The following is a 72,089-nucleotide window of genomic DNA, read 5'->3' as shown; positions in this document are numbered from 1 at the left end:
ACCTCCCCAGCCACCCAAATGACTATAAAGATTTATTCTTTATGTCAAATGGGTTCAAGAACTGTGACTATTGATACTTCAACCATCCTCGTAAGTATTCTATCTTTGTGAATTCAGCACGTGGATTTTTGATCACTTGTGCACTATATATATTTTTTTGTTCAAATATTCTGACTGAGTTCGCCTCTTTGTGCGGCTATATTCATGAGGATAGGGCGGTTTGTGACCCTTGGGGGTCAGTACGAGACCCTGTCTAGTCTTCCTCCTAGGGAGAAAGATTATCATCAGATTGTGAACGACACCACCATGGTGGCTTGCAATCTGATCAGCAAGGGCCAGAATGTTAGCTCTGATGACCCGAGCTCCTCTTCACGTCATCTCTGAGCTCCCCCTTCTCAAGAGACCTTGCCAGCCAATAAGGACGCCAAGGAGGAAGAAAATGTGGCACCGCTGGTGCGAAAAAGGCAAGCTCCTGAAGATAATCAGGGCCCCGATCCGGAGTGAGCCGCTTCTGGGGAAACAACTGGCCCCTCCGGCCAAGGTAACCCATAACCTTAAAGAGAGTTAGATCAGGTTGCTGCCAGTTATAGGCTAATTTGACTCAACCCTAACCAGCTCGTTAGTCATCACCCTATTGACTCGAACCTAAACACAACCCTCCTCTAGCGCGTGGAACATTTGGTGGTACGCTATGATCATAGCTAGCCCAAAGGTACCATCATAGTTGACAACACTCTTCATTTTAGATCCACCATTTTTTAGGAGTATGGACAAACCGTAGGTCCTGGCCTTCCCTGCTTCAGGGCGCCTATGCCCCTGGTTTTAGGCAGTACATAGATGAGTTCAGCCCCGAGGAAGGACCTGAACCCTCTAGGATCCAGGAGGTCATAGCTTTAGATTCTCCCCTACCTCTGTTAATCCCAGAGTTAGAGGTTGTGCCTAGCCCGGTCAATACTCCCGAGCTAATCGTAATAGATTCCTCCCCTAGCCCAGAGGGTAGGGTTCTTTCTCTTCATTTTGTGTTTACAATACTTTGAATAATTATTTTTGTAAACTGAATCCTTTGCTCTCTCTTTTTTCAGGTGAAGAGATGGAACTGCCCGAAGCTCCGGATTTGAGGGGTGCTTTCAAGGCCAGTGGGACCGGAGCTGGTCCCATGGTGAAGAGGCCTAGGGTGACTAAGAAAACAACCCTGAAGATGGGAGGTACCACCAAATCTCTGTCCAAGGACAAGGATGCTAGAACCACCCGGGAGCAGCCACAAAGAGAACTTCCCCTTGCTCCGGCAACAACAGTTACTGTCCAATAAGCTCCTCCTCCTCTTCCTCGACACATACCTCCCTCAAATCCTCAAGTAATTCAAGGTGAAGCCACACGACCTAGACAAGATCCCCAAGGAATTTTGGGGTATTGTGTACGAGATGGCAAGCCACATGGTCGGCCGTGATTATAGAGCCAATGATAAAGACTTAAGGGCTATTGAGGAGCGCAGCCCTGAGATGTCCTCGAATCTGCCATGGGGATGAACCTTACTGTGAGTCCCTTTCACTCTCCTATACTTTTCTTTTTCTTTAGGTTTTTTTAAAAAAAATACTATTCTTGAATTGTTTCATTCTTCTACAGTCTGTCCTAGCCCAATATTGAGGCATAGCTCGTATTAAAGCCAGGGAGGAAGAACTCTGAGCTGCCCTGAGCGCCGCTCAAGAGAGCGAATAAGCCGCCAAAGTTGCCCTGATTTCTTCTCAGAAGGGTGAGCGGTCTGCAAAGGCCTCCCTGTCTGCCTCCCAGGCTCAGGTCGTGGAGGCGAGCCATCGCGTGGATCAACTTCAGGTCAAAACTGAGGAACTCAAGAAGAAGCTGATCGAGGCCAAGGCTAAGGAAAAGGGGGAAGCTGCAGTGTCCTCATCTCAAATGGAGGAGATGCTTTACCATTGTTGGGCCTTTAACCAGTATGATAACTTCTCTTTCATGCAGTCTGAGCTGTGGGATCCATATCTTGCTCGGCTCAAGATTCGGTTCTCACAAGAACCCTCAGAAACTGGTGAAGCTTCTGGAGCTGTAAAGGGGGATGGCGAGGAGGTGACTTCGGTGGAGCGAGCTGACGGAGCTCAGTGATCACCCTTTATTATTATTATTATTATTATTATTATTAAACTTTTGTAATAGTCCCTTGGGACCAAAATAATTGCCTTCGGGCATAGGTCGAGGTTTTTTTTTCTCCTCGACATGACAATATATTTTTAATATACACCTAACTTGTGATCTATTTGTGTTTCCCTTTATTATTTTCTCATGTTTATGAATTCTTAGACTCTTGTACATTCGAAATCTTAGGGATTGACTTTTAGATCGAGATAAATTTTATCAATATCTTAGTTGTATCCAAGATTTTTCTTGCTTATTTGTGTCATACATGTCAAGAATCATGCCTCGGGCCTGGTTATGTCCATGGTTTAATAACATTATACCTATTAGAAATCAGGCCTCGGACCTGGTTATATCCAGGGTTTTTAATAAACTTAATAGCATTATACCTGTTAGAAATTAGGACTTAGACCTAGTTATATCCAGGGTTTTGAGTGATTTCTCAAACTTAGTTCACATTAGGTTTATTGAAAACTAGAGCTTTAAAAAGCTGTTGAATGATCAATTTCTCCAAACACCAAACTTAGTTCGCATTAGGTTTATTGAAAACTCGAGCATTAATAAGTTGTTGAATAATCAATTTCTCCAAACTCCTAAGTTTTTAATCCTTACCCGAGTAAGCTGAACTTTCTCAAAAACTCTCCTCGGTTATGTGCCTCCCCAAGGAACCAGAACGTATAAATGTTCTTGGTTGCTTTTACAATGTGAGCTTGTAATAATAAAACAAAGAAGTAATTATTTAATAATCCAACTGTTATTGAATTGAAATTGCTTTTATAAATAAGCCTTACATAAACGGTAATACTATTGATAATACTTTTTTAAAAGGAGGGCATTCCAGGTTCGTGGGACTATTTCCCCATTTAGCCAGGCTAGCTTGAAAGTTCCTTCACGCAGGACCTCTACGATCTGATATGGTCCTTCCTAGTTCGGGCCTAACACACCATCCTTGAGATCTTTATTTGCCGAAAAGACCCTTCGGAGAACCAGATAGCCTAATTTGAGTCTGTGTCCCTTGACCTTTGAATTGAAATAACAAATGATCTTTTGTTTATAATGGGCGAGCTGTAACTGCGATGCCTCTCATTTTTCTTCGATCAGATCGAGGGATGCCCTAAGCAGCTCACTGTTATGATCTTGATCAAATGTCCTTTGTCTGTGAGTAGTCACCATTGCCTCAATTGGAAGCATAGCCTCGCTTCCAAAGGTTAGGGAAAAGGGGGTATGTTCCGTGGAGGTTCTATGTGAGGTCCGGTAGGCCCAGAGTACTTGTGGGAGCTGCTCAGGCCATAATCCCTTGCTTCATCTAATCTTTTTTTCAAGCTTTCCTTCAGGTTCTTATTTACAGCCTCGACCTGCCCATTGGCTTGTGGGTATGCTACCAACGAGAAGCTCTTGGTTATGCCATATTTTTCACAAAAGTCTGTGATGAGATCACTATCGAACTGCATTCCGTTGTCTGACACAATATTTTTAGGGAGTCCAAATCGACATATGATATTCTTCACAACGAAATCAAGGACTCTCTTCATGGTGATGGTTTCCAAAGGTTCAACCTCTACCCACTTCGTGAAATAATCGATCGCCACTACTGCATACCGAACCTCTCATTTTCCCATCGGCAGGGAACCTATCAAGTCAATTTCCCATGCTGCAAATGGCCAAGGGGATGAAATCATGGTTAGCTTGACTAGAGCAGCTCGGGAAACTATGGCGAAATGCTGGCATTTATCACACTTTTGCACATACGAGATCGAGTCCTTTGTTAATGTGGGCCAAAAATAGCCCTGCCTCAGTACCTTCAGAGCTAGGTTTTTCCCTCCAGCATGATCTCAACAGAAGCCTTCATGTATTTCTTGTAAAATAGTTTTTGCTTCCTCGGATAGAACACATCGCAGGAGAGGCAACGAATGACCTCGTCGATATAGGATTCCTTCTATAATTACATACTGTGGAGCTTAATAAAACAATTTTCTCGCGTCTTTCCTGTCATCAGGTAGCTTTTCGGTCATGAGGTACTCCATTATAGGAGTAATCAAGGCCGGTCTTACGTCAATCATTCTGACCTCCATCGTTTCTCTCGTTACACTCGGGCATTCCAAGAACTCCATCGGAACTTCATTCAATGTTTCGGTCTCTTTGTTGGTAGCGAGTCGAGGCAGAGCATCAACATTGGAATTCTACTTGCAAGGTATTTGCTCAACGGAGCTAAACTCGAACTCAGACCACTCGCCCTTTACCTTAGCCAGGTAGGCCGCCATCTTGATGCCTCGAGCTTGGTACTCCCCCAATATCTGATTTACCACGAGCTAGGAATCAATATAGCATTGAATGGCTTTCGCCTTCAGCTCTTTCATCACCCTTAGCCCTTCCAATAAGGCCTCATACTCTGCTTCGTTGTTGGATGCTTCAAACTTGAACTTGAGGGCTGTATGGAACCAATGTCCTTCAGGTGAGATTAAGATTATCCCAGCTTTCGTTTCGTTCTCATTTGACGATCCATCAACGAAGATTTACCATAATTCCTACACTGACTCCCTTATCAGCTCGTCTTGAAAACCAATGCACTCAGCCACAAAGTCAACAAGGGATTGACTCTTGATTGCTGTTCGTGGCATGTATAATATCTCGAACTGGCTAAGTTTGATGGCCCATTTTAATAGACGTCCCGATGTTTTAGGCTTTTGCAACACCTGCCTTAAAGGTTGGTCAGTTAAGATGTTAATAGAATGGGACTAGAAATACGTCCTGAGCTTTCTTGAAGCCAAAATGAGACAAAATGCTAGCTTCTCTATCAGTGGGTACCATGATTCAGCTTCGAGAAGCCTCTTGCTTACTTAATATACGGGTTTCTGCGCTCGGTTTTCTTCTCGAACTAACATGACACTAACTGCATTCTTTTTCACGGCTAGGTAAAGAAACAGACACTCTCCACACGTCGACTTTGATAGTATAGGGGGTTCAACTAGATGCGTTTTCAGATCGTGAAGTGTCTGTTCGCATTTGTGAATATGGGAAAATTGTTAAAGAAGCAAGGCACCCGAGAAGAGGGCCTCGCGTAGTGCCTCACAATGTCCAAGGGCCTCGATGAGAGGCCCAACATTCTACATGCCAACCATGTGTCTCACGTAGCGCCTCATGAAGTCCAAGCGCCTCGCGCAACTACGCCACCCATGCACGAAGCTGTGTGCCGAGGATGGTAAGCCTATGCAGAAGGCCGTGTGAGGGCCCGGGTTCCTTGGTGTCGCAACATGGGGAGGGCCTCTCATGGAAAGGGAGAGCCTTGCATAGCGAGGCCAGACACCACATTGAAGGCTCGCTTAGTGAACGCTTCTGGGAAGGCTCGCGCACCCTTGGACACCATGCAGAGTCCCAACACCTCGCCGTGTTGCTTCGAATGCAGCTACCTCACCTAAGCGCAAGACCATGCGAGGGCCTTGTGGCCCTGGTGTCGGGGCATTGAGGAAAGCCTCACTTAGTGAGGGCTTCATTGCCTCTCGCATACTATCCATGTCAGGCCTCCCAAGTATACAAGGAGAATTAGAAAGGATGTCCCACACTTAGCAAAATATTAGAAATCCATGAGCCAAGGTATACTTTAGAAATGTGAGAAGGACCATTAGGCACGTGCACAAGTGCGAGGTGTACGAGCCTGAGGGAGGTAGAGGCGTGATTTCGACATTAATATCCGACAAGTAGTTATGGTACGAATTTGTACGAGGAGTGTTAGCATGATCTGCCTATCTCTGTACATGTACCGACAACCAACACCATGACCCTCTTCTCCACTACATCAAGCACCACTACTCTGATAGGGTACCAACGTACGATCTTGTCCCTTGTGACCACCTTGTATTAGAGGCCATTAGAGCACATCTATATATAGGCTTCGACCCCTCAAACCAAAGGGTTGGAAAATTCTTTGTAGGCTCAGACCATTAAGGAATATACGATTTCTGCTCCATTGTAGTTCTGCATCTTTCACCTTTAAGTTATTTCTACCTTCCTTCTACACAGTTTTTGCAACACACTTTGAGTTTTTTATCATATATCGCTGACGAGTTCTCACTATCAATAGTTTGGCGTAGTCTGTGGGAAGAACAAGTATCAAGCCAATGTTCTTTCACCCCCCAGACAAAGTACCATGAAGGACCTAGGCCAGCGAAGTACCCCAGGAACAAAGGTGGAGGGACGACACTGGTCGTAAGAACAAAGCTGAAGTCACCTCTTAGGAGGTACCCCTGACCTAAGATAAAAGCTCAATGAAAGAAGGTCAGAAGTAAGGACGACACCTCCTATAGCCCCTCCGAAGGGTAGAGAGAAGAGAAAGGCCAACCCTACCTAGCTGAGGGACTCCTTGAATAGAAGGCGACAAGAGCTAGACACCGAGATGAGGAGCCTTCGGAGTAAAATCGTCACAACATCTAGGGGCACTTCGGACCCCAAGTACCATTTACACACCTTCAACAATTTAATGAAGCTGAGAGGGATCAATAGCAGAGCAAGGTGTCACTGTTTCACTGTCACACTGAAAGGGCCTGCAAATAAGTGGTTCAAGAGGCTGAGACCAAGGACCATTGGCAACAATTTTCTGATGAGTTTCTCTAGCAACACCATGCCGTACGCGATTACACCATGTCAGGCACTAGCCTCACTAACATAAAGCAAGGTGAAGGAGAAAGCCTGAAGAGTTATATCCATAGGTTCAACATGGAGGTGGCTAAAATGGGAAGTCTGACCAGGGGAGAACTCAAGATGGCAATCACGGCTGGAGTGCGCCTAGGCAGTAAGCTATGGGATAATATGCTCAAAAGGGAGGTCACCGACTTAGACGAATTCTACGAAAGAGCACAAAAGTACATTTGTGTCGAAGATGGCCATGAGAACCTAAAGGCAAGGAAAAGTTAATCCAATTTCAAGCCCTCAGCCCATGAAGGTTCAAATGGTGCAAAAAAGAAGAGGGTGTACGAGGGCCCAAGGGATGACAACCAGAGAAGGCCCAAACGCGGAGGTGACCCTAGGCAAACGTCTTACACCTTCTATACAAACCTGTAGACACCATAGAACATATCTACCTCATGAATGAAGGCCAAGTTCCCTTCAAGAGACCCCCGCCAATGAGAAAAGATTGATCCAAAAACGACCCTAGTAAATATTGTCAGTACCACAAGGATATTGGCCATACCACAGCAGAGTGTACCCATTTGGATGTAGAAATTGAGGAGCTCGTACGCAGGGGGCACCTAGGCAGATATGTTAGAAGGGAAAATAAAAAACCAGAGGACGGGCCAGCGTCACCTCGGGCCCGAGAAAGAGCCCCGGAAGTACGAGGAGAAGTGAGAACGATCTTTGGAGTCCCAATATTTAGAGGAGAGTCCAGAAAGGGGTAAGACAGGTATGCTAGAGAAGCTAGACGAAGTCCACCCCCGTGTATCATGAGCCTAGAGCAACGACCACCGAAGAGTTTTAAGGGAGAAAATGATTCAATCACTTTCACGGAGGAGGATGCACGAGGGGTGCACTTCCCCCATAATGATCCTTTGGTGCTGACTGTCCAACTGGCCAATATGAGGGTACATCAAGTACTCATAGACAATGGAAGTTTCGTGGACATCTTGTATCACCCCGCCTTGGAGAAGATGGGTTTGGGTGTCAGACACTTGAAACCCTGCCTTATACGGATTCACAGGGGACTCGATACAACCTCTAGGAGTGATCGAATTGGCCCTCACCATGGAAGAGCAACCCAGACAAACTACTATCATGGAAAACTTTGCCATGGTAGATTGTGCTTCAACTTTCAACGCGGTATTAGGAAGACCATCCCTAAGAGAATTGAAAGTGATAGCTTCAATATATCACTTAGCTGTCAAGTTCCTAACTCCTGGAGGAATAACGAGTATGAAAGGGGAATAAAAAGCGAGGGAGTGTTATAACACATCTCTCCGCACGTCTGTAAAGTCACGGGAACCTATGGTGATGGTAATACATTGAGGCACAAACCCGCAGGAACTAGACCCCCGAGTCACAGAGGAACTAGGGGTCGAACCTGTGGAGGAGTTAGAAGAAATTGTTGTAATGGAAGAGCCATTGTGAAAGTTGAAGGTGGGAAAAAACCTTCAAGACGACACAAAGGATAAATTGGTAAATTTTTTGAAGGATAACCTCAATGTATTCGCTTGGAGTCATGAAGACATGGTGGGGATAGATCCTTCAATAACGTGCCATCATTTAAATATCAACCCCGAGGCAAGGCCAGTTAGGCAAAAGAGATGAGTGCTTGACCAGTAAAGATATGCAGCCTTGAAGGAGGAGGTCGACAAATTGAAGGCAAATGGGTTCATCCACAAAGCTTCTACCCCGTATGGGTATCAAACCCCGTACTAGTCCCAAAATTGAATGGAAAATGGAGGACTTGTGTGGAATTCACTAACCGCAATAAGGCTTGTCCTAAGGATAGCTTTCTGCTAATAAATTAATTGGTGGACGCAACAAATGGACATGAGTTACTTAGCTTCTTGAATGCTTACTCTGGATACAACCAGATACCGATGAACCCAACTGATGAAGAGCATACTTCATTCATAACGGATAAAGGACTCTACTGCTACAAAGTGATGCCTTTTGGATTGAAGAATGCAGGTACCACCTACCGAAGATTGGTGAACAAGATGTTCGCTAACCAAATAGGAATGAACATGGAAGTATACATTGACGATATGTTGGGGAAGATAAAAAATGCCAAAGAACTCAACGGGGACCTAGGTGAAATGTTCAACACACTCTGAAAATACACGATGAAGCTGAATCCACTCAAGTGCACTTTCAAAGTCTCTTCGGGAAAGTTCTTGGGTTTCATGGTCAACTCCAAAGGCATTGAAGCTAACCCTAACAAAATAAAGGCCTTAGTAAAGATAAATCCACCCAAGAGTAGGAAAGAAGTGCAATGTCTAACGGGAAGGGTGGCAGCACTCAACAGATTCATTTCGAGGTCCACAGACAAGTGCCTCCCCTTCTTCAACATCCTAAAAGGGAGCAAAAAGTTCGCTTGGGATGGAGATTGCAAGGAAGCATTTACCAAGTTGAAGGAGCACCTAGGGAAGCCACCCTTGTTGGCTAAACCTGAAAAGGGCAAAAGGCTATACTTATACTTGGCAGTATCTGAGCATGCCATAAGCCTGCCCTGGTTAAAGGAGAGAAGAAAGACCAACAACCCATGTACTACGTCAGTAAATGGTTGGTAGACGTAGAAACCTGATACCCAGAAATAGAAAAGTTAGTGTATGCCTTAGTCGTGGCCTCAAGAAAGTTAAGGACTTACTTCCACGCCCATGCGATTGAGGTACTCACTAATAACCCCTTGAGGCAAGTCTTGCACAAACCTGAAACCTCAGGAAGATTGATGAAATGGTCGATTGAGTTAAGTCAATTCAACATCACATATACCCCAAAGACCTCCATCAACGGACATGTGCTCGCGGACTTCATAGTCGAGTTCACCTATTGGCCAAATGAAGAAGGAGATATAGAAGAGAGTGAATCGGTTGGTAAGGAAGAGGAAAGAAAGTTTTAGGAATTAAGCCTCAACGTGGATGGAGCATCCAACGAAGAGGGAGCTGGAGTAGATATCGTGATGACTGGACCTAGAGGGAACACAATGTATTGTGTGATAAGGTTTGGATTTGAAGCTTCGAACAACAAGGAGAAGTATGAAGCGCTTCTAGCCGGACTGCGGTTGGCAAGGGAGCTAAAGGTAACACATTTACACATTTTTAGCAACTCATAGTTGGTGGTATTCCAGGTGAAAGGCGAGTATCAGGCGAGGGGTCCTAAGATGGCCGCATACCTAACAAGGGTAAAAGGCTATTTGGGGCAATTGGAGGGGTATATCATAGAGAAAATCCCAAGAGAGAGGAATACCCATGTCAATGCCCTCGCAAAGCTAGCCACCACAAAGGATGGAGATACACTTAAGTCTGTACCTGTGGAGTACTTATCCAAGCCAAGTATCACTGATGTAGAGGTTCACATGATCAACACTCCCAAAGAATCATGGGTCGACCCAATTATGAAATACCTGAAGGATGGAACTCTACCAATAGACAAGAGAGAAGCACAGTGGCTGGCATATAAAGCTGCTCGGTACACCCTAGTAGACAGAGTCTTGTACAAGAGAGAATTTTCTATACCGCTCTTGCGGTGTGTTGATGAAGAGGAAGCAATGAAAGTTTTGTATGAAATACACGAGGGCGAATGCAGCAACCATACGAGTGGGACATCTACGTCCAAGAAAGCCATGAGACAAGGGTACTACTGGCCCTCTATGGAGAAGGATGCTAGCAACTTCGCAAGAAATTGTGACAAATGTTAGAGACATGCAAGCTACTCTCGAAAGCCCCCAAATGAGCTAACCAGCCTGACCAGCCCTTGGCCTTTTGCTATTTGGGGAATAGACCTGATCGACGCCTTTCCCGTAGGTAGAGGAGGAGCCAAGTACGTAGTTGTAGCGGTAGATTACTTCACCAAGTGGGTTGAAGTAAAACCTCTAGTAAAAATAATGGCCAAGCAGATCACCACCATTGTCAAAAAGTCCATTGTCTGCAGGTATGGAGTGCCTTACAAAATCATTTTTGACAACATTACCCAGTTTGAGGGGGAAACGTTCGAGGAGTACTATAAAGAGAAAAGAATAAGGAGAAGCTTCTCAACTGTTGTACATCCGCAGGCCAATGGGAAAGTGGAGGCCATTAACAAAGTCCTCAAGAAGAACATAAAAACAAAGCTAGAAAAATTGAAGGGAGCCTGGGTCGATGAGCTACCCAATGTACTTTAGGCCTATAGGACCACGCCATGCTCAACTACTAGGGAGATCCCTTTTGCCTTAGCATATGGATGCGAGGTTGTCCACCCGGTTGAGATGAATGTTAACTTTTTCAGGGTACAGGCATACGAGGACCAAGTCAACCATGCGGCAATGGATGAAAACTTAGATATGTTAGAAGAAAGAAGGGAAAGAGCATAACTAAGAGTGGCAGTCTACCAACAACAGGCAGCGAGGTACTACAACTCCAGGGTATGAGAAATAATGTTCAGAGTAAGAGACTTGGTGCTAAGAAAAGTACTCCCCAACATGCGAGATCTAGGGACGGGGGTACTAGGGGAGAACTGGGAAGGACCTTACACAATCGCATAGTGTATACCGCCGAACGCTTATAAGCTAGTGCGCATGGATAATACCGTAATACCCTGAGCATAGAACGCGGAACACCTCAAGAAATACTACCAGTAAGACTTTCGTATCCAATGCAAAGAATATCCGTATTTAGTTTGTTTATGTTATGCTAACTTCAGCAGATAAGAATCAAAGAGGTTACCCAGATAACCTCACAGTAGATGTAATCATTTTATATATGTCATTGTAATCTGCCTACTATAAATGAAAGTATTTCCTACTTCGCATGGTACATTTCTTCTCTATGCAAACATTCACCAAAGTTCTCGATGGAATAAATTTCACCAAGCACTTGGGGGGCAGGATAGGAGGCACACATATATAGAAAAAAAATAAACATGACAAGCTGTCACTTAGATTCAAAAGGATTAGCTACCCTTATGAATATCAAGGGAATTAAAAAACTTCACAAAGATGACCTCCTACCAAAGGCTGACACCCCCATAGGGGGTGAGGCTTCAAGGAAGGCATCCCCCAATAAGTCTAGAACAGCCACCAAGTTGTCTAGCCAAAAAGGGTCCTAAAAGAGACCCTTGTAAAAATAGTACTATACATAATGACGAGAAAGATGCTTCTCGCAAAAAATTACAAGCGCACGCAAAGAATATAAAAGTATACCATGAACCTAAAGGGTTAATATTTCCTTACAATTATAGTTAGGGTGTACAAAACAGACTATTATCATCAACCCAAAGAAGACATAAGGAATTCATCAAAAAAATAATAATAAGGAGGACTTATCAAAGTCCCTTACACTTGATAACCAAAAGAGAAGGACAAAGGCAAGAAAGGCCAATGCATCCTCATAGTCGATATAAAAAATAAGCAAGGACTTAGAAATCAAGAGTCCCACATACCATTAAAGACTTATAAGGAGTTCCATAAAACAAAAAAGAAAACAACACGGAGGGTTACATGACAACAATATGTGTATATATAAGCCTTGAAAAGGGGCCTACGGGTTTCCACTCTGACCTTTCCACTCAGCAATTTTCCCAGTTGTATACTCTCCAAAGGGAGACAAGTCAACATCAGGATTGGTCCTCCACACGGCATCATCATCGTCGTCGTCGTCGTCTTCGTCACCACCTATTACCCTCAGGATGGTAGATTTGGATGAGACATATCATAAGGAAACGACTTGATCTGGAGACAACAACATTTACGAATAGAGATTTCCCTCCATAAAAGGCCACAAGCCGGCACACCCATGATGTTCGCCACACGATCGCGGGCTGTCAGACTCAAGGTAGGGTCGACAACCCCTTCAAGGCCTATGGTAAAGAAAAGGAAATAACAATAGTTAGACAAACCTGGGAAAAAGCTTACTTGTTGTGTTGAAATGAGTATGTTGAGTGGATACGTTGTTGGTGAAGAAAAAGTCACTCTTCCACGAGCCCCTATTGGAAATAGAACCTTCCACGAGAGGGTACCCTGTAAGAGCCATGCCTTTCTGGAGCTGATAGAAGCCAGAGGCTATTGGGTTCACCTTAAGAGTGTACAGATGATGGACCTCACTCATGGAAAGCCCCCTAGATTGCACTTGCCTATATAATAAGTATAAACAACTAAGCATAGCCCAGGAGTTGGGAGACAGTTGGAGGGGTGCTAGCTCAAAATAGTTTAGTACCTTAACAAAAAAGGGCTGAAGCAGAAAGACCCCACAAAACTTCATTATTAAGTCGCTGAAAGCTACAAGCCCCTCAGGTGGCTCAAGAAGCACAATCATCGCGAGATGGAATGATGAAGTTGATGTCCGGCGATAGTTGGTGGGCCTTTATCATGTTGGAAAGCTTAATCCGGGCAAGAGTAGACACGATTCCCGCGTCCTCAGAATCGTCAAAGAACCCCCTCGGCATGTTTGGTACCTGGATAAAAACAACGGGCGGTTTGTGAGCAACTTACTTCATCAACCCCCTAGAAGGCCCTCTACATGTCTTACGTCTACCCGCATACTACTTGACCCTATGATGTCCGACCGGGGACAGATGAGGAAACGTGGGAAAAACCATAGAAAGAAACTCAGGTTCAAATGGATCACAATCAGCATCCCCATGGGCAGGACCCCCATAGCCTGAGGATTCATCACCATAGAAAGATGGAGGTTCAGGTGGCAGGTTTTTCACTAGGCACACGATTTTAGCTATACAATCTTGAAGGGTTGATTTTAGTTGGGAGACATACATTTCATGCCATGGGGAGAAACCTATACCACCGCCACTAGTAACAGATTCGAGTTCATTCTCAAGGCTCCATGCCTTCTGCCTAAGGTAGGATAACCTCTGTAGGTAGAGCATTCGCACACCCCCATTTAGAGAGGGTTTGCATACATCGGCCTCATAGTCGGAGGATGAAAACTCGATAAATTCAACACCAGGCAGACCTTTAAAAGCACCGTCCGGACGCCATAGGCAAGCTAAGACTCAATGGCGTGTGTGCGTGAAGACAACCCTATATCTACAACATGAGTGTAAAGGGTGTAAGAAAAGGGCCCATGCACATGTGCCTAATGAGCTGTGAGAATAAAAAAAAAAAAAAAGAAGAAAGAAACCTTTAAGGAACAGGTACATACCAACCTATGGCCCTACCCTCATATAAAAGATAAAAGAGACATGCGTATCATTGGGGGAAGAAGGTATACTTGGGTGCGTACATGTGAATCCACACATGTGCGAGGACAGGCTTTTAGGTGTGTGAAGAAGAACCGAGCGACAAGCAAGAGCAGACCTTTAGCAGCGAGAGAACGCCTTGCACTCCTACAATGCAAACCTGGTATGAGAAAGAATAAGTAAAAAAAAATGAATAAATGAAAAGGGGCAAAAATTACCTCAAAGATGCCTCTGTGAGGGATAGAACCTTGGAGCTCCTAGAAATAGCTTAAAGGAGATACCACTAGGCTAAGCAAGTTTTGGTGTGAAGAGGTGAGTCCAAAGTCTTGGGGTATTTATAAGGAGAGTCAAGACTTCCTAGCCATTGAATCAAATCTATATGAATGGTGGAGATCAAGAGCCTTGGCAACCTTAGTATCTGCGCTTAGAAATGATTAGCCCTCATCCTACCTTAAGGACATACTTGGATCACCACCAAAATTAGTTGGTTTTTGTGTTTCTTTATGAACTACAAAGAAACACACAACCAAGGTCCATTTTGTGTTTCCTCATTCACCCCAAGATATCATTCAAAAGGTGAGTCTTCCACGCCCTTTCAAGGAAAATGAAGCATAAATTCCATTCATATCACATAAAGAACATACGAAAGAGTCTACAAACACACTTAAAAGAATGCTCATAGACTCAGGGGCAAGTGTGAATATGGGAAAATCATTAAAGAAACAAGGCACCCGAAAATAAGGCCTCGCATACGTAGAGGGCCTCGCATAGTGCCTCGCATAGTAAGGCCCAACATGCTGCATGCCAAGCATGTGTCTCGCATAGCGCCTCACGGAGTCCAAGCACCTCGCGCAGTTACGCCGCCTATGCACGGAGTTATGCGTCGAAGACGGTATGCCCATGCGGAAGGCCGTGCGAGGGCCTGGGTTCCTTGGTGTCACAACATGCGGAGGGCCTCGCATGGGGAGGGAGAGCCTCACGTAGCGAGGCCAAGCACCACGTTGAAGGATCGCTTAGTGAAGGCTTCTGAGAAGGCTCGTGCACCCCCAGACTCCACGCAGAGTCCTAGCACCTCGTCGTGTTGCTCTGGATGCAACTACCTCACCTATGCGCAAGACCATGCGAGGGCCTTGTGGTCCTAGTTTCAGGGCATTAAGGAAAGCCTCGCTTAGTGAGGGATTCATTGCCTCTCGCATACTATCCATGCCAGGCCTCCCCAAGTATACAAGGAGAATTAGGAAAAATATCCCACACTTAGCAAAATATTAGAAATCCATGAGCCAAGGTATATTTTAGAAATGTGAGAAGGACCATTAGGCACTTGAACAAGTACGAGGTGTACAACCCTAAGGGAGGCATAAGCGTGATTTCGACATCAATATCTGACAAGTAGTGGTGGTACAAATTCGTATGAGCAGTGTTAGCATGATCTGCCTATCTCTGACCATGTACCGAAAATTGACACCACAACCCTCAACTCCACTACACCATGCACAACTACTCTGACAGGGTACCAACATACAATCTTGTCCCTTGGGACCACCTTGTATCAGAGGCCATTAGTGCCCTTCTATAAATAGGCTTCTGTTCACCCAAAAATGGCTCCTGATGATGTGGCAAGAATTTATTACATGTGGTTGGCACGTGGCAGCGTTAAAGTGAAGGGATACTGTTCGGCTATCAACCGGATGTTTATTGCTTCATCAGATCTCGCGATTAGATGCGAGCAGTCTGGTCGCACGCTTCGGTTTAATTCCTTTAAGATATGTATTCTTGTAATAACTATATTTATTATATTTTCTCTTTATTTCCTTGATACACTGAGATTAAGGATAATGAAGGCCCATTGGCACATGTATCCCCCTTGAGCCTATAAATATGAATGAGAGGGCTCAAGAAAGGGACTTTTGAACCTGTAACTTGAATACTCACAGAGAGAACATATTGTGATTATCCACCAAAAAGTTGTAATTCTCTTAAGGATGGTGAAACTCAAGAACCCTAGTTCTTTGATCACGGCATTAGGATTCAATATCAATAAGAACACTAAGTGGACGTAGGTTATTACCGCACAGTTGGGGTCGAACCACTATAAATCATTTGTGTCACCTTCTTCCCATTTGATTTCATTCTTGATTTCCTTTTTGTTTCTTTGTCGTTATTTTGACTCCGTGTCGTTGGCCAAATCGAGGGTCAACAGCTTTGACCCTTCAAACCAAGAGGTTGGAAAATTCTTTGTAGGCTTAGACAATTAAGGAATATACGATTTTCACTCCATTGTAGTTCTGTATCTTTCACCTTCAAGTTCTTTCTACCTTCCTTATACATAATTTTTGCAACACACTTTGAGTTTTCCTATCATATATCGTTGATGAGTTCTGACGTCAACAACATTCTTTGGTCCACTCAAATTTCTTGTTTCCCCTGAGCAAGTTGTAGAATGGTAGACACTTTTCAGTGGATTTTGAAATGAAGGGGTTTGGAGCCGCCACCTTTCTAGTTAGGCTTTGTACTTCTTTATGCGACCTGGACGAAGGCATTTCTAGTAGCGACTTGATTTTTTCCAGATTCGCTTCTATTCCCCTTGTGTTGACTATAAACCCCAAAAAATTTCCTAACACAACTCCAAAAAAGCACTTCTGGGGATTCAGCTTCATGTCGTACTTTCTCAGTATGCCAAAACATTCTTCCAGGTCGGATACATGGTTATTGGAGGTCTTTGATTTGATGAGCATATCAGCAACATACACCTCCATGTTTCTCCTGATCTGGTTAGTGAACATCTTGTTGACCAACCATTGGTATGTAGCCCCAATGTTTTTCAGCCTGAATGGCATAACTTGTAGCAATATACGTTATGCTCGTTCATGAAACTAGTATGCTTTTGGTCTGCAGGGTTCATTGCGATCTGGTTATATACAGAATATGCGTCCATGAAAGACATGAGCTCATGACTGGCCGTGGCGTCTACCAACTGATCAATTCTTGGTAGTGGGAAACAGTTCTTAGGAAAAGCCTTATTGAGGTCGGAGAAATCGATACAGGTTCTCCACTTCCCATTTGACTTCTGGACCAGTACGGGGTTTGCAACCTAGATCGGGTAGTTTGCTTCCATGATAAACCCACATTTTAGTAGACGGTCTACTTCTTCTTCTAACACTTCATCTCGTACAGTCCTCAAAAGCCTCCATTTTTGGGACTTTGCAGGCACGCTCTTGTCCAAGTTTAAGGTATGCATTATTATACTCGGACTGATTCCCACTATAGAAACTCAACGAGCTCATTCTTCTTTTCGACTTCAAGATTTTTCTCAATTTTTACAACTCTTGAAGGGTCTTTTGGGTCGATGTTTATTTCCTCGAGCTCTTCTATTGCTTTAAGCTTAGACCTGTCTTCGCCCTGCGGATCAATATCATCTCGTTGGGCGACCTCACCATCTTCTTCTTGAGGTTCTTCCATTCCACAGGTGACTTCTACCCCTTGGACTCCTCACCCCCTCACTTAGGACCATTGCCTGCTACCCGGGTTGTGATTTTCCCTTCATAGAAATGCTATAGCATTCTCTGACAGTGAGCTAGTCACCTCTTATGGTGCATATCCCCAAGGTTGAGGGGAATTTCATTGCCAGGTGTCAGATTAAAGTGATGGCTTCAAATGCCATCAGTGCAGGTCAGCCCAAAATCGCATTATATACGGTCGAACAATCGATTACAACCTACTCGAGTATTTTAGAGACAGTTCGTGACTCTTCTCTCAATGTCACTACTAGTCTGATTGTCCCTATGGTCGCTGCTCCTTCACCTGAAAACCTGTACAGAGTCATTGAGGTTGCGTTCAAATCAGATACAAACAATCCCATCTTTTCCAGGGTGGACCTGAAAAGTAAATTTACGAAACTTCCGTTATCCATCAGTATTCTTTGTACCCTTCGGTTAACGAGCTGCACGATTACCACTAGCAGATCATTGTGTGGGAATTAGACGTGGATAAAATCCTCTTCCGTGAAAATGATTGGTTGTTTTTCCAACTGCTATTTTTTTTATAATCGTTACCCCTGGACAAACTCCACACCGTTATGAGCTTTCAACTCATTGATATACCTCTTTTGGGCCCCGTTGCTCATGCCTGCCAAATGAGGTCCTCCGGCAATAGTGGTTATATCTCCTCCTACTATTGGGGGAGGGTCGACCTGATTCGTCTGAGCTCCAAGTTGACCTATCGGAGCTTCTGGAACTGGCTGAGGATTCTGCCCGGCAGGTTGATTGGGAACTACCCGATTTTAGGTGTACTGGGCTAATGGTCCAGTTCGAATGAGACTCTCAATTTTATCCTTCAGTTGCCGACAATCATCAGTGTTATGACCGATGTCGTTGTGGAATCAGCAAAACTTTGAAGGATCTTTCTTCGCCCTCTGATGCCTTAAAGGTTCTGGCTTTTTCCATGGGAGACGATTAGAATTTTCTAGGAAGATACGCTCTAGGGTGTCTGTTAGGTCGGTGTAGGTTGCGTAAATAGGCTTGAATTTCTCTACAAAATTGTTATTCTTCTTCTTGTTCTAGTTGCCCTCACCATTCCCCTTCCTCTTGTTATTTCCCCCTTGGTTATTCTGGGTAACGGGCTGAGTCGGAGCTGCAACATCCGTCACCACTCCAATGGGTTGGACAGGGACCTGGCTGGTTCCTGCGATAGAAGCTCGTGCCTCCTCTAGGTATATCCACTCCTGAGCTCGGGCCAGAAATTCATCTACGCTTTTAACTTCTTTTTGTTGGAGTTCTTGCCATAGGTCATGTAATGTCCCAAATTCCCTAATGTGGCGTAATGTCTAGATTAGGGGGCAGGAGGACCATAATTGATTTGATATGCAATTATGTGATTTGATGCATGATTATGTGAATTATATTATGATATGATGATAATTGCATGAATGTGGGCCCAATTCTTATTAGAACGATATTTTCGTAATTTTGACCCGTTAAGGGCATAATTGTGTATTTATGTGCATGTTTGTGATTTATGGGTGAGACCACATCATTATGTGGATATGTTCGAGCCATTCGACATGAGACGATCCTAGGTTGCAAGTTAGCAGTTTGGTCATAACGGGATTAATTACTGGACTCGGGGTGAGTCTGGGGGTAATTTGATAATTAGTACATTACCGGGAATGAACGGGTAATGGGATATGATTTAATAATTATTTGAGAATATTGGGAGTAACATGAATTTGAGGTCGTTAATTATGATTAACGAGATAGAGGGGAAATGACAGTTTTACCCTTGCTAGCCTTGAGAGGTTTTAAATGGCCCTAGCGACATTTTGGTCTATTGACCATGGGATATACTTAAGGTTAGGATGGCTGTAGAAGCTTAAGGAAAAACAGAGCACTCTCTTTCACCCTCTCTCTCTCTCAGGTTGAGATTTTGACGCAAACTTGAAGATTTAAAGCTTGGGAATTAAGGCTTGTGAGCTTAGGATCTTAGTTTAGCCATTGAATGGGGTTTAATTCTGTGTTTAAGGTAAGATTTCCAGCTGAAATTTCAAGGTTTGCTATGTTTTTGAAGTGTAGAATTGGGTATTTAGTGTGGTTTTAAGTGTTTAAAAGCTTGGGTTTTGTTGATAAACTGATGGTAATGTTGTATAAATGTTTGGCTGTGATTTTGGGATTGATTTGGTGAAGGTTTGACTGAGGTTTAAATTGAGAAATATGCAGGGTAGCTGGGTTCGCAGGGTCAAGTCGCGACCGAGTTCATGCAAGTTGCGACTTGAACCCATTCTGGAGCCTCCCCTGGTTGTTGTCTAGCAGGCGCGCCGCGACCCTCTAGGTCAAGTTGCAGCCTGCCCCTGACACCCCACACATGGGCTCTGTCTTAGGGTGCGCCGCAGCCCGCCCCTCCCTTTTTGTGCCAGGATGGGTTTTCAAGAGTTTTAGGCTCAGGTTTTCATTTCTAAAGACTCAGGATCGAATTTACTAACCATCTTAGTAGGACTCGAGGTCCTGGGAGCAGGGTTTAGACCATGAACCTTTTATTACTTATTTTATTGATGGGATTTCATACTTGGTTTTGATTAGGTGACTGTTGTAGATGCCAAAATTCTAGGCACGAGGCTCCCGCCTGGTGCCCTTTAAACCATAGGCTTGAGATGGAAACAGCAAAGCCCAACCTTGCGTCTTGCGCTAAGAGCCCTGTGATAGCACCAAGTGCACCATGTCCTCGCACCACAGCACCAAGCGCACCATGGCCTCGCACCACAGCCTCACGTCGAGGGTCTCGCTCCAAGGGCCTTGCACCACAGCCTCACGCCTAGCATCTCGGCTAGGAGGGTCTCACGCCCAGACGGTCTCGCTCCAGGCATCTCGTGCCTAGCATCTCGGCTAGGAAGGTCTCGCATCAGGAGGGCCTCACACATGATGACTGCAGGGCGATGGTCCTGCAAAGTGAGACCCTCATCTCACACGTAGGCATCATGTCTCATCGCATACGCAGCAGGGCTCGTTGAAGAGGCCTTATCTCTCTCCCTGAGATAAGTGCCACCAACGAGGCACCTCTTTCCCTGTGGGTCTCATGAGATGTAGAGTCAAGGGCCTCTTGAACATGCGATCGAGGAAGGTCAGAGAAGGCCTCACAACGATTTGATATGAAGTCATAAGAGATACAGAATGAACCTATAAACCAAGAGGAGTTGGAGTACGGACACGATGTACACGCTAGACAAGTAGTGGTCGTACGAGTAAGGTACCTGATGTGGTCCTCATCAACCAATCTCTGACACTCGTACTAAACAAGTAGTGGAGGTACATCCAAGTACTAAAGTTGAGGTGCTCCAACAAACCCTTGGCATGTACTAGAACCGACCACCATGCTGGCACCACTACCACTTATAAACTGCATATGCAAAGTCGTGTCCCCAGGGACCACAATGTACTAAGAGTCATTAGTGCTCTACTATAGGTATGACCACCCTTCATCTGAGAAAGCGGAGGGGGGGGGGGATTTTTGGGAGAATTTTGTAACCATTCATTGTTAATGAAAATAAACACTCTACATTCTCTCTATTTTTCATTCTAAAATTTCAGCACTTACATTTTCTGTTCTTGAAATCATAAGAAAGTTTGCTTGAAGTTCACTTGATTTGAATCTACTTCTTTTACAATTCACGAAGTTCTTGATCTAACTTAGTTGACGAGTTCTTACCGTCAATAGTTTGGCACCGTCTGTTGGAAGGATAAGTGCCAAGCCACTATTCTTCCATTAATTCTGGCAGAGAAAGATGCCAAGACGCTCTAAGCAACTGATAGAACCATGAGAGGTAAAGGTCCACCTCGATGGAGATCAGCTGGAGGCCTCCATGAAGAATCCTCCGCCACCCAAAAATTTGGATGCACCAAAGGAGCCCATGGTTCCTGAAGATGAAAGGGAGGCTTCATCCCCAACTGTCTAGCCTGATGAGAACCATCCGAGACCATTGGCTGCTCTCGCAAAAGATGCCAGAGAATTTCCACCCCCAAGGCCACCGTAGGTGCCGAACTCCAGCCGGCAAGATCTGGGTCCATCAACGCGTCAGCCAGACAAGAGCCCTCGGAGTGCATTCCATAAGCTCGAGCTCTAGGTCTCGATTTTACGAAGAGGAGATACGAGAGTTACACTTGAAGAAACAAAGGCTAGAAACTACCTTAGAGAATATGCAAGAGGTGTTGAATGGCCTGCTACAGGGAAAATCAAGCATGCCTCTTCCTAGACGAACGGAGAAAGGCCAAGAGGGTGGAGAAACCACAGTCCCTGTGGATGATGGGAGGACTCGACTCTCCACTAGCAATACCCCTCAGACAAAGTAGCATGAGCATCACGGACAAGCGAAGTAGCCCCAGAGGCCAGGGCAGAGGAACAACGCTAACCCTCGTAACGAAGCCGAAGTCGCCTCTAAGGAGGCGCCACCTGACCTAAGAAAAAATCTCAATGGAAGGAGGTCAGAAGTAAGGACGACACCTCCTATGGTCCCTCCGAATGGTAGAAAGAAGAAAGGGGCCAATCCAACCGAGCAGAGGGACTCCTTGAATAGGAGGCGGAAGGAGCTAGACATTGAGATGAGGAGCCTTCAGAGCAAGATCGCCACAACGTCTGGGGGTTACATTACCGATGAAGAGTTTGACTACGAGTCACCCTTCACACGATAAATCCAGTTGTAACAGCTCCCAGCTAACTTTAAAGAACCTCATATGACCCCATATGAGGGCACCTCAGACCCCAAGTACCACTTGGACGCCTTTAACGATTTAATGAAGCTGAGAGGAATCAATAGCAGAGCAAGGTGTCACTATTTTGCGGTCACACTGAAAGGGCCTGCAAATAAGTGGTTCAAGAAGCTGAGGCCGGGGACCATAAGGTTATGGCAACAATTTTCCGACAAGTTTCTCTAACAACATCATGTCGTACGCGATTATACCCTGCCGGGCACTAGCCTCGCTAATATAAAGCAAGGTGAAGGAGAAAGCTTGAAGAGCTACATCCATAGGTTCAACATGGAGACAGCTAAAGTGGGAAGCCTAACCAGGGGAGAACTCAAGATGGCAATCATGGATGGAGTGCGCCCAAGCAGTAACCTTTGGGATAATATGCTCAAAAGAGAGGTCACTGACTTAGATGATTTCTACAAACGGGCACAAAAGTACATTCGTGTCGAAGATGGCCACGAGAACCTCAAGGCATCCTTAGCCCCTGAAGGTTCGAATGATGCAAAAAAGAAAAAGTTGTACAAAGGCCCAAGAGATGACCACCAGAGGAAGCATAAACACGGAGGCAATCCTAGGCAAACATCCCACACCTTCTACACTGACCTAACTCATACTAGGGAGCATATCTTCGTAGCAAACAAGAATCAGGTCCCTTTCAAAAGACCCCAACCAATGAAGAGAGATCGGTGAAAGAGAGACCCCGGAAAGTACTGCCAGTATCATAAAAACATTGACCAAACCACAGCAGTATGCACTCATTTAAAGATGGAAATAGAGGAACTCATGCATAGGGGGCACTTGGGTGGATATGTTCGAAGATAAAATGAAAGACCAAATGGTAGACCACCCTCGCCACAAGCACGAGATGTAGCCCCAGAGGTGCAAGGAGAGGTGAGGACAATCTTTGGAGGACCAGGATTCGAAGGAGAATCGAGAAAGGGGCGAGACAGATACGCCAAGGAGGCAAGACGAAGTCCACCCCCATGCAAGCTAAGCTTTGAACAATGACCCCCTAAAAACTTTAAAGGGGAAAATGACTCAATAACCTTCACCAAAGAAGACACATGGGGTGTGCATTTTTCTCTTAATGACCCCTTGGTGTTAAGTATACAACTAGCCAGCATGAAGGTAATGGGAGCGCCGTAGACATCCTATATCATCTGCCCTTAGAGAAGATGGGATTGGGCATCAAGTGCTTAAATCCCTGCAACACCTCCCTGAATGGGTTTACAAGAGACTCGATACAGCCCCTGGGCACAATTGAGTTGGCCCTCACCATTGGAGAGCTGGCTAGACAGACCATTGTAATGACAAACTTTGTCATAGTAAGTTGTTCCTCGACCTTCAAATCCATATTAGGGAGATCCTCCTTGAGAGAATTGAAGGCATTAACCTCGGTATACAACTTGGCCATAAAATTCCCAACTCTTGGAGGAGTAGCGAGCGTGAAAGGGGAACAGAAAGAAGCAAGGGAGTGTTATAACATGTCCCTCCACACAGTGATGAAACCGCCAGAACCTATGGCGATGGTAGTTCATGGGAGCACAAACCCACGTGATTTCAATCCCAAAGTTACTAAGGAAATCAGAATCGATGGTTGTGCGTATGCGCCTGAGATGGAGCATTAGGTAAAGCTCCACTTTTAGTGCGATAGATTAAAAGGGCTACCATAGTAAACCCCCCAACATAGTTATGAGTCCTCCCCTTAAAAGAAGCTATAGATTAGAGGGGTAATCTAGATGCCCTGATATGTAGTAATAACAATGTTGCCATAAATACATATGTACTCTACTTATTTTTAATGAATATGTTTCTTATTGGCATGACGCCCTCCTCATTTACGTGAGCACATGTCTAACTCTTGTGTACCTATCACCAATTGGAATTATCAAAGTTCATGAGAAAAATGATCAAAGTGCCCAATGAGATAAATCTCGCCAACCACTTGGGGGAAGAGTATACAACAAAAAAGGGTCCTAAAAGAGACCCTTATAAAAAAAAAGGGAAATAAGGAAGAAAACCTTGCAAGGCATCTCTCAAGTTCACAAGGATTAGCTACCCTTATGAACATCAATATGATCAAAAGGTCCTATAGGAAGAGCCTACTAATAAAGGTTGATACCTCCACGAAAAGAAAGGCCTCAGGAAGAGCATCCACCAATAAGCCTAGAGTGGCCACCAAGTCGTCTAGCCAAAAAGGGTCCTAAAATAGATCTGTCAAAAGGTCCCACAATAAGAGCCTCCTAATAAAGGCTGATACCTCCACGAGAGGAAAGGCCTCAGCAAGAGCATCCACCAATAAGCCTAGAGTGGCCACCAAGCTGTCTAGCCAAAAAGGGTCCTAAAAGAGACCCTTGCAAAAATAGTACTATGTGTAATGACGAGAAGGGCGCTTCTCGCAAGAAATAACAAGCGCGCACAAAAATATATAAAAGGATGCCTAGAACCCAAAGGGTCAACACATCCTTACAAATACAATCATGGTGCAACAAAGATACCATCACTACCTGTCCAAATAAAGTATCAATGAGTTATTAGAAAAAGAGAGACCTGTCGAACCCCTTTGGCTCCTGCATACAGGAGTGGGCTCAAAAGGACCTCAAGCATAAAGAAACAAAAATAAATGATCACATGTAACGACCCAAATTTGCTAATAAGGCTTAAGGGCCTTGATTAGTGTGCCTGGAGGGCATAATGGGATTTATGTGTGTGACTTTAATGAGTTAAATGCATGATTATGATTTAATGCATGTTATATCACTATTTGAGATGCATGACTATGTGTATTAGTATGCATGTAGGCTCTGATTGTGTGAAAAGGGCATAGTTGTAATTTTGGCCATTTTGGGCACAACTGTATTGATATCTGTGATCTGTGACTCGAGACGATCCTAGGATGAGCGGGTTAGCGGAAAGATCGAAGCGGGAATTTATACCCGGCTTGGGTCAAGCCTGGGGAGTTTAATTGGGAAGTTAGAAAATATATTGAGGTTAATCTTGATGATGAGGAATACATATATTTGGTGATCAATCGGGTACTGGGTAGCAAGCGGGAAATTATTAGAGACACTCAAGGAATTAGTGGGAATTGGGTAAAATGACTAAAATGGCCCTACATGGACAAAAGGGTTTAGAATTTATAGGGAGGGCATTTTGGTCATTAAGCTTTTTAGAGATAAGTTAAATGAAGCTTTATACTTAGTGGAATTGGTAGAAAAGAGTGATAAGGCTGTGGAAAAGAAAGAAAAAAAGAAGAAAAAGAAAAGAAAGAAAAACAGAGGGGTTTTATTTCAAAGGAACGGTTTGTGGCTCTCCCACCATTTCCCTTCATTTTTCTTGGAGTTAAGCTCAAAGGAGAGCTAGGGTAGGCTGAGCATCAAGGATCCTAAGCTAGACTTGAAGATTGGCAAGGGATTAGCAAGAACACATCAAAAATTGAGGTAAGTTTTTAGAAATTTCAGTTTTAGGGTTTGACTGGTTTGAGCTGTGTATTTAAGCTGAATTGATGGGGATTTTGGGGAATTCAGGTCAAGTTTAAGGAGGAGCAAGCTAAGGAGGTCTAGGGTTGAACTCAAAGTCGAATTTCCATCCACAGTATGAATTCTAAGTCTTTAACTTTGATGCTTGACTGAATTTCTGGGTTTAGGGTTGCTTATGGTAGATTTTGAGATTTTGGGTTGCTTGAGCTTGGGTTATGAGTTCTTGGGATGCTTGGGATGAGTGTGAGGTGTTGATAAGTTTGTTTTTGGGTTTGGGAAAGATTTGGACAAGTTTGGGGTTGAAATGGTTGAAAGAAATTATAGAAAACGAAATTGGGTGTTGCCAGTCTGCAACTAGCGCTACAGCGCTAGTCTTTGGGCGTTGTAGCGCTAGGCCCTGTTTCTGGGGATGTTTGGTTCTGCTTGTAGCGCTATAGCGCCCTCTTTAGAGCGTTGTAGCGCTGCACTGTTCCCAAAAATGGGTTTTTGGGTTATTTTTGAGGGATTTTGACCTAGGGTTCGGGGTTCGATTACACCACCTTGTTTTGTGGATCTAGGACTTCCCGGGGGCTCGGGATTGGTCCCGAGGCTAGGTTTTGGACTTGAGGTTTGGTGATGACTTTGAACTATGGATTTTGTTTAGGTGAGCGCTAGGGCTCGAGTGGGATCGTGCTCGAGGAGTCAAGTGATCGAAGCTATCGAATTGAAAGGTAAGAAAACTGTAGCACCTGAGAACAGGGCATGGGCCCATAGTGTTATTGCAGGGCATGGCCCTAGATTGTACTACGTGCTAATGTATAACCTTAAATGAATTATTATATGTTTGAATGACTATTTCGAGATGTACTATATGTGTGATTGTGGTGAAATGAACGGCTAAGGCCGGGAGCGGCAAGGCCGAGAGCGGCAAAGGTCGAGAACGGCGGTGGGGCCGGAAGTAACACGTAGCACATGGAGTGCTTATAGTTAGGGTAGGACCCAATGGATAGATGGGGTATCCTTACGGTGAGGACCGAGACCCCAGGCTTTGGTAAGGCTTTTGGGGCGGCATGGCCGTGTTTGCTTAGTCTGATGGTTGACCTGTTTATCTGTGGATTATATGTTAACTATTTATTATGCATATGTTATTTATTGTATGAGTTTTCTTGCTGGGCTTCGGCTCACGGGTGCTCCGTGTTGCAGGTAAAGGCAAAGATAACGTCAACCAGCCATGAGTATGGAGAGCGTGGGGGCGGCGCGTACATGTTCGGCCTGCTCGACTGCTTTGGTTGGGGGCATTTTGAATATGGCTGTATTAACTTATTCTTTTGATAGTTAACCAAGTGTAAATCTATTTTTGAGTTGTAAATATTCTGTAAACCTTATTTTTGGGATTGCAGATGTTTGATACTTAATGTTTTCAATGAAACTAAGCATTTTAAAAAACTACAGCCTTAACTTCTGATTTAGTCACACTTTTGGTTTTAGAAACCTCGTAGAGTCAGTTAGTTGCACAATTTCTATTTTAAACTCACTTAGTAACGACTCTAAGGTAGTAGGGCGTTACATCACATATATATAAAAGAAGAAAATTGTGCTAATGTTGCATGATAAAGTCGACATCAACCACAGCAAGACTTAGAAAAGTTCCAAAAAAATGACGTTCAAATGAGCATACAACCAAATTGAATTAAAAGGTAAAAGTTTTAGAAGCAAAATCTCAAGGCCTCCTGCCGTGAGCATTCCACTCGGTCACCTTGGCAACGGCATGGTCACCAAAGGAGGAGAAATCGATGCAAAGATTCTGCCTCCACATTCCATAGAGGGTGCGCTCTATGGACTTGTACTCGACCTCAGCCAAATTAGCCTCCAAGAGAGTGACCCTCTCCTGCAAGATCGCAGTCTTGGCCTTCGCTCTCCTCAAATTAGCCTCCACGAGAGTGACCCTCTCCTGCAACATCGCAGCCTTGGCTTCCACTCTCCTCTTCTTTTTTGACGACAAAGAGGCCTTCACCAGGGCCTTCTACAGCTTAATCTTGGTGCCAGTAAGCTGTCCCTTGAGCTCCTGAACTTTGACCGCTAGACAGTCCCTTTCAGTATTCGATGAAGAGAGGTCCTGTGTCGAGTCTGCAAAGTGTTGAGCCACCAGAGAGGCCTACAAAGAAGCAAAAAGAAAAAAAAAATGAGAAAACAAAGAACCCAAAAAAAAAAACGAATTTAAGATGCATGATCTCACCCAGGTTGTGGAGTGCACAAGGGTCTCCCCAAGATCCACCATGGTAAAATTCCTGAGACCTCTCCACTCGATCTCGGGTATACCTTTGCACGTAAGGGGCTGACATGCGACCCACCCAGGATGTCCCTTCTAAATCAGGGGCGCCTGGGTGAGTAGGGACAGATGACCCACTCTCCGAGGGAGGAGGAGGCGCAGGAACATCGGAAAAATGGTGCCTCGAAGGGCCATGATTAGCGGGAGCGTGAGGAATATTATTATAGTCCTCGAAGAAAGGTACAACAAAGCACCCTGACATGTTTTGTGGACCACGGGAATGAGAGGATGTGTCGCGGTCCGTATGGACAAAAGGAGGGCACCCATTGGAGGATGGAGATGACTGGGCTGGATGCTTAGATTCTGGGGAAACCTCCCCAGGCACCCATTCCACATCACCCTCATCTAGGTGAAGTTCAGCTAGAGTCGCCTTCTTCTTTTGCTCGAAAATATGCCACAGCAGGTCGGGCTCCAAAACCCTGGATAAACCATAGAGGTTAAGGTTTTCCATAGTGAAGAGATGGGTGACCATTTTCATAGCAAGGTCGGCAACGAGAAAAATTTCTACTGGTGCTACCTCTGACTCAGGAACATCGGGGATACTGAACAATCAACTCAATTATCAATATGAGTATAAGTTCCAAAATAGCAAATTCAATGTAAAAGAAAAAAGCTTGAAATAATTACTTGGGGATGAGTAAAAATTTTCATGGACGGAAAGGGGACCTTTCACAAAGAAAAACTCCTGCTTCCAGGAACCCGGGTTGGACACGGAACCTTCTATCAGGGTGACTTGAGAATTTTCTTTTTGCAGGAAGTAGAAGCCTTTGAACTTAGGGGTGGGAATGACATTGTACATAAAATGCACCTCTTGGGTCGTAGGAGCATGACCGTTAAGCTCCAAAAAATCCATATATAGGCAGCTTAAAGTCAACCAGCTGTTAGGTGCTAGCTGAAGCGGAGCAAGGTTGAAGTGATTGAGGACCATGAGAAAGAACGGGTGTAAAGGAATGGTCCCACCCGCCTTCAAGATGTGCTCGCTTATGGCCACGTAGCCCTGGGGAGGATTATAGGCCCGACACTTGTTCGAGGGTACGTATAGCTTGCACTCTTTGTCAATGTGATACCTCTCAGATAATTCTAACAACCTGTTTTCCAACACGTTGGACATGACGGAGGACACCAACAGAGGATTAGAATCTGGCTTCTCGGGAGCCACCTATCGTCGCATTCTCTTTGACATATCTGCAAAACCCAAGGAGAAAGGTGAGGTCAAAACAAGGCACTTTACCCTCCATATTTTCCTTCTTGCGAGAGTTTTCCACCGATGTAGTGAGTGCGGAAGCATCGAACACGGGTGGATTGAAGACAAGGGTTGAGGGGAACCAGGGGTGACCTTAGGGCTACTATAAGGAGAGAATGGGGCAAGAGGTTCAGGAGGGAGGTTTCCCTCCATGAACTCCAACTCCATTTGTGGATCAGAAAGGCTCACTCTAAGGTTTGCAATGTGGTCATTAAGGTCAAAGGAGAAAGGGACTCCATCATCCCTCAAAACTGAATCTATCTCGCTCTCCACCACCCAAATTTTCTGCCTAAGCTCGGCCATGCGCTCAAGGTGACATATACGTGCCCTCCTCAAGGTGTCATAGTCTTGGTAAGGATTATTCTTGGGGGATCTCGAGTCTGAAGATAAGTCTACAAACTTGACCCCCGGAGGAAAGCTAGACGATCCCCCACATGCCATGAAACCTCGTCTTATTGGTAATAGGGGTGCAAGTTTAGGTGGAAAGGGTGCTACAAAACACAAAGGAATAAGCTCAAACCCTCTAGACACAAGTGCTCGAAATAACTAACTACGGGGTACAAGAAAGCGTATATGTGCAAATAGGGGCATGTATGTGGATTAGCTCACGAGGAGCTCCGGCCAAGACAACCCATCCTGAGTAATAATGCTAATTTAAAGCCATTGAACATAAGAAAGGAAGAAAGTGTACCTTGAGCAGGTAAAATCGAGCATCGTCGCGGTCGAAGGAATGCCAAGGGTTGAAATCACCGTCGTAGTCGAAGGAATGCAAAGAGTTGAAAGTACACGTCTGCAAAAAGAAAGGAGAAAGTGTTTCAATCTCCTAGGACCTCTATATACTTTTACATATATATATAAAAAACAAATGATAAATATATAATAAGGAGGAAAGAAAGAAAAAGTGCCCTTGTGAGGAATGGAACCACTTACCTCTTGGACGATGTGAAGACACAAATACCACTAAGCTAAGAAAAGAAAGTGTAGTCATTATGTTTAAGATGAAGATCTATTTATAAAAAGCTCATACTCATCTTAGCCATTGAATCCAATGCTTGATCTATGGTAAAAAAAAATGGAGCCAAACACCTACATTGGGATCCGCAAAGCCAAATAATAGGTTCACATTCAATCTCAAGGGATCATGAGGATCACCACCTCCAAAGTGTGTTACTTCACACCACCAGAGTAAAGAATCACACTAAAACCGCAAGTGGTTTGAAGGCACCATCCCAAGGAGTCTACCGCAGCGCCTAAAGGCCCTCCCATAGACTGGGGGGCAAGTGTAGATGCCAAAATTCTAGGCACGAGGCTCCCGCCTTGTGCACTTCAAACCATAGGCTTGAGATGGAAACGGAAAAGCCCAACCTTGCGTCTTCCGCTAAGAGCCCCGCGATAGTACCAAGCGCACCATGGCCTCGCACCACGGCCTCGCGCCAAGGGCCTTGTTCCACAACCTCACGCTGAGGGTCTCGCACCAAGCGCACCATGGCCTTGCACCATGGCCACACGCCGAGGGTCTCGCGCCAAGGGCCTTGCACCACGGCCTCGCGCCTCGCGTCTCAGCCAGGAGGGTCTCATACCCAGACAGACTCGCTCCAGGCGTCTCATCCAAGAGGCGTCTCGCGCCCAGACGGTCTCACTCCAGGCGTCTCGCGCCTAGCGTCTCAGCCAGGAGGGTCTCGCATCAGGAGGGCCTCACACATGATGACTGCAGGGCGATGGTCTTGCAAAGTGAGACCTTCATCTCACACGTGTACATCATGTCTCATCGCATACACGACCTCGTTGAAGAGGCCTTATCTCTCTCCCTGAGATAAGTGCCACAAACGAGGCACCTCTTTCCTTGTGGGTCTCATGAGATGTAGAGTCAAGGGCCTCTTGAGAATGCGTTCGAGGAAGGTCAAAGAAGGCCTCACAATGATTCGATATAAAGTCAGAAGAGATACAAAATGCACCTACAAACCAAGAGGAGTTGGAGTAAAGACATGATGTACACGCTAGACAAGTAGTGGTCGTATGTGTAACGACCCAAAAATCACTAATAAGGGTTAAGGGCCTTGATTAGTGTGCCGAGAGGGTACGATTGGTTTATATGTGAATTAAATAGTTTAAGGCATGATTCTGTGATAAGCATGCTTGTATGAGTATATATATGAAATGCATGTCTAAGAGTATTAGTATGCGTGTAGGCCCTATTTAGATTAAATGGGTATATCTGTAAATTTAGCTCGTTGAGGGCATAACTGTGATTATATGTTATAATGGGGGAGACCACATTATTATGTGGATATATTTGCAGTATGTGACTTGAGGCGATCCTAGGGAGCTAGTTAGTGGGAAAGTCACAACGAGACCTAATACTTGGCTCGGGGCGAGTCAAGGGGTATTTCGGGTATTAGATGGTTATCTGGGTTATTGGGTTATGGAAATAAATAATTGGAGATATATTTGAGGTTAGGAAGCCTAGGTGGGAATACTGGGGAATTTTACCATTTTGCCCTCGGGGACGTTTTTGGTACCCCGAGCCTCAGAATTGACTTAATTAATTAAGGATAGATTAAACCAAACTAGGAAAACAGTGGAAGATACCCAAACCGACCCTTTTCTTCTCTCTCTCTCTTTCTCTCTCAGGGGAAACCACAAAAACAAAGGAAAAGCTTGGCCGGAAACTCGGGAAATTGAGTTGAAGCTTTTGAAATTAGATCAGGGTTAGCTAGAGGATCTAATCAAGGGTTGAGGTAAGTGTTGAGTTACATCTTTGGTTGTTAAATTCTGTAGATATGGATGGGTTCTAAGTGTTTATGGGTTTTTGACATTAAAGGTTGAATCAAGGCAGAAGACTTAAGAGTTAGCTCAACAATCTCCTGGCTGGTTTTGGTTTTCTTGAGCTTATGGGTTTCAAAGATAAAGTGTTATATTGGTGAGTTTCTAAGTAAGGTTGTTGCTGGATTATGTTGCTGAAATCATGTTAGGATGTTTGTGATAATTGGATTGTATCATTAGGATGGTTTTGGGTGGATTTGAATGAGGTTAGAGTGTTAAAAATGGTGGATTTTCTGGGTTCGAAGGGGTCAGGCTGCAGCTCAGATCTTGGTGTGTCACGACCCTTTGAAGCAGATAGGAGCTGGGGAGGAAGCGCGACCGCGGCATGGGGAGTGCTGGGCCGCAGCCCGTGTCTGGTTTTTGGTGAAGCTGGGCCTCTGGTCAGGGGCAAGCTTTGGCATAGGAAGCTTGGGCCATGGCCCTTAAGGGAATTTTTGGCCTTTTGGAGATTTTAGGCGTTGGAACCTAGCCTAGGGTGCTCGGGATCGATTCCACTACTGTGTTTGGTGGAATTCGATGTCTCGGAGGCTAGAACTTTATCTGGAAACCTTTTTACAATTATTAATGGAATCCCTTATCTTGGTTGTGACTAGGTATAAGCTAGGGCTCGGGAAACAGATCATGCTCAAGGGGCATCTCTCGTTGTCAGAGCATTTGGAAATTAAAGGTAAGAGAACTGCACCCAGTTGTGAGTTTATAATGGGACTAAGGGTTCTTTATTATTGTATGCATTATGAAAGTTGGTATTATGCCATGAGAATATTAAACCAATGGCCTATGAGTGTCGGAGTTTACATTGGCACACAGGGCGTGGCTCAGCCACTGGTAGCTGAGGACAGCTTAATATTCACTGGGCTCAGTTTAAGCGAACCGGAGTTAGTGGGGTAAACAGAGGGTGCGACCTAAGGGCGTCGACCTTGATTATTGTGTGATCTGATTGTCATTGTTAACTGTTGAATATAACGTGTTGAATGGATGAGTATTAGCTTGTGGATTCATGGTTATGTCTATGAGTTATGTGATTAATATGGACTGCTAAGTGTATAAACATGCTTTAAGAGTTATATGATTATTATCAATGATTGTGTTATGATGTTATGTTTTCTTGCTGGGCCTTGGCTCACGGGTGCTATGTGGTGCATGTAAAGGTAAGGGTAAGCTTGGTCAGCCCCGATTCTGAGAGCTCTAAAGGCAGAATGTACATGACTAGCTGCTCGACCGCAACAGTTGAGAAAGGGACAGGAACAGGAGGATCATAAATGTCTGTTTTGCCCTTAGAGTGGCTAGCAGTTGTTTATACCATAAAATTTTGTAAACTGACTTTCAAACGTTGTTTCTTTTGGGATCCCTTGTACAAAATGTTTAATTATATGAAATGTATCTTTTATGACCAAAACCTTTTAACCCTAGTTCATTAATGGTTCTAGTGACACGTTTTCAACTAAATGACTTTATTAGCAAGTCCTGCTCCTTTATAAATACACAGTGTAACGATCTTGGCTACCCAGGGCGTTACAGTATGAGTAAGGTACCTAATGTGGTCCTCATCAGCCAATCTTTGACACTCGTACTAAACAAAGGGTGGAGGTACATCCAGGTACTGAAGTTGAGGTGCTCCAACAAACCCTCGGCATGTACTAGAACTGACCACCACACTCCTGACACCACTACCACCTGTAAACTTCATATGTAGGGTTGTGTCCCCAGGGACCACAATGTACTAAGAGTCATTAGTGCTCTACTATAAATATGACCTCCCTTCATCTGAGAAATAGGGGGAATTTTTTGAAGAATTTTGTTACCACTCATTGTTAATGAAAATAAACACTATACATTCTCTCTATTTTTCATTCTAAAATTTCAACATTTACATTTTGTGTTCTTGAAATCATAAGAAAGTTTGCTTGACACTTGATTTGAATATAATTCTTTTACAACTCACGAAGTTCTTGATCTAACTTAGTTGATGAGTTCTTACTGTCAACAACTGCTAAGGGACTTAAGTACCGATCGCCCTCAAGGGTCATTCTTTTATTATTTCACGCTCGAACAAGAGGTAAGAAAACTGCACTCAGTATGTGATGCATGCGATACAGGTGATTAGGGCATGACCTGAATATTGAATATGGAATTGATTAGAGCTTGAGTCTCTGTAAATGTGCATGATCATAATTATGCTGGTGATTATTGAGTAAGCATGTTGAATGCCCTATATTTGGATATTTGACATATGATATATGCCTGGTTGCATTGCTTACTTGTGAGTGGCACTAACTCATTAGTCAGAAACAACATTGGTGTTAGTACTGGTCATGAAGTCTTGACTTATTAGTCATGATCGGCAATAGTACTGAGCGTTGTTTGTATGGAATTGACCTACGAGTCAAGAGCGGCGTTAGCATATTGAACGCAGAGCCAAAATGATTAGATCTAATCAACATGAGCATTAAATGCTTGACCGACCTATAGGTTGAAGAAAACTAAAGTGTTGGTCTAGTCTATTGGCTAGTTACTTAGAGCCAGGGCCAAAAGGCTTAGGTGACTGAAGCATCACATGGCTTATTGTGCAGAGCCCCAAAGTGTGACTCATTAGTCACCTATCTAGAGTGTGACTCATTAGTCTTCTATACAGAGAGTGACTCATTAGTCACTTATCTAGAGAGTGACTTATTAGTCACCTATACAGAGAGTGACTCATTAGTCACCATCTGATTAGGGCTGCAAGCCCTAGAATGATTTATTTATATTGTATACATGCAGTAATAAGTTTTCTTGCATAGCCTTGGCACACGGGTGCTATGTGGTGTAGGTAAAGGGAAAGAAAAGCTCACCCAGCCTTGAGTGGGGAGCTTAGGTGGCGATGTGTACATATGCGGCTGCTTAACCAACACGGACAAGGTGTTTCTCAGAGGAACTAGGGTTTAACCCTATTTTTGCTGCTTAAGTCAGTGGGTTGTAACTTTTATAATGTAATGACCATTTTAGATTGTAAATAACTTTGTAAACACTTTTATGGACCCATGTACAATTTAACGTTTTAAATAAAATATATCCATTCCTTTGGATCAAGATTTTCACCCTGGCCTGTTAATAACACCTAGATGCGAATGACTCATTTAGCGAGTTAAGCACTATTTAAAGTCCACAGTAACAATCTTGGAGTAACAAGGGCGTTATAGGTTACCTCCCACCAGGATTCCGGTTCTCATTGCCATGAGCTTGGAGCTATCATCAACATCCCTAGCTCACACTGCAACATTGGAAAATCTACTCAATTATGCTTTCAGTGTTTCACCAGGTTGTTGCTTTACATTGGCCAATGAATTGGCTTCAAAATGAGCTGCCTGTGAAGCTCAGAACTCTCTTTTAAACTCCGAAGAAAATTTCTTCCACGAGCTTGTCGAATGCTTCTTATATTATTTAAACCATTGTCTGGCAGGTCTGACCAGAGTTGTAGGGAACAAGATACATCTTAGATCAAGCTCGACATAGTGGGCCATCATCATTGTGTTAAACATCCCGAGGTGATCGGACGGATCTACGTTTCCATCAAAAGTCAGCATGTGCGGCATCCTAAAGCCAATAGGACACGTTGCCGCTGTAATGTTTGGAGCAAAAGGTTCGAACTCCTCATCTGAGTCATAATCGTCCTTTCCCTTTCCAGATAAGAGTCTTTCATTTGCTCTTCCATCAAAGCCAGTCTTTCAAGGGTTTGGTCCTTGGTCCCTAGGATAGCTGGGGGCTGTTCAACAACTCCCATCCTATTATACATGTTTGATGGGTTGTTGTCCCTCCAAGTTCGGGCTAGGTTAGGCGGGACATTCCTATTCTCGTGTACAATGAATGGACCTCCCTCGTGCCGAGTATAGCTATCATCCTCATTTTGAGTTGGATACCTTCTATGTGAGTTCAAATGATCATGCAGGTCGGGTTGTGGATCATATTAAGGACTTTGTGTTGAACTCAAGTGATTTCTCTGGTCGCTCTCGGATCTGCCTCCACGCCGGCTCTCTGTCCAGTAACTTCTATTTGCAAAACTTATGACTCGCAGTTGAGATCGAGGACCTGGGTTCTTAGCACGTGTCCGTGGGGCGTAAGTATTTATAGATGGTGGATGATTCCTTGTAGAGTCACAGAATGTTTACTTAGCTAGATAGATAGATAGATAGATAGTAGTAGTAGTAGTAGTAGTAGTAGTAGTAGTAGTAGTAGTAGTAGTAGTAGTAGTAGTAGTAGTAGTAGTAGTAATAGATAGTAGTAGTTATAGTATGTTTATTACTGTGGATTTTTGTTCAAGCCGGGACTTAGTTGAACACTCGTAGCAACACTTATAGATTTTATAAAGTTTAACCTATAGTTTAAGAATATTAATTATAACATAAGGTTTGATTTATAAAGCTGATTATAAAGATGACATTTATTATACTATAAGGTTTAGATAGGATTAATAAGAACATGACACTTGTCGTGTGCATGTTTATTTAAGGATTTAACTATAGTTGAAATAGAAAGAAAGTTCAAGAAAGCTCTAGAACCTTCCAAGACCATTAAGAGCATGACATTTGTCACAATCTTGTGTATTTGAGGAATTAAGCATTTTTAAGTGGATAATTCAAAAATAAAAGTTTCTAGAAGCTCTAGACCCTTCCAGAACTTGCTGGAATCTCGTATTACTCAGTTAAACCTGATTAATTATTTCAAGTTAAGCTGATAATGTGCAATTACGTGTTTAATATATTCACGTATGTCATTATATCGTAGCTTAGGAGCCGATGTATCGCCACACGAGGAATACGAAAAACACGTGAACTTCACACAAATGAATCAACAAGCACTAGGGGCATAAGCCAAGGCGATATATTGCCTATAATGGGCGATATATCGGCCCTAGGGTTATGTTTTCAAACGATTTTGAAACCGAGCTCAATTCATTCCTTAACCTCTTGACAAGCCTCTGAACGTTTTGACCGAGTCTTAAGCCTCTGTTGAACGAATATTCAAATATTTTTCAATTAATATTCATTATTTTTATTCAAGCTAAAAGAAGATCTTTTCACTCCTTGAACTCTATAAATAGGACCTAGTACCCATCCATTTCTCTCATTCTTCAAGCTGTGTTAAGAGCCTTCAAGCTGCTAGGGTTACTATAGAATGATAAACACTTTAGTTGGGATATAAGCTTTATCATCTTAAGCTTTATAAACACTTGGGAAGTAAGATAAATAGTGTGTTTTTCTATATCGAGGTATAGTTCGGTTCTAGTACATCTAAAGGTATTCCTAATCTTAAGTTCATTTCAGTTTAATTCTTTAGTTTTCTTTAGTTTTCATTCAGATCCTAACTCATTGTTTTCCATTCTTGGTTAGGTATTTAAGTCCTTTGAACTTAAGGTTTCTTTTCGGTAAGTCTCCTTTTGGTGGTTTAGTTCATTTCTTTGTCATCTCTTTCTTTAGAAATACTCGCTATTCTTATTGTTGGTTTTAGAAGTGTTCCAAATCTCGTCCTTGTTCTCATATCCCGGTTTTGGCAAGGAAAATAGGATAGAATTATATATGTTTATATGATATGTTATGTTTATGTTTATGTTATGTTATGTTTACATTATGTATAGTATGTTTATAGACCATGGGCATATGACTTGTATAGCTAACAAGCCCCAGTAAATTATGGGCATATGACTTGCTTGGCTAGCAAGCCCCATCAATCTATTGGGCATATGACTTGTTTAGTTAACAAGTCCCAAGTAGTATAATGTCCATTGTAGTATATGACATATGTTTATAGTATATGTTTATGATATAGTTTAGGTATATGTTTATGTTATTAGTAGATTTTCCTTGCTGGGCATTACGCTCATTCCTTTATTTTTATGTATGCAGGAAAATAGATATGGCAGCGGAAGGATTTGTGGTAGCTTGGCCTGTGTATTAAGGAAGAATGGATTTGATGGACTGCGTGAACGATTTGAGGACGACGTTATTTTTCAGTCTTTTTAGTATGTTTCTATGTATTTTCCGCACTTAGTTTGTAAACAATTTCACTTAAGTTTAAAGTTATGCTTTATTTTTAAACAATGGGATCCCATACCCCGAATTTATGTATTTCAACATTTACTTTAGAGTTTTTAATAAAGTTTGTGAATGTCTCTTATGTATGTTTTCTCGAAAATAGTGTCTATGTATAGTAGTCTTTAATGGTCCAAAGTCTTAGAATTAGTTGGGTCATTACATTCCTCCTACTGTTCCCACAAGCTGGAGCATCTCATTGTGGGCAAGGGGGTGTTGGATGTCTTACCAATGACAGAGGATGCCTTATTGGTGAGGCTATCCTCATTCCATCAAGACGAACTAAATTAGCCCGCCTTAGCTCCATTCCAACGTCCCTAGTTCTCTGTTCCTGGGGCTCTAACCGTGGCACAGGAGGATTTGCTGGAGCACTTTGCCTTCGTGAGCTTGTCCCAGCCCCTCCCCACGGGTTGTTGTGGGCATTTCTAGGAATCTGTGAAGAAGGCACAAAGCTGGGGGTCGCAGTCCTAACCCACCGGCTTTCATGCTTATAATGACCCCTATGATGAACAGTGGGCTGAGAACTCTGGTGTTTTGCTCCGTAGTCATAGAACTTTGGGTGGTGGCTCTAACGAAATGACTCAGTTTAGACCAGTTATTCCTGTGGGACTTATGAGACCCATTTTGCCTCTTTCCAACATTAACGTCGGTTGCAAGAGGGGGTAACCAAGCCAAGACCTCTTCAATATGCCTGTTTTCCCTAGCAAGATGGCTTCTTAACTGGGCGTTTTCCATCTCGACAACAGTCAAGTATCCTGGCTCAGGATTTGGGTGGGAGTGACGTTGAACTCTCAGCGTCGTCCTGACCCACAGGTTGTTTCCTAGGACATTTTTGAACATCTAAGCCCCTTTCATTGGGAACAGCGGTATGATGGGCCTCCTACCCACCAAGCAGTTCCATCTTATTATCATGCATCGATCGAGTGAGCACCATGATGAATGTTGATTGAACCTTGTTAAGCTCTAATTTCCCCTCAATGAAAGCACCAAACAGTTGACACGGTTTTGTGCCAACAATGTATGAAGAAATTAAATGGGTAGATTAGTGCTAAATTAGAAACCATAATGAAATAATTAACACTCTCTCGAACACGCACAACTTTTACATGGTTCAGTTGTTAAAATTCACCTAGTCCACGAGTCAATATTATAACTTTTCTCTCTCAATTTTTGCAGAGTTTTGGTTATACAAAAATGGTCGTCCCCTTCCCTGCCCATTATTCCTAGTATTTGAAGGGGAATTTCATGGACAGGTTTGGGTAACATTGTGAATAAATAAGGTATCTATTTAATAAAAATTATTCCCATTTACATTGGGATATGATTTGATAACAGAATAGAATATACATTTATTATCTCGGATAATAAATGATAGATATATGATACAGTCTGGGCATTAATGAGCGTATAAGGAGTCTCAGGATCTCTTAGGATCCTTCAGTATGCGTTATGTCTGAGTTTCCACGAGCTGAATATCTCACCCAAGCTCGTGTTCAACGACAATCTGAACCTTAGCTCGTCGAAAACTTAGAGCGCCCAAAGTTCGATCTGGTTATTATAAGTTTCAAACTCAATTGTTATCATGAGAGACAGTCTGATAATAACTTGTGTATCGTGTTGTCCAACCCCCAAACTCGAGTTGTTCACATCACTGTTAGCCAGATATTCTACTTGGATATTTTTCCACATATTCATCTGACAGCTGTACCCGAACTGAGTAATTGAACTCCTGTCAATTTCAGGGTACAACACTTGCGCAGATAGTTAATCCCTTAAAGATGCCACGTCATTGGCACCCGAGCATGCAGTGTGAGCTCGAAGGTAAAGGTTCCATCCGAAGGAAAGCTTTGAAAGTCGATAGATAAGGAGGTGACATTATTGTTATGCTGAGCTCGAAACATCCTGCAGGCTTGAAGACACGTTGAAGCAACAATGTGTTCAAGATTATAAATCCCTATAATTGTGGGCTTAGTTGAAACCGTGTGTAAACAAACCTATTTTTAAGGTATATTTATTTAATTACCACCCATGATTGTATTTTAATATATTTGGCAGTATTTCAAATTCAAATAAGATATCATGTATGTAACGTCTCAAAAATGCTAATAAGGTTTAATGTCTTGATTAGCGTGTCGGGATGGCATAATTGGATATATGTGTGATTAATTGAATAAATGAGTGACTACATGGCATGCATGATTTATATGCATGTTTATGTGAATTAAAAATGCATATGGGCCCGTTCTTGTGTAATGACCCAACTATTCCTAAAACCTTGGACCATTCAAACTACTAGACATAGCTACTACTTTTGAAGAAAACATACAAAAGAAATAATCATAACTTTATTAAAAATCCAAAATAAATATTGTGCAAATTACAAAATAAGATTAAATATTGTGCAAATTACAAAATAAGATGTAAAATATGGTATGGGTACCCATTGTTTAATAAAGCATAAAACATAAACTTTTATTCAATTGTTTAAAAACTAAATACAGAATTACAAAAGAAACATAATTCAAAATACTAAAATAAATGTCATCCTCGATCAACACGCAGTCCATTCATTCCATTCATCCTCAACATACAAGCCAAGCTACCAAGAATCCTTCCGCCTCCATAACCATTTTTCTGCATCATACTAAAAATAAATGAGTGAGCCTAATGCCCAGCAAGGAAAATCTATTAAAACATACATCATAAGACTATAACATAAACATATACTATAAAATATATGACTATAAAACATATATCATATAGGACTAAAATGGTCATAATACTTCTTGGGGCTTGTTAGCTAAGCAAGTCATATGGCCATAAATTTGTGGGGCTTGCTATCTAAGCAAGTCATATGCCCATAAATTATTGGGGCTTGCTAACTAAACAAGTCTTATGCCCAAGGACTATAAAACATAATAAACATATACATATCATAAAACATATCATAATATATCATAACGTATCATAACATATAAGCACATAAAATCTATCATATTTTCCTTACCAAAAGTCGGGATATTTGGGAACAAGAACGGGATTAGAACACTCCTATAAACCAACAGTAGAACAGGTGAGAATCTCTAAGAATAAAGATGAATATGAGAACTAAACCATCAAGAAGAAACTTACCAAGAAGGACCTTAAGTTTCAAGAACCTAATCAAGAATCATAAAAAGAGTTAAGATCTGAATAAAGAAAACTAAAGAATCATAAAGAATTGGACTTAAGGAATAGAAATACCTTGAATGATCTTATGGTTTGGTCTAAACCTCAATACCGAAATCACACTATTGCTCGCTTCCCAAGTGTTTATAAAAGCTTAGAATGATAAAGCTTTAACCCAAAACCCAAGTGTATCTCTCTATAGTAACACTAGCACCTTGGAGGCTCTTATCAAATGCTTGAAGAATGAAGAAAATGGCTGAGCACTAGGTCCTATTTATAGAGTTCAAGTAGTGAAACTAACCCATTTTTATTTGAATAAGTAAATGATTATAAAATGAAAAAGATTTGAATTTTCATTCAACTGACGCCCAGAACTCGGTCAAAATTGTTCAAAGGCAGGTCTAAGTGGTTAGGGCTAATTTTTAAAATCAAAAACCAAACTTTTCAAAAATCATCACTAAGAGCGATATATTACCCCCCCTATAGGCAATATATCGGCTCTACCTTAATCCCGAGCCCCCGTCCGTACGTTCATGCAAAGATGACGTGTTTTCCATATCTTTTGTAGGCGATATATCAGCCCTTTTGCCACGATATATCGGCATACGTTGAAATATATAACACGTATTTGCACTTTTTCAGCATAATTTAAATAGGATAAACAGCTTTGACTGAGTCATAATAGCTGCTGGAAGGTTCTAACAGCTGCTGGAAGGTTCTAGAGCTTCTAGATCTTTCTTTTATTTAAATTATCCATCATAAATACTTAATTCCTTAATAAACATAATTACAACAAGTGTCACACTCATATTAGCTCTATCTAAACCATAAGTTATAATAAATATATTTCTAAATCCAACAATATTAATCAAACCATAGGTTATAATTAATATTCTTAAACTATAAGTTAAACTTATAAAATCCATAACTGTCTACTACTACAACCACTACTACTACTACTACTACTACAACTCCTACTGCTGCTGCTGCTCATACTACTACTACTACTACTATAGGTTATACTTAATATTCTTAAACTATAGGTTAAACTTATAAAATCCATAACTGTCTACTACTGCTGCTGCTGCTGCTGCTGCTCCTGCTACTGCTGCTCTTGCTACTGCTGCTCCTGCTCCTGCTCCTACTACTGCTGCTACTGCTACAACTACTGCTACTTCTACTACTGCTACTGTTACTACTGCTACTGCTACTGCTACTACTGCTACTACTACTGCTACTGCTACTGCTGCTACTACTGCTGCTATTGCTGCTACTGCTGCTACTTCTACTACTGCTACTTCTACTACTACTACTGCTACTGCTACTACTGCTACTACTACACTACTGCTGCTGCTGCTACTACTGCTACAACTGCTACTACTGCTACTGCTACTACTGCTCCTGCTACAGCTGCTGCTACTACTGCTACTGCTACTACTATTGCTACTGCTACTACTGCTACTGCTACTGCTACTGCTACTACTACTACTGCTACTGCTACTACTGCTGCTACTACTGCTACTGCTACTACTGCTGCTGTTGCTACTACAGCTACTACTGCTACTGCTACAGCTGCTGCTACTACTGCTACTGCTACTACTACTACTGCTGCTACTACTGCTGCTACTGCTACTACTGCTGCTACTACTTCTACTAATGCTACTACTACTACTGCTACTACTACTACTACTGCTACTACTTCTGCTGCTACTGGTGCTACTACTACTACTATTGCTGCTGCTACTGTTACTACTACTGCTGCTACTGCTGCTACTATTGCTACTTCTACTGCTACTGCTACTGCTACTGCGGCTACTGCTGCTGCTGCTGCTACTGATACTGCTACTACTGCTTCTGCTACTACTGCTACTGCTACTACTACTACTGCTACTGCTGCTACTGTTACTACTACTGCTACTACGGCTACTACTACTGCTACTGTTACTACTGCTGCTACTATTGCTGATGCTACTACTACTGCTGCAACTACTGCTGATGCTACTACTACTGCTGCTACTACTGCTACTACTACTACTGCTGCTACTACTACTGCTACTGCTACTACTACTACTGCTACTGCTGCTACAGCTGCAACTGTTACTACTACTGCTACTACTGCAGCTACTACTGCTGCTACTACTACTACTAATGCTACTGCTTCTACTGCTACTATTACTACTGCTGCTGCAATTGCTGATGCGACTACTACTGCAGCTACTATTGCTATTACTACTACTGCTTCTACTACTTCTCCTACTACGACTACTACTTTTACTACTGATGCTACTACTGCTACTACTACTCCTACTTTTACTACTGCTGCAACTACTGCTGATGCTACTACTACTGCTGATACTACTGCTACTGCTACTGCAACTGCAACTGCTACTGCTGCTACTTCTACTGTTGCTACTGTTACTACTCCTGCTACTACTACTGCTACTGCTACTGCTCCTAATGCTGCTGCTGCTACTGCTACTTCTACTGCTACTGCTACTGCTGCAGCTACTACTGCTACTAATGATACTGGTACTACTGCTACTGCTGCTGCTACTACTGCTACTAATGATACTACTACTGCAACTACTACTGCTACTGCTACTACTGCTCCTGCTACTGCTCCTGCTACTGCTACTACTGCTGCTGCTGCTGCAGCTGTTGTTGCTACTGCCACTGCTGCTGCTGCTGCTGCTGCTGCTACTGCTGCTGCTGCTGCTACTGCTACTTCTGCTACTACTGTTACTACTACTACTGTTATTAATGCTGCTACTTCTGCTACTACTATTGCTACTACTACTACTACTGTTACTACAGCTGATGCTACTACTACTGCTACTTCTGCAATTGCTGCTACTGCTACTACTACTACTGCTACTGCTGCTACAGCTGCTAATGTTACTACTACTGCCACTACTGCTGCTACTACTGCTGCTAATGCAGCTACTACTACTAATACTGCTACTGCTGCTACTGCTACTACTACTGCTGATCCTACTACTACTGCTGCAACTGCTGCTGCAACTACTACTGTTGTTACTGCTACTGCAACTACTACTACTGCTGCTACAACTTCTACTACAGCTACTACTACTACTACTACTACTACTGCTCCTACTACTACTACTACTACTACTACTGCTACTGCTACTACTACTGCTGCTACTACTGCTACTGCTGCTACTGCTGCTACTGCAACTACTACTGCTCCTACTACTACTACTACTACTACTACTGCTACTGCTACTACTACTGCTGCTACTACTGCTACTGCTGCTACTGCTGCTACTGCTACTACTACTGCTCCTACTACTACTACTACTACTACTACTGCTACTGCTACTACTACTGCTGCTACTACTGCTACTGCTGCTACTGCTGCTACTGCTACTACTACTGCTGCAACTACTGCTGCTACTGCTGCTACAACTACTACCACTGCTACAACTACTGCTGCTACAGCTACTACTGCTACTACTGCTGCAGCTACTGCTGCTACTACCGCTGCTACTTCTACTACTACTGTTACTATTGCTGCGACTACTACTGTTACTACTGCTACTACTACTACGACTACTACTACTACTGCTGCTGCTACTGCAACTGCTACTACTACTACTGCTTCTACAACTGCTACTGCTACTGCTACTACTACTGCAACTACTACTGCTACTGTTACTACTGCTGCTACTACTTCTACTGCTGCTGCTGCTGCTGCTACTGCTACCACTATTACTCCTGCTACTCCTACTACAGCTGTTGCCGCTGCTACTACTGCTGCTTCTACTGCTGTTACTGCTGCTACTGATGCTGCTGCTGCTGCTACTGCTATTACTGATACTGCTGCTACTACTGCTGCTACTGCTGCTACTGCTGATACTACTTCTACTACTGCTACAGCTGCTACTGCTTCTACTGCTACTACTACTACTACTGCCACTATTGCTGCTACTACGACTACTACTGCTACTGCTACTTCTAATGCTACCACTTCTACTACTGCTACTACTACTACTGCTACTGCTACTACTGCTGCTACTACTGCTGCTACTACTAATACTGCTACTACTACTGCTGTTACAGCACCTAGTGATGCTGCTGCTCCTACTGCTGCAACTGCTACTGCTAGTTCTGCTACTGCTACTGCTATTGCTATCGCGGCTGCTGCTGCTGTTAATACTGCTAATACTGCTATTGCTACTACTACTACTACTACTACTACTACTGTTACTGCTACTGATGCTGCTGCTACTGCTACTAATGTTGATGCAACTACTGCTTTTGTTACTACTGCTACTGCTACTACTATTAATACTACTACTGCGGCTGCTGGTACTACTGTTACTACCATTGCGACTACTACTACTACTACTGCTACTGCTGCTGCTACTGCTGCTACTGCTGTTACTGCTACTGCTACTACTACTGCTACTGCTGGTGCTGCTGCTGCTGCAGCTGCTGCTGGTGCTGCTTCTGCTGCTTCTGCTACTGCTGCAACTGCTGCTGCTGCTGCTGCAGCTGCTTCTGCTGCTGCTACTGCTGCTTCTGCTGCTGCTGCAACTGCTGCTTCTGCTGCTTCTGATATTACTGCTACTGCTACTGCTGGTGCTGCTACTGCTACTACTACTGCTACTGCTACTACTACTGTTACTGCTACTACAGCTACTGCTACTACTGTTGTTGCTGCTACAGCGGCTGCTGCTGCTACTGCTGCTGCTGCTGCTACTGCTACTGCTGCTGCTACTACTGCTACTACTGCTACTGCTGCTTCTGCTACTACTGCTGCTGCTACTACTGCTGCTGCCGCTACTGTTGCTGCTGGTACTGCTGCTTCTGCTACTACTGCTACTGCTACTACTACTGCTGCAACTACTGCTACTGCTACTTCTACAACTGCTACTGCTGCTTCTACTACTGCAACTGCTACTACTGCTACTGCTGCTACTGCTGCTGCTTCTGCTTCTGCTACTGCTGCTGCTGCTACTACTACTGCTACTGCTACTGCAGCTACTGCTACTGCTGTTGTTGCTGCTACTGCTGCTGCTGCTGCTGCTACTGCTGCATCTACTACTACTGCGACTGCTATTGTTGCTGCTACTTCTGCTGCTGCTGCAGCTGCTGCTGCTGCTGCTGCTGCAGCTACTGCTACTTCTACTACTGCTGCTACTGCTACTACTACTGCTGCAACTACTGCTACTGCTACTTCTACAACTGCTACTGCTGCTTCTACTACTGCTACTGCTACTACTGCTGCTGCTGCTACTGCTGCTGCTGCTTCTGCTACTGCTGCTGCTGCTACTACTACTGCTACTGCTACTGCAGCTACTGCTACTGCTGTTGTTGCTGCTACTGCTGCTGCTGCTGCTGCTGCTACTTCTTCTCCTACTACTACTGCGACTGCTGTTGTTGCTGCTACTTCTGCTGCTTGCTGCAGCAGCTGCTGCTGCTGCAGCTGCTTCTTCTACTGCTGCAGCTGCAGCTGCTGCTGCAGCTGCTGGTGCTGCTGCAGCTACTGCTGCTGCTGCTACTGCTGCTTCTACTACAACTGCTGCTGCTACTACTACTGCTGCAACTACTGCTACTGCTACTTCTACAACTGCTACTGCTGCTTCTACTACTGCTACAGCTACCACTGCTGCTGCTGCTACTGCTGCTACTGCTGCTGCTGCTTCTGCTACTGCTGCTGATGCTACTACTACTGCTACTGCAACTGCAACTACTGCAACTGCTGTTGTTGCTGCTACTGCTGCTGCTGCTGCTGCTACTGCTGCTTCTGCTTCTACTACTACAGCGACGGCTGTTGTTGCTGCTACTTCTGCTGCTGCTACTGCTACTGCTGTTTCTGCTACTACTGCTACTGCTATTGCTGCTGCTACTACTACTGATACTGCTGATGCTGCTGCTGCTGCTGCTGCTACTACTTCTACTGCTACTACTACTATTGCTACTGCTGCTACTACTAGTGTTGCTACTGCAGTTACTACTGCTGCTACTACTGCAGATTCTACTACTACTGCTGCTACTACTGCGACTACTACTGCTGATGCTACTACTAGTGCTGCTACTAATGCTACTACTGCTTCGACTACTACTCCTACTATTACTACTACTACTACTGCTGCTACTACTACTACAACTACTACTGCTACTGCTGCTACTACTGCTGTTACTGCTGCAACTACTGCTGCTGCAACTGCGGCAACTACTACTACTACTACTACTACTGCTGCTACTGATGCTACTACTGCTGCTACTACTGATACGACTACTGCTACAACGACTACTACTACTACTGCTGCTACTGCTGCATCTGCTACTGCTGCTACTACTGATACTACTGCTACTGCTGCTACTGCTACTGCTGCTATTGCTGCTACTGTTAGTACTGCTGCAACTGTTAGTATTACTGCTACTGCTACTACTACTACTGCTACTGCTACTGCTACTATTGCTACTATTGCTACTGCTACTGCTGCTGCTGCTTCAACTACTGCAACAACTGCTGCTACTACTACTACAACTACTGCTACTGCTACTGTTACTACTGCTTTTACTGCTTCTACTACTGCTGCTATTGCCACTGCTACTGCTTGTGCTACTACTGCTACTGCTGGTGCTACTGCTACTGCTACTTCTACTACTACTACTGTTGCTGCTGGTACTGCTGCAACTACTACTGCTACTACTTCTGCTACTGGTACTGCTGCTACTGCTACTGCTACTACTGCTACTGCTACTGCAGCAACTACTACTGCTACTACTGCAGCTGCTACTACTGCTACTGCTACTGCTACTTCTACTAATACTACTGTTGCTGCTGGTACTGCTGCTACTACTACTCCTACTACTTCTGCTACAGCTGCTGCTGCTACTGCTACTACTGCTGCTACTGCTTCTGCTACTACTGCAGCAGCTACTACTGCTACTACTGCTACTGCTGCTTCTGCTACTACTGCTACTGCTCCTACTGCTGCTGCTGCTGCTGCTTCTGCTACTGCTGCTTATGCTACTGCTACTACTACTGCGGCAACTACTACTGCTGCTACTTCTGCAACTGCTACTGCTACTGCTGCTACTGCTGGTGCTGCTACTGCTACTACTACTGCTACTGCTACTACTACTGTTACTGCTACTACAGCTACTGCTACTACTGTTGTTGCTGCTACAGCGGCTGCTGCTGCTACTGCTGCTGCTGCTGCTACTGCTGCTGCTGCTGCTACTACTGCTACTACTGCTACTGCTGCTTCTGCTACTACTGCTGCTGCTACTACTGCTGCTGCCGCTACTGTTGCTGCTGGTACTGCTGCTTCTGCTACTACTGCTACTGCTACTACTACTGCTGCAACTACTGCTACTGCTACTTCTACAACTGCTACTGCTGCTTCTACTACTGCAACTGCTACTACTGCTACTGCTGCTACTGCTGCTGCTTCTGCTACTGCTGCTGCTGCTACTACTACTGCTACTGCAGCTACTGCTACTGCTGTTGTTGCTGCTACTGCTGCTGCTGCTGCTGCTACTGCTGCATCTACTACTACTGCGACTGCTATTGTTGCTGCTACTTCTGCTGCTGCTGCAGCTGCTGCTGCTGCTGCTGCTGCAGCTACTGCTACTTCTACTACTGCTGCTACTGCTACTACTACTGCTGCAACTACTGCTACTTCTACAACTGCTACTGCTGCTTCTACTACTGCTACTGCTACTACTGCTGCTGCTGCTACTGCTGCTGCTGCTTCTGCTACTGCTGCTGCTGCTACTACTACTGCTACTGCTACTGCAGCTACTGCTACTGCTGTTGTTGCTGCTACTGCTGCTGCTGCTGCTGCTGCTACTTCTTCTCCTACTACTACTGCGACTGCTGTTGTTGCTGCTACTTCTGCTGCTTGCTGCAGCAGCTGCTGCTGCTGCAGCTGCTTCTTCTACTGCTGCAGCTGCAGCTGCTGCTGCAGCTGCTGGTGCTGCTGCAGCTACTGCTGCTGCTGCTACTGCTGCTTCTACTACAACTGCTGCTGCTACTACTACTGCTGCAACTACTGCTACTGCTACTTCTACAACTGCTACTGCTGCTTCTACTACTGCTACAGCTACCACTGCTGCTGCTGCTACTGCTGCTACTGCTGCTGCTGCTGCTTCTGCTACTGCTGCTGATGCTACTACTACTGCTACTGCAACTGCAACTACTGCAACTGCTGTTGTTGCTGCTACTGCTGCTGCTGCTGCTGCTACTGCTGCTTCTGCTTCTACTACTACAGCGACGGCTGTTGTTGCTGCTACTTCTGCTGCTGCTACTGCTACTGCTGTTTCTGCTACTACTGCTACTGCTATTGCTGCTGCTACTACTACTGATACTGCTGATGCTGCTGCTGCTGCTGCTGCTACTACTTCTACTGCTACTACTACTATTGCTACTGCTGCTACTACTAGTGTTGCTACTGCAGTTACTACTGCTGCTACTACTGCAGATTCTACTACTACTGCTGCTACTACTGCGACTACTACTGCTGATGCTACTACTAGTGCTGCTACTAATGCTACTACTGCTTCGACTACTACTCCTACTATTACTACTACTACTACTGCTGCTACTACTACTACAACTACTACTGCTACTGCTGCTACTACTGCTGTTACTGCTGCAACTACTGCTGCTGCAACTGCGGCAACTACTACTACTACTACTACTGCTGCTACTGATGCTACTACTGCTGCTACTACTGATACGACTACTGCTACAACGACTACTACTACTACTGCTGCTACTGCTGCATCTGCTACTGCTACTACTACTACTGCTACTACTGATACTACTGCTACTGCTGCTACTGCTACTGCTGCTATTGCTGCTACTGTTAGTACTGCTGCAACTGTTAGTATTACTGCTACTGCTGCTACTATTGCTACTATTGCTACTGCTACTGCTGCTGCTGCTGCTTCAACTACTGCAACAACTGCTGCTACTACTACTACAACTACTGCTACTGCTACTGTTACTACTGCTTTTACTGCTTCTACTACTGCTGCTATTGCCACTGCTACTGCTTGTGCTACTACTGCTACTGCTGGTGCTACTGCTACTGCTACTTCTACTACTACTACTGTTGCTGCTGGTACTGCTGCAACTACTACTGCTACTACTTCTGCTACTGGTACTGCTGCTACTGCTACTGCTACTACTGCTACTGCTACTGCAGCAACTACTACTGCTACTACTGCAGCTGCTACTACTGCTACTGCTACTGCTACTTCTACTAATACTACTGTTGCTGCTGGTACTGCTGCTACTACTACTCCTACTACTTCTGCTACAGCTGCTGCTGCTACTGCTACTACTGCTGCTACTGCTTCTGCTACTACTGCAGCAGCTACTACTGCTACTACTGCTACTGCTGCTTCTGCTACTACTGCTACTGCTCCTACTGCTGCTGCTGCTGCTGCAGCTGCTGCTTCTGCTACTGCTGCTTATGCTACTGCTACTACTACTGCGGCAACTACTACTGCTGCTACTTCTGCAACTGCTACTGCTGCTTCTACTAGTGCTACTGCTACTACTGCTGCTGCTGCTATTGCTGCTACTGCTGCTGCTGCTTCTGCTTCTGCTGCTGCTGCTACTACTACTGCTACTGCTACTGCAGCTACTGTTACTGCTGTTGTTGCTGCTACTGCTGCTGCTGCTACTGCTGTTTCTGCTTCTACAACTACTGCTACTGCTGTTGATGCTGCAACTGCTGCTGCTGCTGCTGCTTCTGCTACTACTGCTACTGCTATTGCTGTAGCTAATACTACTGATGCTGCTAATACTGCAGCTACTACTTCTACTGCTACTACTACTACTACTGTTGCTACTGCTGCTACTACTAATGTTACTACTGCTGTTACTACTGCTGCTAGTGCTGATACTACTGCTACTACTACTACTACTACTACTGCTACTGCTTGTACTGCTACTACAACTACCACTGCCACTACTGCTGCTACTACTAATGCTACCACTTCTACTACTGCTACTACTACTACTACTACTGTTACTACAGCTGATGCTACAACTACTGCTACTTCTGCTATTGCTGCTACTGCTACTACTACTACTGCTACTGCTGCTACAGCTGCTAATGTTACTACTACTGCCACTACTGCTGCTACTACTGCTGCTAATGCAGCTACTACTACTAATACTGCTACTGCTGCTACTGCTACTACTACTGCTGATCCTACTACTACTGCTGCAACTGCTGCTGCAACTACTACTGTTGTTACTGCTACTGCAACTACTACTACTGCTTCTACAACTTCTACTACAGCTACTACTACTACTACTACTACTGCTCCTACTACTACTACTACTACTACTACTGCTACTGCTACTACTACTGCTGCTACTGCTGCTACTGCTGCTACTGCTGCTACTGCTACTACTACTGCTGCAACTACTGCTGCTACTGCTGCTACAACTACTACCACTGCTACAACTACTGCTGCTACAGCTACTACTGCTACTACTGTTGCAGCTACTGCTGCTACTACCGCTGCTACTTCTACTACTACTGTTACTATTGCTGCGACTACTACTGTTACTACTGCTACTACTACTACGACTACTACTACTGCTGCTGCTACTGCAACTGCTACTACTACTACTGCTTCTACAACTGCTACTGCTACTGCTACTACTACTGCAACTACTACTGCTACTGTTACTACTGCTGTTACTACTTCTGCTGCTGCTGCTGCTGCTACTGCTACCACTATTACTCCTGCTACTCCTACTACAGCTGTTGCCGCTGCTACTACTGCTGCTTCTACTGCTGTTACTGCTGCTACTGATGCTGCTGCTGCTGCTACTGCTATTACTGATACTGCTGCTACTACTGCTGCTACTGCTGCTACTGCTGATACTACTTCTACTACTGCTACTCCTGCTACTGCTTCTACTGCTACTACTACTACTACTGCCACTATTGCTGCTACTACGACTACTACTGCTACTGCTACTTCTAATGCTACCACTTCTACTACTGCTACTACTACTACTGCTACTGCTACTACTGCTGCTACTACTGCTGCTACTACTAATACTGCTACTACTACTGCTGTTACAGCACCTAGTGATGCTGCTGCTCCTACTGCTGCAACTGCTACTGCTAGTTCTGCTACTGCTACTGCTACTGCTATCGCGGCTGCTGCTGCTGTTAATACTGCTAATACTGCTATTGCTACTACTACTACTACTACTACTACTGTTACTGCTACTGCTGCTGCTGCTACTGCTACTAATGTTGATGCAACTACTGCTTTTGTTACTACTGCTACTGCTACTGCTACTACTATTAATACTACTACTGCGGCTGCTGGTACTACTGTTACTACCATTGCGACTACTAATACTACTACTGCTACTGCTGCTGCTACTGCTGCTACTGCTGTTACTGCTACTGCTACTACTACTGCTACTGCTGGTGCTGCTGCTGCTGCAGCTGCTGCTGCTTCTGCTACTGCTGCAACTGCTTCTGCTGCTACTGCTGCTGCTGCAGCTGCTTCTGCTGCTGCTACTGCTGCTTCTGCTGCTGCTGCAACTGCTGCTTCTGCTGCTTCTGCTATTACTGCTACTGCTACTGCTGCTACTGCTGGTGCTGCTACTGCTACTACTACTGCTACTGCTACTACTACTGTTACTGCTACTACAGCTACTGCTACTACTGTTGTTGCTGCTACAGCGGCTGCTGCTGCTACTGCTGCTGCTGCTGCTACTGCTGCTGCTGCGGCTGCTGCTGCTGCTACTGCTGCTGCTGCTGCTACTACTGCTACTACTGCTACTGCTGCTTCTGCTACTACTGCTGCTGCTACTACTGCTGCTGCCGCTACTGTTGCTGCTGGTACTGCTGCTTCTGCTACTACTGCTACTGCTACTACTACTGCTGCAACTACTGCTACTGCTACTTCTACAACTGCTACTGCTGCTTCTACTACTGCAACTGCTACTACTGCTACTGCTGCTACTGCTGCTGCTTCTGCTTCTGCTACTGCTGCTGCTGCTACTACTACTGCTACTGCTACTGCAGCTACTGCTACTGCTGTTGTTGCTGCTACTGCTGCTGCTGCTGCTACTGCTGCATCTACTACTACTGCGACTGCTATTGTTGCTGCTACTTCTGCTGCTGCTGCAGCTGCTGCTGCTGCTGCTGCTGCAGCTACTGCTACTTCTACTACTGCTGCTACTGCTACTACTACTGCTGCAACTACTGCTACTGCTACTTCTACAACTGCTACTGCTGCTTCTACTACTGCTACTGCTACTACTGCTGCTGCTGCTACTGCTGCTGCTGCTTCTGCTACTGCTGCTGCTGCTACTACTACTGCTACTGCTACTGCAGCTACTGCTACTGCTGTTGTTGCTGCTACTGCTGCTGCTGCTGCTACTTCTTCTCCTACTACTACTACGACTGCTGTTGTTGCTGCTACTTCTGCTGCTTGCTGCAGCTGCTGCTGCTGCTGCAGCTGCTTCTTCTACTGCTGCAGCTGCAGCTGCTGCTGCAGCTGCTGGTGCTGCTGCAGCTACTGCTGCTGCTGCTACTGCTGCTTCTACTACAACTGCTGCTGCTACTACTACTGCTGCAACTACTGCTACTGCTACTTCTACAACTGCTACTGCTGCTTCTACTACTGCTACAGCTACCACTGCTGCTGCTGCTACTGCTGCTACTGCTGCTGCTGCTGCTGCTTCTGCTACTGCTGCTGATGCTACTACTACTGCTACTGCAACTGCAACTACTGCAACTGCTGTTGTTGCTGCTACTGCTGCTGCTGCTGCTGCTACTGCTGCTTCTGCTTCTACTACTACAGCGACGGCTGTTGTTGCTGCTACTTCTGCTGCTGCTACTGCTACTGCTGTTTCTGCTACTACTGCTACTGCTATTGCTGCTGCTACTACTACTGATACTGCTGATGCTGCTGCTGCTGCTGCTGCTACTACTTCTACTGCTACTACTACTATTGCTACTGCTGCTACTACTAGTGTTGCTACTGCAGTTACTACTGCTGCTACTACTGCAGATTCTACTACTACTGCTGCTACTACTGCGACTACTATTGCTGATGCTACTACTAGTGCTGCTACTAATGCTACTACTGCTTCGACTACTACTCCTACTATTACTACTACTACTACTGCTGCTACTACTACTACAACTACTACTGCTACTGCTGCTACTACTGCTGTTACTGCTGCAACTACTGCTGCTGCAACTGCGGCAACTACTACTACTACTACTACTGCTGCTACTGATGCTACTACTGCTGCTACTACTGATACGACTACTGCTACAACGACTACTACTACTACTGCTGCTACTGCTGCATCTGCTACTGCTACTACTACTACTGCTACTACTGATACTACACTGCTACTGCTGCTACTGCTACTGCTGCTATTGCTGCTACTGTTAGTACTGCTGCAACTGTTAGTATTACTGCTACTGCTGCTACTATTGCTACTATTGCTACTGCTACTGCTGCTGCTGCTGCTTCAACTACTGCAACAACTGCTGCTACTACTACTACAACTACTGCTACTGCTACTGTTACTACTGCTTTTACTGCTTCTACTACTGCTGCTATTGCCACTGCTACTGCTTGTGCTACTACTGCTACTGCTGGTGCTACTGCTACTGCTACTTCTACTACTACTACTGTTGCTGCTGGTACTGCTGCAACTACTACTGCTACTACTTCTGCTACTGGTGCTGCTGCTACTGCTACTGCAGCAACTACTACTGCTACTGCTACTGCAGCAACTACTACTGCTACTACTGCAGCTGCTACTACTGCTACTGCTACTGCTACTTCTACTAATACTACTGTTGCTGCTGGTACTGCTGCTACTACTACTCCTACTGCTTCTGCTACAGCTGCTGCTGCTACTGCTACTACTGCTGCTACTGCTTCTGCTACTACTGCAGCAGCTACTACTGCTACTACTGCTACTGCTGCTTCTGCTACTACTGCTACTGCTCCTACTGCTGCTGCTGCTGCTAGCTGCTGCTTCTGCTACTGCTGCTTATGCTACTGCTACTACTACTGCGGCAACTACTACTGCTACTACTTCTGCTACTGGTACTGCTGCTACTGCTACTGCAGCAACTACTACTGCTACTGCTACTGCAGCAACTACTACTGCTACTACTGCAGCTGCTACTACTGCTACTGCTACTGCTACTTCTACTAATACTACTGTTGCTGCTGGTACTGCTGCTACTACTACTCCTACTACTTCTGCTACAGCTGCTGCTGCTACTGCTACTACTGCTGCTACTGCTTCTGCTACTACTGCAGCAGCTACTACTGCTACTACTGCTACTGCTGCTTCTGCTACTACTGCTACTGCTCCTACTGCTGCTGCTGCTGCTGCAGCTGCTGCTTCTGCTACTGCTGCTTATGCTACTGCTACTACTACTGCGGCAACTACTACTGCTGCTACTTCTGCAACTGCTACTGCTGCTTCTACTAGTGCTACTGCTACTACTGCTGCTGCTGCTATTGCTGCTACTGCTGCTGCTGCTTCTGCTTCTGCTGCTGCTGCTACTACTACTGCTACTGCTACTGCAGCTACTGTTACTGCTGTTGTTGCTGCTACTGCTGCTGCTGCTACTGCTGTTTCTGCTTCTACAACTACTGCTACTGCTGTTGATGCTGCAACTGCTGCTGCTGCTGCTGCTTCTGCTACTACTGCTACTGCTATTGCTGTAGCTAATACTACTGATGCTGCTAATACTGCAGCTACTACTTCTACTGCTACTACTACTACTACTGTTGCTACTGCTGCTACTACTAATGTTACTACTGCTGTTACTACTGCTGCTAGTGCTGATACTACTGCTACTACTACTACTACTACTACTGCTACTGCTTGTACTGCTACTACAACTACCACTGCCACTACTGCTGCTACTACTAATGCTACCACTTCTACTACTGCTACTACTACTACTACTACTGTTACTACAGCTGATGCTACAACTACTGCTACTTCTGCTATTGCTGCTACTGCTACTACTACTACTGCTACTGCTGCTACAGCTGCTAATGTTACTACTACTGCCACTACTGCTGCTACTACTGCTGCTAATGCAGCTACTACTACTAATACTGCTACTGCTGCTACTGCTACTACTACTGCTGATCCTACTACTACTGCTGCAACTGCTGCTGCAACTACTACTGTTGTTACTGCTACTGCAACTACTACTACTGCTTCTACAACTTCTACTACAGCTACTACTACTACTACTACTACTGCTCCTACTACTACTACTACTACTACTACTGCTACTGCTACTCCTACTGCTGCTACTGCTGCTACTGCTGCTACTGCTACTACTACTGCTGCAACTACTGCTGCTACTGCTGCTACAACTACTACCACTGCTACAACTACTGCTGCTACAGCTACTACTGCTACTACTGTTGCAGCTACTGCTGCTACTACCGCTGCTACTTCTACTACTACTGTTACTATTGCTGCGACTACTACTGTTACTACTGCTACTACTACTACGACTACTACTACTACTGCTGCTGCTACTGCAACTGCTACTACTACTACTGCTTCTACAACTGCTACTGCTACTGCTACTACTACTGCTACTGCTACTGCAGCTACTGTTACTGCTGTTGTTGCTGCTACTGCTGCTTCTGCTTCTACTACTACTGCTACTGCTGTTGATGCTGCAACTGCTGCTGCTGCTGCTGCTTCTGCTACTACTGCTACTGCTATTGCTGTAGCTAATACTACTGATGCTGCTAATACTGCAGCTACTACTTCTACTGCTACTACTACTACTACTGTTGCTACTGCTGCTACTACTAGTGTTACTACTGCTGTTACTACTGCTGCTAGTGCTGATACTACTACTACTACTACTACTACTACTACTGCTACTGCTTGTACTGCTACTACAACTACCACTGCCACTACTGCTGCTACTACTAATGCTACTACTACTACTGCTACTGCTACTACTTCTGCTTCTATTGCTGCTACTACTAATACTGCTACTACTACTGCTTCTACTGCAGCTACTGTTACTACTACTGCTACTATTGCTGCTACAACTGCTACTGCTACTACCTCTGCTACTGCTACTACTGCTACTGCTACTGCTGCTACTGCGGCTGATACTGCTACTATTACTGCTGCTACTCTTACTGCTACTGCTACTACTACTGCTACAGCTCCTACTGCTGCTGTTACAGCACCTAGTGATGCTGCTGCTCCTACTGCTGCTACTGCTTATGCTAGTTCTGCTACTGCTACTGTTTCTGCTACTGCTACTGCTTCTGCTACTGCTACTGCTGCTGCTGCTAATACTGCTAATACTGCTACTGCTACTACTACTACTGCTACTTCTGCTTCTGCTAGCTACTACTGCTACTACTGATGTTACTGCTGCTACTGCTGCTACTACTGATACTACTGCTACTGCTACTACAGCTACTACTGCTACTACTGCTGCTACTGCTACTACTGCTGCTACTACTTCTACTAATCCTACGACTACTACTGCTACTACTACTACTACTGCTACTACTGCTGCTGCTAATGATGCAACTACTACTACTACTACTACTACTACTACTGCTGCTAATGCTGCAACTACTACTACTACTACTACTGCTGCTGCTACTGTTACTACTACTGCAGCTACTGCTGCTACTGCTGCTACTACTACTACTTCTTCAACTACTGCTACTGCTGCTACTGTTACTATTACTGCTACTACTGCTACTACTGCTGCTACTACTGCTGCTATTGCTGCTACTACTAATACTACTGCTGCTACTACTGCTGCTTCTACTACTGATACGACAACTACTACGTCTACTACTACTGCTGCTGCTGCTACTGCTGCTACTGCTACTGCTACTACTACTACTGTTACTACTGCTACTTCTACTACTGCTGCTACTCTTACTGCTACTGCTACTACTACTGCTACTGCTCCTATTGCTGCTGTTACAACACCTAGTGATGTTGCTGCTCCTACTGCTGCTACTGCTTCTGCTAGTTCTGCTACTGCTACTGTTTCTGCTACTGCTACTGCTTCTGCTACTGCTACCGCTGCTGCTGCTGCTGCTAATAGTGCTAATACTGCTACTGCTACAGCTACTACTTCTACTGCTACTACTGCTTCTGCTACTGCTACTACTACTACTGCTACTACTGATACTGCTACTGCTGCTTTTGCTGTTACTGTTAGTACTGCTTCTACTGTTAGTATTACTGCTACTGCTACTACTGCTACTACTACTACTGTTACTGCTACTGCTACTATTGCTACTGCTACTGCTTCAGCTACTGCAACAACTGCTGCTACTGCTACTGCAACTGCTACTACTGGTACTACTGCTTCTACTACTGCTTTTACTGCTTCTACTACTACTGCTATTGCTACTGCTGCTGCTGCTACTGCTATTGTTGGTGCTACTGCTGATGCTACTGCTGCTGCTACTACTACTACTTTTGCTGCTGGTACTGCTGCTACTACTACTGCTGCTACTGCTACTACTGCTGGTACTGCTTCTACTGCTGCTACTACTGCTGCTAATGCTACTGCTACTGCTTCTACTACTACTGCTACTATTACTGCTGCTACTCTTACTGCTACTGCTACTACTACTGCTACTGCTCCTACTGCTGCAGCTACAGCTCCTAGTGATGCTACAACTCCTACTGCTGCTACAGCTACTGCTAGTTCTGGTACTTCTACTATTTCTGCTACTGCTACTGCTACCGCTGCTTCTGCTGCTGCTAATACTGCTACTGCTACTACTACTACTGTTACTGCTACTACTGCTGCTACTGCTACTAATGCTACTGCTACTACTGCTTTTGTTACTACTGATACTACTGCTACTGCTACTGCTACTGCTACTACTATTAATACTACTACTGCGGCTGCAGGTACTACTGTTACTACAACTGCTACTACCGCTGCGACTACTACTACTACTGCTACTGCTGCTGCTACTGCTACTACTGTTCTTACTGCTACTGCTACTACTGCTGCAGCTGCTGTTGCTGCTGCTACTGCTGCTTCTGCTACTACTGCTACTGCTACTACTGCTGCTGCTGCTACTGCTACTGCTGCTACTACTACTACTACTGCTACTACTGATGTTACTGCTGCTACTGCTGATACTACTGCTACTGCTACTACAGCTACTACAGCTACTACTACTGCTACTACGACTACTGCTGCTACTACTACTACTAATCCTACTACTACTACTGCTACTACTACTACTACTACTACTACTGCTGCTGCTACTGCTGCTACTACTACTACTAGTACTGCTGCTGCTACTGTTACTACTACTGCAGCTACTGCTGCTACTACTACTACTTCTTCTACTACTGTTACTGCTGTTACTGTTACTATTACTGCTACTACTGCTACTGCTACTTCTACTATTGCTGCTACTGCTACTGCTACTACTACTACTGCTCCTACTATTGCTGCTTCTACTACTGATACGACTACTACTACGTTTACTACTACTACTGCTGCTACTGGTTCTACTGCTACTGCTACAACTACTACTGCAACTACTGCTACTACTACTACTACTACTGATGCTGCTACTGCAACTGCTTCTATTGCTGCTACTGTTAGTATTGCTGCTACTGTTAGTATTGCTGCTACTGCTACTGCTACTGCTATTGCTACTACTGCTGCTACTCTTACTGCTACTGCTACTACTACTGCTACTGCTCCTATTGCTGCTGTTACAACACCTAGTGATGTTACTGCTCCTACTGCTGCTACTGCTTCTGCTAGTTCTGCTACTGCTACTGTTTCTGCTACTGCTACTGCTTCTGCTACTGCCACCGCTGCTGCTTCTGCTGCTAATACTGCTAATACTGCTACTGCTACTGCTACTACTTCAACTGCTACTACTGCTTCTGCTACTGCTACTACTACTACTGCTACTATTGATACTACTACTTCTGCTACTACTGCTACTGATTGCTACTGCTAGTGCTGCTTTTGGTGTTACTGTTAGTACTGCTTCTACTGTTAGTATTACTGCTAATGCTACTACTGCTACTACTACTACTGCTACTGCTACTATTGCTACTGCTACTGCTTCAGCTACTGCAACAACTGCTGCTACTACTGCTGGTACTGCTACTGCTACTGCTACTGCTACTACTGCCACTACTTCTACTATTACTGCTTTTACTGCTTCTACTACTACTGCTATTGCTACTTCTACTGCTGCTGCTGCTACTGCTATTGCTGGTGCTACTGCTGATGCTACTGCAGCTGCTATTACTACTGCTACTGCAAATTCTACTACTACTACTTTTGCTGCTGGTACTGCTGCTACTACTACTGCTGCTACTGCTACTGCTACTACTGCTGGTACTGCTACTACTGCTACTACTACTGCTGCTATTGCTACTGCTATTGCTTCTACTACTACTGCTACTACTACTACCGCTACTGATGCTACTATTACTGCTACTACTACTGCTACTGCTACTACTTCTACTACTACTACTGTTGTACTGCTGCTACTACTACTGCTGCTGGTACTGCTGCTACTACTACTGCTGCTACTTCTACTAATGCTACTACTACTACTGCTACTGCTACTGTTACTACTACTGCTGCTACTGCTGCTACTGCTGCTGCTACTACAACTACTACTACTACTGCTACTACTGTTACTACTACTGCTTCTACTGCTGCTACTACTGCTGCTACTGCTGCTACTACTACTACTACTGCTGCTACTACTGGTGCTACTACTACTGATACGACTACTACTACGACTACTACTACTACTGCTGCAATTGCTGCTACTACTACAGCTACTACTACTACTGCTACTGCTTCTACTACTGCTACTACTGATGTTACTGCTGCTACTGCTGATACTACTGCCACTGCTACTACTGCTGCTACTGCTACTACTGCTATTACTACTACTACTACTACTGCTACTACTGTTACTACTGCTGCTACTACGACTACTGCTGTTACTGCTGATATTACTACTGCTGCTACTGCTGCTCCTACTACTGCTACTGCTACTACTGCTACTGCTGCTACTGCTACGGCTGCTTCTACTGCTGCTGCTACTGCTACTGGTGCTGCTACTACTACTGCTACTGCTACTGCTACTACTACTACTACTACTGTTGCTGCTGGTACTGCTGCTACTACTACTGCTGCTACTGCTACTGCTACTGCTATTGCTGCTACTGCTACTGCTGCTACTGCTACTGCTGGTGCTTCTGCTGCTGCTACTGCTACTGCTACTTCTACTGCTACTACTACTGCTACTGCTACTGCTACTACTACTACTACAAATGTTGCTGCTGGTACTGCTGCTACTACTACCGCTGCTACTGCTACTGCTACTACTACTACTGCTACTACTGCTTCTGCTACTGCTACTACTATTACTACTACTACTACTGCTGCTGGTACGACTACTACTACTACTACTACTACTACTACTACTACTACTACGACTACTACTACTAATACTGCTGCTACGACTACTACTAATACTACTGCTGCAACTGTTTCAACTGCTATTGCTACTACTGCTGCTACTGCTGCTGCAACTGCTACTACTGCGGCTGCTACTACTAATACTACTGCTACTACTAATACTACTGCTACTGCTACTACTTCTGCTACTACTGATGTTACTACTGCTACTGCTGATACTGCTGCTACTGCTACTACTGCTATTACTACTACTACTGCTACTACTGCTGCTACTACGACTACTGCTGCTACTACTTCTACTAATGCTGCTATTGCCTCTGCTACTGCTACAACTGATGCTACTACCACTTCTACTGCTACTGCTACTGCTACTACTGCTTCTACTACTGCTTTTACTGCTTCGACTACTACTGCTATTGCTACTGCTACTGCTGGTGTTACTGCTACTGCTGCTGCTACTGCTACTGCTACTACTACTTATACTACTACTGTTGCTGCTGGTACTGCTGCTACTTATGCTACTGTTACTACTACTGCTACTACTGCTGCTACTACTGCTTCTACTACTACTACTTCTACTGCTACTACTGCTACTGATGCTACTACTGCTGCTACTACTGATACGACTACTACTACTACTACTGCTGCTACTCCTGCTTCTGGTACTGCTACTACTACTACTGCTACTACTGATTCTACTACTTCTGCTACTGTTACTACTGCTGCTACTGTTACTGCTACTGCTGCTACTACTACTGCTACTGCTGCTTTTGTTACTAATTCTACTACTGCTACTGCTACTACTGCTTCAGCTACTGCTACTACTATTACTACTACTGCTGCTGCTGCTGGTCCGACTACTATTACTACTACAACACTACTACTACTACTACTACTACTACCACGACTACTACTACTAATACTGCTGCTACGACTACTACTAATACTACTGATGCAACTGTTTCTACTGCTATTGCTACTACTGATGCTACTGCTGCTGCTACTGGTGTTGCTACTGCTACTGCTACTGCTACTGCTACTGCTACTACTACTGCTACTATTGATGTTACTGCTGCTACTGCTGCTACTCCTGATACTACTGCTACTACTGCTACTCCTGCTACTACTACTACTTCTATTACTACTACTAATGCTACTACTGCTGCTACTACGACAACTGCTGCTACTGCTACTACTGCTGCTACTACTGATCCTACTGCTGCTGTTACTGCTGTTGCTACTGCTACTGCTACTGCTACTGCTACTACTGCTACTACTGATGTTACTGCTGCTATTGCTGCTACTCCTGATACTACTGCTACTGCTGCTACTGCTACTACTGCTATTACTACTACTATTGCTACTACTGCTGCTACTACGACTACTGCTGCTACTACTACTACTGCTGCAACTACTTCTACTAATGCTACTACTACTACTGCTACTGCTACTGTTACTACTACTGCTGCTACTGCTGCTACTACTGCTGCTACTACAACTACTACTACTACTGCTGCTACTGTTACTACTACTGCTGCTACTGCTGCTACTACTACTACTACTGGTGCTACTACTGGTGCTACTACTACTGATACGACTACTACTACGACTACTACTACTACTATTGCTGCAATTGCTGCTACTACTACAGATACTACTACTACTGCTACTACTGCTACTGCTGCTACTGCTACTACTACTACTGCTGCTACTGCTACTGCTGCTACTGCTACTACTGCTACTGCTTCTACTACTGCTACTGCTACTGCTTCTACTTCTGCTACTACTGATGTTACTGCTGCTACTGCTGATACTACTGCCACTGCTACAACTGTTGCTACTGCTACTACTGCTATTACTACTACTACTACTACTGCTACTACTGCTACTACTGCTGCTACTGTGACTACTGCTGCTACTGCTGATACTACTACTGCTACTGCTACTACTGCTACTGCTGCTACTGCTACGGCTGCTTCTACTGCTGCTGCTACTGCTACAGGTGCAGCTACTACTACTGCTACTGCAAATGCTACTACTACTACTACTACTGTTGCTGCTGGTACTGCTGCTACTACTACTGCTGCTACTGCTACTGCTACTGCTATTGCTGCTACTGCTACTGCTACTGCTGGTGCTACTGCTACTGCTGCTGCTACTGCTACTGCTACTGCTACTGCTACTACTACTGCTACTGCTACTACTACTACTACTACTGTTGCTGCTGGTACTGCTGCTACTACTACCGCTGCTACTGCTACTGCTACTGCTGCTGCTGCTACTACTACTGCTACTACTGCTGTTGTAACTAATTCTACTACTGCTACTGCTACTACTGCTTCTGCTAAAGCTACTACTATTACTACTACTACTGCTGCTGCTGGTACGACTACTACTACTACTACTACTACTACTACTACTACGACTACTACTACTAATACTGCTGCTACGACTACTACTAATACTACTGCTGCAACTGTTTCAACTGCTATTGCTACTACTGATGCTACTGCTGCTGCTACTGCTACAACTGCTGCTGCTACTACTAATACTACTGCTACTGCTATTACTTCTGCTACTACTGATGTTACTACTGCTACTGCTGATATTGCTGCTACTGCTACTACTGCTATTACTACTACTACTGCTACTACTGCTGCTACTACGACTACTGGTGCTACTGCTACTACTGGTGCTACTACTTCTACTAATGCTACTACTACTACTGCTACTACTCCTACTACTGCTACTACTGCTGCTACTACTGCTGCTACTACTGCTGCTTCTACTACTACTACTACTACAGCTGCTACAGCTGCTACTGTTACTACTAATGCTGCTACTGCTGCTACTACTGCTTCTACTACTACTACTACTGCTCTACTGCTGCTACTACGACTACTGCTGCTACTGCTACTGCGACTACTGATGCTACTACTTCTACTAATGCTACTACTACTACCACTACTACTACTGTTGGTATTGCTGCTACTGTTTCTACTACTGCTGCTACTGTTACTACTACTGCTACTACTGTTACTACTACTGCTACTACTGCTGCTACAACTGCTGCTACTGTTGCTACTGCTGCTGCTACTACTACTGATACGACTACTACTACGACTACTACTGCTACTGCTACAGCTACTACTACTACTGCTACTGCTACTGCTACTACTGCTGCTACTGCTACTACTACTACTACTGCTAATGCTACTACTACTGCTCCTACTGATGTTACTGCTGCTACTGCTGCTACTGCTGATTCTACTGATACTGCTACTACTGCAGCTACTGCTACTACTTCTACTGCTACTACTGCTGCTACTGCTGCTGCTGCTACTGCTGCTGCTGCTACTGCTGCTACTGTTACTACTACTGCTACTACTGTTACTACTACTACTACTACTACTGCTGCTACTACTGGTGCTACTACTACTGATACGACTACTACTACGACTACTACTACTACTACTGCTGCAATTGCTGCTACTACTACAGCTACTACTACTACTGCTACTGCTGCTACTGAGACTACTACTACTGCTGCTACTGCTACTGCTTCTACTACTGCTACTACTGATGTTACTGCTGCTACTGCTGATACTACTGCCACTGCTACTACTGCTGCTACTGCTACTGCTGCTATTACTACTACTACTACTACTGCTACTACTGCTACTACTGCTGCTACTGTGACTACTGCTGCTACTGCTGATACTACTACTGCTACTGCTACTACTGCTACTGCTGCTACTGCTACGGCTGCTTCTACTGCTGCTGCTACTGCTACTGGTGCTGCTACTACTACTGCTACTGCTACTGCTACTACTACTACTACTACTACTGTTGTTGCTGGTACTGCTGCTACTACTACTGCTGCTAGTGCTACTGCTACTGCTATTGCTGCTACTGCTACTGCTGCTACAGCTGCTGCTACTTCTACTGCTACTGCTGCTGCTACTGCTACTGCTACTGCTACTGCTACTACTACTGCTACTGCTACTGCTACAACTGTTGCTGCTGGTACTGCTGCTGCTACTACCGCTGCTACTGCTACTGTTACTGCTGCGGCTGCTACTACTACTGCTACTACTGCTGTTGTAACTAATTCTACTACTGCTACTGCTACTACTACTTCTGCTACTGCTACTACTATTACTACTACTGCAGCTGCTGGTACGACTACTACTACTACTACTACTACTACTACTACTACTAATACTGCTGCTACGACAACTACTAATACTACTGCTGCAACTGTTTCAACTTCTATTGCTACAACTGATGCTACTGCTGCTGCTACTGCTACAACTGCTGCTGCTACTACTAATACTACTGCTACTGCTACTACTTCTGCTACTACTGATGTTACTACTGCTACTGCTGATACTGCTGCTACTGCTACTACTGCTATTACTACTACTACTGCTACTACTGCTGCTACTATGACTACTGCTGCTACTGCTACTACTGGTGCTACTACTTCTACTAATGCTACTACTACTACTGCTACTACGACTACTTCTGCTACTACTACTACTGCTGCAACTACTTCTACTAATGCTACTACTACTACTACTACTGCTACTGTTACTACTACTGCTGCTACTGCTGCTACTGCTGCTGCTACTACAACTACTACTACTACTGCTGCTACTGTTACTACTACTGCTGCTACTGCTGCTACTGCTGCTACTACTACTACTACTGATACGACTACTGGTGCTACTACTACTGATACGACTACTACTACGACTACTACTACTACTACTGCTGCAATTGCTGCTACTACTACAGCTACTACTACTACTGCTACTACTGCTACTGCTGCTACTGCTACTACTACTACTGCTGCTACTGCTACTACTACTACTACTGCTACTGCTTCTACTACTGCTACTACTGATGTTACTGCTGCTACTGCTGATACTACTGCCACTGCTACTACTGCTGCAACTGCTACTACTGCTATTACTACTACTACTACTACTGCTACTACTGCTACTACTGCTGCTACTGTGACTACTGCTGCTACTGCTGATACTACTACTGCTACTGCTACTACTGCTACTGCTGCTACTGCTACGGCTGCTTCTACTGCTGCTGCTACTGCTACTGGTGCAGCTACTACTACTGCTACTGCTACTGCTACTACTACTACTACTACTGCTACTGCTGCTACTACTACGGCTGCTTCTACTGCTGCTGCTACTGCTACTGGTGCAGCTACTACTACTACTACTGCTACTGCTACTACTACTACTACTACTGTTGCTGCTGGTACTGCTGCTACTACTACTGCTGCTACTGCTACTGCTACTGCTATTGCTGCTACTGCTACTGCTGCTACTGCTACTGCTGGTGCTACTGCTACTGCTGCTGCTTCTGCTACTGCTACTGCTACTGCTACTACTACTGCTACTGCTACTGCTACTACTACTACTACGACTGTTGCTGCTGTTACTGCTGCTACTACTGCTACTGCTGCTGCTACTGCTACTGCTACTGCTACTGCTACTGCTACTGCTACTGCTACTGCTACTACTACTACTACTACTGTTGCTGCTGGTACTGCTGCTACTACTACCGCTGCTACTGCTACTGCTGCTACTGCTGCTGCTGCTACTACTACTGCTACTGCTGCTGTTGTAACTAATTCTACTACTGCTACTGCTACTACTGCTTCTGCTACTGCTACTACTATTACTACTACTACTGCTGCTGCTGGTACGACTACTACTACTACTACTACTGCTACGACTACTACTACTAATACTGCTGCTACGACTACTACTAATACTACTGCTGCAACTGTTTCAACTGCTATTGCTACTACTAATACTACTGCTACTGCTACTACTTCTGCTACTACTGATGTTACTACTGCTACTGCTGATATTGCTGCTACTGCTACTACTGCTATTACTACTACTACTGCTACTACTGCTGCTACTACGACTACTGCTGCTACTGCTACTACTGGTGCTACTACTTCTACTAATGCTACTACTACTACTGCTACTACTCCTACTACTGCTACTACTGCTGCTACTACTGCTGCTTCTACTACTACTACTACTGCTGCTACAGCTGCTACTGTTACTACTACTGCTGCTACTGCTGCTACTACTGCTTCTACTACTACTACTTCTACTGCTCTACTGCTGCTACTACGACTACTGTTGCTACTGCTACTGCTACTACTGCTGCTACTACTTCTACTAATGCTACTACTACTACCACTACTACTACTGCTGGTATTGCTGCTACTGTTTCTACTACTGCTGCTACTGTTACTACTACTGCTACTACTGTTACTACTACTACTACTGCTGCTGCTACAACTGCTGCTACTGCTGCTACTGCTGCTGCTACTACTACTGATACGACTGCTACTACGACTACTACTGCTACTGCTACTGCTACTACTATTACTACTACTACTGCTGCTGCTGGTACGACTACTACTACTACTACTACTGCTACGACTACTACTACTAATACTGCTGCTACGACTACTACTAATACTACTGCTGCAACTGTTTCAACTGCTATTGCTACTACTAATACTACTGCTACTGCTACTACTTCTGCTACTACTGATGTTACTACTGCTACTGCTGATATTGCTGCTACTGCTACTACTGCTATTACTACTACTACTGCTACTACTGCTGCTACTGCTTCTACTACTACTGCTGCTACTGCTACTGCTACTACTACTACTGCTGCTACTGCTACTACTGGTGCTACTACTTCTACTAATGCTACTACTACTACTGCTACTACTCCTACTACTGCTACTACTGCTGCTACTACTGCTGCTTCTACTACTACTACTACTACTGCTGCTACAGCTGCTACTGTTACTACTACTGCTGCTACTGCTGCTACTACTGCTTCTACTACTACTACTTCTACTGCTCTACTGCTGCTACTACGACTACTGCTGCTACTGCTACTGCTACTACTGCTGCTACTACTTCTACTAATGCTACTACTACTACCACTACTACTACTCCTGGTATTGCTGCTACTGTTTCTACTACTGCTGCTACTGTTACTACTACTGCTACTACTGTTACTACTACTACTACTGCTGCTGCTACAACTGCTGCTACTGCTGCTACTGCTGCTCCTGCTGCTGCTACTACTACTGATACGACTGCTACTACGACTACTACTGCTACTGCTACAGCTACTACTACTGCTGCTACTGCTACTGCTACTAATGCTGCTACTGCTACTACTACTACTACTGCTAATGCTACTACTACTGCTCCTACTGATGTTACTGCTGCTACTGCTGCTACTGCTGATTCTACTGATACTGCTACTACTGCAGCTACTGCTACTACTTCTACTGCTACTACTGCTGCTACTGCTGCTGCTGCTACTGCTGCTGCAGCTACTGCTGCTACTGTTACTACTACTGCTACTACTGTTACTACTACTACTACTACTGCTGCTACTACTGGTGCTACTACTACTGATACGACTACTACTACGACTACTACTACTACTACTGCTGCAATTGCTGCTACTTCTACAGCTACTACTACTACTGCTACTGCTGCTACTGAGACTACTACTACTGCTGCTACTGCTACTGCTTCTACTACTGCTACTACTGATGTTACTGCTGCTACTGCTGATACTACTGCCACTGCTACTACTGCTGCTACTGCTACTGCTGCTATTACTACTACTACTACTACTGCTACTATTGCTACTACTGCTGCTACTGTGACTACTGCTGCTACTGCTCATACTACTACTGCTACTGCTACTACTGCTACTGCTGCTACTGCTACGGCTGCTTCTACTGCTGCTGCTACTGCTACTGGTGCTGCTACTACTACTGCTACTGCTACTGCTACTACTACTACTACTACTGTTGTTGCTGGTACTGCTGGTACTACTACTGCTGCTAGTGCTACTGCTACTGCTATTGCTGCTACTGCTACTGCTGCTACAGCTGCTGCTACTTCTACTGCTACTGCTGCTGCTACTGCTACTGCTACTGCTACTGCTACAACTGTTGCTGCTGGTACTGCTGCTACTACTACCGCTGCTATTGCTACTGTTACTGCTGCGGCTGCTACTACTACTGCTACTACTGCTGTTGTAACTAATTCTACTACTGCTACTGCTACTACTACTTCTGCTACTGCTACTACTATTACTACTACTGCTGCTGCTGGTACGACTACTACTACTACTACTACTACTACTACTACTACTACTAATACTGCTGCTACGACAACTACTAATACTACTGCTGCAACTGTTTCAACTTCTATTGCTACAACTGATGCTACTGCTGCTGCTACTGCTACAACTGCTGCTGCTACTACTAATACTACTGCTACTGCTACTACTGATGTTACTACTGCTACTGCTGATACTGCTGCTACTGCTACTACTGCTATTACTACTTCTACTGCTACTACTGCTGCTACTATGACTACTGCTGCTACTGCTACTACTGGTGCTACTACTTCTACTAATGCTACTACTACTACTGCTACTACGACTACTTCTGCTACTACTACTACTGCTGCAACTACTTCTACTAATGCTACTACTACTACTGCTACTGCTACTGTTACTACTACTGCTGCTACTGCTGCTACTGCTGCTGCTACTACAACTACTACTACTACTGCTGCTACTGTTACTACTACTGCTGCTACTGCTGCTACTGCTGCTACTACTACTACTACTGATACGACTACTGGTGCTACTACTACTGATACGACTACTACTACGACTACTACTACTACTACTGCTGCAATTGCTGCTACTACTACAGCTACTACTACTACTGCTACTACTGCTACTGCTGCTACTGCTACTACTACTACTGCTGCTACTGCTGCTACTACTACTACTGCTACTGCTTCTACTACTGCTACTACTGATGTTACTGCTGCTACTGCTGATACTACTGCCACTGCTACTACTGCTGCTACTGCTACTACTGCTATTACTACTACTACTACTACTGCTACTACTGCTACTACTGCTGCTACTGTGACTACTGCTGCTACTGCTGATACTACTACTGCTACTGCTACTACTGCTACTGCTGCTACTGCTACGGCTGCTTCTACTGCTGCTGCTACTGCTACTGGTGCAGCTACTACTACTGCTACTGCAACTGCTACTACTACTACTACTACTGCTACTGCTGCTACTACTACGGCTGCTTCTACTGCTGCTGCTACTGCTACTGGTGCAGCTACTACTACTGCTACTGCTACTGCTACTACTACTACTACTACTGTTGCGGCTGGTACTGCTGCTACTACTACTGCTGCTACTGCTACTGCTACTGCTATTGCTGCTACTGCTACTGCTGCTACTGCTACTGCTGGTGCTACTGCTACTGCTGCTGCTTCTGCTACTGCTACTGCTACTGCTACTACTACTGCTACTGCTACTGCTACTACTACTACTACGACTGTTGCTGCTGTTACTGCTGCTACTACTGCTACTGCTGCTGCTACTGCTACTGCTACTGCTACTGCTACTGCTACTGCTACTGCTACTGCTACTACTACTACTACTACTGTTGCTGCTGGTACTGCTGCTACTACTACCGCTGCTACTGCTACTGCTGCTACTGCTGCTGCTGCTACTACTACTGCTACTGCTGCTGTTGTAACTAATTCTACTACTGCTACTGCTACTACTGCTTCTGCTACTGCTACTACTATTACTACTACTACTGCTGCTGCTGGTACGACTACTACTACTACTACTACTGCTACGACTACTACTACTAATACTGCTGCTACGACTACTACTAATACTACTGCTGCAACTGTTTCAACTGCTATTGCTACTACTAATACTACTGCTACTGCTACTACTTCTGCTACTACTGATGTTACTACTGCTACTGCTGATATTGCTGCTACTGCTACTACTGCTATTACTACTACTACTGCTACTACTGCTGCTACTACGACTACTGCTGCTACTGCTAATACTGGTGCTACTACTTCTACTAATGCTACTACTACTACTGCTACTACTCCTACTACTGCTACTACTGCTGCTACTACTGCTGCTTCTACTACTACTACTACTGCTGCTACAGCTGCTACTGTTACTACTACTGCTGCTACTGCTGCTACTACTGCTTCTACTACTACTACTTCTACTGCTCTACTGCTGCTACTACGACTACTTTTGCTACTGCTACTGCTACTACTGCTGCTACTACTTCTACTAATGCTACTACTACTACCACTACTAC

General features: G+C 44.4%; 2 protein-coding genes across 2 annotated transcripts; both read left to right on the top strand.

Annotated features, from left to right (window-relative positions):
• Positions 1-9,778: 9,778 nt before the first annotated feature.
• Positions 9,779-10,978, top strand: LOC133791687 (uncharacterized). The gene is made up of 3 exons (XM_062229605.1): positions 9,779-9,898; positions 9,947-10,511; positions 10,623-10,978. The coding sequence occupies exons 1-3, from the start codon at positions 9,779-9,781 to the stop codon at positions 10,976-10,978; spliced, it is 1,041 nt and encodes a 346-aa protein (XP_062085589.1).
• An 18,135-nt stretch (positions 10,979-29,113) lies between these two features.
• Positions 29,114-58,567, top strand: LOC133791686 (uncharacterized). Its single transcript, XM_062229604.1, has 6 exons — positions 29,114-29,210; positions 46,735-46,797; positions 49,193-49,255; positions 53,775-53,837; positions 55,899-55,975; positions 58,550-58,567. Exons 1-6 carry the CDS (start codon positions 29,114-29,116, stop codon positions 58,565-58,567), a joined length of 381 nt encoding a protein of 126 aa, XP_062085588.1.
• Positions 58,568-72,089: the final 13,522 nt, after the last annotated feature.

The sequence above is a fragment of the Humulus lupulus genome, chromosome 7 (assembly GCF_963169125.1).
Source record: "Humulus lupulus chromosome 7, drHumLupu1.1, whole genome shotgun sequence".
NCBI classification, from domain to species: Eukaryota; Viridiplantae; Streptophyta; class Magnoliopsida; order Rosales; family Cannabaceae; genus Humulus; species Humulus lupulus.
This window is presented reverse-complemented; position numbering and strand designations above follow the sequence as displayed.

Excerpts from the sequence above, each read along its gene's own strand:
- LOC133791687 (XM_062229605.1), top strand. The coding sequence starts at position 9,779 with ATGACTGGACCTAGAGGGAACACAATGTATTGTGTGATAAGGTTTGGA. Across the intron at positions 9,899-9,946 it reads GGTTGGCAAGGGAGCTAAAG|GTGAAAGGCGAGTATCAGGC; the intron begins GTAACACATTTA and ends GTGGTATTCCAG. Across the intron at positions 10,512-10,622 it reads CGCAAGAAATTGTGACAAAT|GTAGAGGAGGAGCCAAGTAC; the intron begins GTTAGAGACATG and ends CCTTTCCCGTAG.
- LOC133791686 (XM_062229604.1), top strand. The coding sequence starts at position 29,114 with ATGACGGAGGACACCAACAGAGGATTAGAATCTGGCTTCTCGGGAGCC. Across the intron at positions 46,798-49,192 it reads AGCTGCTGCTGCAGCTGCTG|CAGCTGCTGCTGCTGCAGCT; the intron begins GTGCTGCTGCAG and ends TGCTTGCTGCAG. Across the intron at positions 49,256-53,774 it reads AGCTGCTGCTGCAGCTGCTG|CTGCTGCTGCTGCTGCAGCT; the intron begins GTGCTGCTGCAG and ends TGCTTGCTGCAG.